Raw genomic sequence first — 72,089 nt, forward strand, 5'->3', positions numbered from 1 at the left:
CTAGACTCCTACAAGGCTTAGGAAGCTTGGTCTTCCTGCCGAGGTAAGGTCGAACGTCCTGTTGAGCCCTACATTCGAATTCCAACAAGTCCCTTCAACTGACTCCTACTAAGCTTAGGAAGCTTGGTCTCCATGCCGAGGTAAGGTCGAACGTCCTGCCGAGGCTTTCACATGAATTCCGGCCAAGTTCGTTCGCCTGCCTCACCTACTAGGCTTAGAACGTTTGGTCTCCTTGCTGAGGTAAGGTCGAAACTTCTGCCGAGCCTTACACTCGAATTCCGGCCAAGTCGTATCACTTGACTCTTCTACTAGGCTTAGGAAGCTTGGTCTCCATGCTGACGTAAGGTCGAATGTCTTGCCGAGCCTTACACCTTAAATCTAACATGTCCCTTCAAATGACATTTACTAGGCTTCGGAAGATTGGTCTCCCTGCCGAGATAAGTTTGAACATCCTGCCGAGCCTTACACTCGAAATCCAACAAGTCCCTTCAACTGACTTCTACTAAGCTTTGGCATTTTGGTACCCCTGCCGAAGTAAAGTCGAACTTTCTGCCGAGCCTTACACTCAAACTCTGGCCAGCTCCCTTCACGTGACTGTCCTACTAGGCTTCGGAAGCTTGGTCTCCCTGCCGAGGTAAGGTGGAACGTCCTGCCGAGCCTTACACTCAAAGTCCAGCCAAGTCTTATCACTTGACTCTCCTACTAGGCTTAGGAAGCTTGGTCTCCCTGCCGAGGTATGGTCGAACGCCCCGCCGAGCCTTACACTCAATTACCATCCAAGTCCATTCGCCTGACACCTATTAGGCTTGGGAAGCATGGTCTCCCGACCCACGTAAGATCGAACGTTTTTCTGAGCATTACTCTTGAACTCCGTCCAAGTCCCTTCACCTGATTCAACTACTTGGCATAGGAAGCTTGGTCTCCCTGCCGAGATAATGTCGAACGTCTTTCCGAGCCTTAAACACGAACTCCAACACCCTTCGCCTGACTCTCCTAGTAGGCTTGGGAAGCTTTGTCTCCCTGCCGAGGTAAGGTCAAACGTCCTGTCTAGCCTTACACTCGAAATCTGCCCAAGTCCCTTCGCCTCATTATACTACTAGGCTTAGGAAGCTTGGTCTCACTGCCAAGGTAAGGTCGAACACCCTACCGAGCGTTACACTTGAACTCCAACCAAGTCCCCTCGCCTGACTCTTTTACTAGGCTTAGGAAGCTTGGTCTCCCTGCTGAGGAAAGGTCGAATGTCTTGCCGAGCATTAGACATTAAATATAACAAGTCCCTTCAACTGACTCCTAAAAGGCTTAGGAAGCTTGGTCTCCCTCCCGAGGTACGGTAGATCGTCCTGCCGAGCCTGACACTTGAACTCCAGCCAAGTCCACTCGCCTGACTGTCCTATTTAGCTTGGGAAGATTGGTCTCCCTGCCGAAGTAAGGTCGAACGTCCTGCTGAGCCGTACACTCGAACTTCCTCCCAGTCCTTTCGCCTGAATTTTACTGGGTTTATAAAGGATGGTCTTCCTGCCGTGGTGGCTTCGAAATTTCTCCCGAGACTTCAACTCGAAATCTGGCTAACTACCTTCGCCTAACTCTCCTACTAGGCTTAGGAAGCTTGGTTCCCCTGCCCAAGAAAGGGCGAAGGTCCTTCTGAGCCTTACACTCGAACTCCGGCCAAGTCCCCTCACCGGCCTCTCCTACTAGGCGTAGGAAGCTTGGTCTCCCTGCCGTGGTACAGTCGCACGTCCTGCCGACCTTTAAACTCGAACTCCCGCCAAGACTCTTCGCCTGGTTCCTTCTAGGCTTAGGAAGTTCAGTCGCTCTGCCGAGTTAAGGTCGAACGTCCTGGCGAGCCTTTCACTGAAACATCGGCAAAGACCCTTCGCCAGACTCTCCTACTGGGCTTAGTAAGCTTGGTCTCCGAGCAGAGCTATGGAGAAATCTCTTGCCAAGCCTTACACTCAACATCCGGCCAGGTCTCTTTGCCTGACTCTCCTACTTGTCTTAAGATGTATGGTCTGCCTGCCAAGATAAGTTTGAACGTCATGCGTAGCCTTACACTCGAACTTAGGCCAAGTCCCTTATGCTGACACCTACTAGGCTTCGGAAGCTTGGTCTCCCTGCCGACATAAGGTCAAACGTTCTGCCAAGCCTTACCATCAATCTTTGGAAAAGTCCATTTGCCTGACTCCAACTAGGCATGGGAAGCTTAGTCTTCCTTTCGAGGTATGGTCGAATGTGAGAACCCCAGCCTTGCTTTGCGGCCTCATGTGGTGGTGAAATTCCTCCTCCAACCCGTGCTTCCAAAGAAAAACTCCGCAGGCTTAGCTGTTCGGTCTCAAGGCAGTTTATTGCTAGTTATCTAACAGATTATGTTCTTGGACTGCGGCTATTTGATCAGCGGCCTGGGTAGAGGCACACACACACCCTGACATCCTCTCTATCTGCTGTCTTCTTCGTCTCTCTCTCCGCCTAGGGCTGCTGCTATCTTTTATAAGATATATTACGTATAACATGTTTACAGTTATTCCCCAATACCTACTACCTACGTTGCCAAGTGTTTTTCTACTCTAAACCAATCTGTGAGTGCCAACATCACCAAGAACATGGAGGTAAGGAAGAAGAAGGAGGAAGAACAGGATCAGCCCACTTTCCTCCATCTTAGAACTTCTGACCCCCATGTACAAAGTGAAAACCCCCCTGTACATGTGTTAAACCCCCCCTGTACAATACTAAAAAAATTTCCCCTCTACTTTGTAACTACTTTTACTATACTATCTAACCTTTTGTGACTGCTCGTTCCACCTCCAAAGTTGGTAATTCATTCCATGGCTCAAACTCAAAATCACAGCTGTTTTTCAGTTGTCTGCCAGGGTCTAGAATGCTTCTGACCAAGGCCTGGAACCTCTAAAAATGTCTGAGAGACATTTTGAGTTCCCACATCTCCCCTCCCTGTTTGAACCAGAAACACCTGCTTTGCCATGTTGTTCAAGGCTCTTCGAATGCACATGATAATGCATGGCAGAACAAGTAGAACTACAAACCTTATAAGAATATATAACACTATTTTAAAAAGTTTTTCCACAATGGTGAAAGATTAAAAAAGCCAATGAAATCATTTCACCAGAATCTTGTAAGTTTCTTTTCTCTCAATTTGCTGATACTGCTTTGCATCTGTTTCATATTCTTATGAATAGATTTTGAATGATCAAGCAAGTTCATGCAGCATATCCCCTCAAATTTTTCACATCTGTGCCCATGTGACAGCAGCAAATAACCAACTGCTGCCTTGTTCTGAAGCACCGTTTGTCTTGCACTGCTGATATCTGTTAACATGTCACTCAGTGCAGATGAAATGGCACGACTGTGTTTGCTCAATCCAGCATGCTATGTGGTCCAATTGTGTCAAGGCCACCCCTGATGCTGTTTTTTGGGGTGAGAAAATTGCTACTGCAATTCTCCGAGCCTTGTCCCAAGTACAGACATCATTATCAAAATTTGGCTATATTGTTCAAAGGATCTTTTCTCTTTTCTGTGTGTCTGCTCCTTTAAAGATCTCAAATCAGGTGTTATCAATGAGAGCTCCTCAATGCTGCATGGACTGCTTTTGACTTTTGCAGGGATAGCAGTCCAAATTCTGTCCCCGCAAACTAAAAAACACTCCCTTCGGTAAAGTGTCTGGGTGTTGAAGGGATAGTTTGCTTGTCTTTTTGGTGTGATTGCACCAGACATTTCTATAAAAGAACTGATTTGGAATGATATCTACTATCTGATTATCTATCTTTGCCACTCTCAATGGATTGAATTCGGTACCAAATCCCATTTTTGTCGATCCAAAAATTTCCAACTTTGGAGGTTCAAAGTGAGCCACAGGAAGGAACTGTGTCCAGACATGCCATCCCTCCACAGGATCCGAAAAGGACTTTGGAACCTTTTGGAGGGGTGTCCCCTGGAATTGGTCATTCCTTCACTGGCACACCTACCAAGCATGTCAAAAATTGTTTCCCCAGTTCTGAATGGGTCAGGCAAATGCTGTCCAGACCCGCTGCCTTTGCCAAAGTCTCCCACACCTTTTCCCTTGGTTGTCTCATGGGAAAGCCTGTCCCATTGCCCAAGGCAACAGGCAAAGGAATGAAGCACATGAACACTATCTGTCTGAACCCCATGTCCATGTCCCCAACCTCTGTGAGAAACCCCGCAATGCAGCAACATCCAAACAACACTTGATTCCCCAGAAAAACCCCAAGTCTCTGAGTTCCCAATCGTTGTCTGACGAGACGTCTGCAGCGTTGCTGTCCATCTTTGTCTGCGTGCTTGCTTCTCTGCTTCTCTGGTCCATGTTCACTGGCATCTGTACCCGATGAGGTTTCACGTGCCTTGCCGACACCCACTTCGATTCTCGTTCTATAGAAACACAAACAAAACCCTTGCCCCAAGTTATTAATGTAAATGAACTTTCAATTTGTCCTAACTCTGGGTTTTTGACCAAAACTAAAGAATTTTCCCTTAGCTCTTCTCGTGCACTGTTTGTAAAATGTCTGACAAGTCACATACAAAATTTTGTTCAACTGCATGTGAGATGTTGCTCCTGCCTCCTCCTTTTCTGTTTATCCAAAAGGATTTCAAGGTATGATATATTCTGTGGTTTCTCCTGTATGTCATGATCTAAAAATTGCTCCTGAAAATGTGTGAACTGAAACATAAATGTGAAAACATATCAACTGAAACACAAATGTTTTCAAGCCTCTCAAAAGATGCATATTTTGTGACATCAGTTTGCCACAGCTGAAGACTTTTTCAAACCTCTCAAATTGGTCACTCCTGTAAATACAGGACGCTGTACAAACTGACACTCTGACAAGCATTGATGATTTCCTTTGCCTGACCTTTAGAAAGCGAAAGGATTCCATCAATGTTTGTATACTTTTGGGAAAAAATGCATGGCTCAATTTTTCTTGCTCAAAAATGTCTGGCAGTGTTTGTGAGGTGGACACTGTGAATCTGTCTACATGAACATTTACTTTTACTAAAAACCTCAGAAATGAAGAATGCATTCTGATGTACATAACAAAATATTTATGTTCTCTGTCTTTTAGGATTATTTTCATGCATAATAGATACGAATATAAAACTTCATTGTCCGTATGTTTTAGAAGTGATTCCTCTAATTGTTTGGTCACATTTGCAATATACACTGAATCTGTGATCAGATTGATGGCTTCTGAAATAACTGAAAAACTCTGACTATTACTACTAATTTTACAATTTGTGGTGAGTCTTTTACCATTTTTTGCATCTGATTCCCATTTCTCTATTTTTGGAATTTTCCATGTGATTTGTGAGCTTTCCTTGAACTATCAGTAAACACTGTCATCTTTTCTATTAATTCTTATTTTTGATTTTTCTCTAAAACTTATTTTTGCATTTAACGTATTGTGAGCTAAAAAATGAATTGTGCAAACTTCTGGGTATTCTAACAACGTGATTGAAAAATCTTGTGACTTTGGATTGTCCACTCAAAATATTTTTTCTTTCTTTAAATGTAAATGAATGATTAAGAAATCTCTGCCTGACATTGTCAGCAATCTGGTGTTTGCCTTAACAATGATCTGAGCCATTATCTCTATAAGAACACTTTTTGAGGGCCTGTAAGCTAAAAACAAATACCTACTTTAAACTTCTATGAAAACATTACCACGATCCTTGCTCAAAGTTGTTAACTTGACTGATTTTTTCAATTTGATCCGTCCAATGTCTGGCACTCTCCTCATATTTTCCTTGACAATCAGCGAAATCAAATCTACAAAAGAACAATCTCAAAAGATTAAAATATACAAAATTTTCATTGATTATTCCAGCCTTATTTCAGGTACTTCTTCACTTCTTTTCTTTTTTCACTTTACACCTTTTTTCTTTTTTCTCTCTTTCTCTTCTTCTCTTTTGAAACAAGAAGGTTAAAATATAAAACATAATATAGAACAAGACAAAATATCTTAATAATAAAATGCAGAAAACTTATCAAAATCAGTAACAATTCAAAAGAGTTCAAAAGAAAGATTATAAATAACATATACAAAGTTGAACAAAGCATAATTATCAGAAACATTGTGCCAGAGGTTCAGAGTCTGCAAACAGCTGAAACACTTGTTTCCAGTGAAAATTGGCATCCCTTCCCGGGCAGGGCTGACAAGTCTCACCCCAAAGCTGTGTCAGCTGTCACATGTGTAGGATCGAATTGATGGATCAAAATGATTTATATAACATTCATTTTTGTGCAAAAACCTCTGAATTTTGCTGGCAGACTCATCCGTCCAAGTTAAAATCAGGGCCTGGCCAAAACCCAAACTTTAAATTGGAGTAATGCTCTTTAACATACTATCTTAAACAAAGCTTATACTAACATTACATATATGATACCTAAAACATAACAACTTATTATAACATTTTCATATAAAATAAACACTCAAAGTTCAAACTGATAAATTGATCAAATGACATGAGGATTCATTCTTCTTGAAACTCCTTTGAAGGAAACAGATGTTTTTTCAATTGAAAAAAACCATAAGATAAACATTAACAAAACATTGTCAGAATGCTTCAGGCATTTGTCTCTGAGATTTTCTGAAAAACATTCAAGAATGTTAAAAAATAGAAATGCAATGATTCCACTCACAAGAGATATAAAAACAAACCAGAGAGTTCACCTAGAAAAATGCACAACATAGTTAAAATCCAAAATGAAACTTCAGAATGACATGTAACCTGGATGAGATTACAAAAACAATAAAACATACGAAAATTCGCTATGAAAGAACAAAGCACAGAGCTTCACCTGATAACATGATAAAAATTTCTTAACAATAACATTTATAAAACACTTAAATAGTTAGACTCAAAAGAATTTTGAAACAAACACTCTTTGTATCATTACACAAAGAAATAACAAAATAAACAGGTGATCATTAAACAATGAAATCGATCTCAGAAAAACTCAGAATAAATTTCTTCAAGACTCTTATACACTGATAAACTTACAATAAAACAGAAAAGACTAAAATAAAACCAAGAATCCGATAGACTGTGTCTTCCCTTTAACTTAATGTTCATTATCATCTCATAAACTCTCTCAGTCAAAACCTTAATATCCTTAAAGAAAAACAACTACACTTTGTTAATTAAACAAACTTAACCTTTGAAAAACTTAAAATAATTTTTTGAATTAAACACTACTTAAACTTAACATATAAAATATTGGTAAAAAAAATCCCTAAATTATATTAACTTTATGAAACCTATATATATATATCAAATTAACAATATATAAATTCATTATAAATTAAACGCTTATAAACTTAACTTTTTCAGGGCCCAAACTAAGATAAACTTAAAGTGATATACTCTAATTAAACAATACTTAACTTAAACTTTAATTAAACTATATATAAAATTCAATTCTAATATTAATAGAATGCTAAAATACAACTTAACTTAAACCTTAACATAATAAATTACTGAAGTTTCATGCTATTCAATTTTCTATCTCAATTCTCATTATGATATCTCTTTTTCACATTATGTTCTATAAACAATATTCTTCACCACACCGGATGGGTGCATCTGCTGATAAATTCTGTCACCTAACTAAGAAATCTGGGGTTAGCGTTTAGAAACATTGGAGAAGTTTGAAGGAGACCCTTGATTTCAAGTGGCGACTCAGCTGCATCTTATTTTTTGGGTGAATGTTGGAATTCCATCTCATCATTGCTGTGGGACATTTGGTGTAATAGATGTGATTGCAAAAAGTTGTTTACTTTGACTGCTGTGGTTTCTGGGCTGTGCCGTGTATTTGTTGTTAATGTTTGGATGTGCACTGCAGTGGAAAAAGCCTCGGCATCTGTCACACCGCAGCTCTGCTGTGGAGAGGCAGTGACCAAGGAAATCCCTGCCTTGGCTCTGCCCAGTCCCCGTTCACACCCAGTGTCGGCTGTGCTGGACCCGTGCCTGAAACCTGTCCCTCAGACACTTCTGCGTTCGCTTTAACTTCTGTAAACGCAGTGTGCATCCTGGATTCACCCATCTCTGTCTGTGTCGCCATGGGAATGAGAGAAGGAACACCAGCCCTGACTGCACCCCACCGCGCTGACCCCGGCCACGGCCGTGAGCTCGGGAATGTCCCCTCTCACGCCCGACTGAACCTGGCACCGTTCCAGTCCCGCTCGGGTCGTCCCGGTGTCTGTCCCTGCTCAGCGTGGTTAGGCGCTCTGCTGACGTCATCAGCGCGCGACTGCCGCTCCCCGCCGCCGCCGCGCCCCGCACCGCGTCCCGCGCTCGGGATTCCCCCCCCGCGCGGTCGCCGTGCAGTCTGTGGGCACTTGGCTGGCTGGCGGCCGCCGCTGCCGCTGACACTGTCAGTGCCTGTGCCACGCTCGAGATGCGAGAGACCCCGCTCTACCGTTCGGCGCACTCTGCTCTCCAATATGTACTTCCGACAATTGATTTACATTCGCAAACCCCGTACTAATTCCTGATAAACTTTCAGTCTAACATTTCTTCTAACAACTGATCCATGTGTAACTAATTTTTGATGCAATAACTATTCTGTTCTGGCCGTCTGAAACTGACAGGGGTGGCTGTGGGTTTGTGCTGGCTGTTGCCATGGGAACTGCGACGGACCCGTGCCCTGAGTCATCCTGGCCACGCTCCGTCCCTGCCTGTGTCACCCCGGGGGTGAGGACGCTCCTGCTCTGGTCCCGGCCGTGCTTTCGCCTAACTCCGGCTCGCAGCGCCTGGTTCAGAGCCACTGTCGGCCCCCCCCGGGCCGACGCAATCACCCTCTCTGTTCCCATTCCGGCCCCGATGTCTCCCATCTCGCTTTGCCCCTCTCCTGACTGTTCCAGCACCCACAGCCCGCGCGCGCCGGCCCCGCCCCGCCTGCGCCTGTCCCACACGTTCCAGATGCGAAAATTCCCCTGCACCCGTGGCTCTCGGGCTCCGCTCAACCTTCACGCGCGTGCCCGCCGCCTGAGTTGCAGCGAGGGACGCTTCCCGCTGTCCCTCTGCTATTTCCTCAGCGGGTCTGGCTGCCGCAGTCCGGGAGCTGCCCCCCCGCGTCTTGGGTGGCCGCTCTTGCGGCTTCACGGATTCTCGACACCAAACGCATCACGGGACGCTCGGGACGCCTGGCCACTGCACCCGCGCCCCCGCTGCCCCGTGTCTGCGCTGTTCCCGCTGTACCCCCTCTCGCCTGCACCGCGGGCTGTTTTGAACTCCCAGCCCGAGCAGCCACGAAAGATTTCTCCTCTCCCCTCCTCTTCCTTCTCTGCTCTGCACTCCCTCTGCACCCTCCCCCGCGGAGACGCCGATGCCGCCGCTGCCCCTCCCGCCGCGGGTTCGGACTCGAGCAGCGCGTGGTCCCTTCCCCCACCGGGGGCTGCGGCTGTGCTTAGCTTATCTCTGTCTGGGGGATTTGCATTGGAGGAGCTCAGGGATTGAGGTTCGAGGGAAACTGAGGAACAGTGGCAACCCGGAGGACATGATGATGACAGACCATCCCCTGATTGTCCATGGAAGGCAGTCCTGCTTCCCCTGGATCTGTGGTGAGGAAAACTGCCCCAAGCTGCTGCCTGGGCGATCTTCCCCCTTTGTGCTCCCATAGAAACCCCAGCTGTCCGGCTGGACGTGCCGTGCCGTAGAGCTGGCTATAATATTGTCCTTGTTAAAAGCAAAAGTTTTGCAGCAGTCTTATCTTTTTGTCCTTTTGTGGCTCAGTAATAAAGTCACTTATTGATCCTTTGCCAAAAATTCAATCCCAAGAAAAAATATACATCTGTGTGCGAGTGACTACACCGCACCTATGATAACAAAGTTTTCATTTCATTTGGGCTGTCTCTCCCTGATGGGTAGAAGTTTTGCCCTATAGGGCTAAAAAAAAGTCTTTGGTGTGTCCTTGGGAAAGATCTTTCCCTCCCCATGTTCTTAATTTCGACCATTCTCACCAAAAGCTGAGTCAGCATGAAGTCAGCCTGGAGATGGCACTGTCCATTGTCCAGCAGGCCACAGGCAAGGAATCCCAGGCGCGCTTCTGGTTTCTCTCCTCCTGGCTGTCCTCCCGACGAAATGCCTTGGTGAAGGTCAGGTTCTTATCTTGAGCTTTCCGCTCCCTCTCTTCTTGAAATAGCGGAGAGTGTGTACTGCTCTTCTTTTTTTTTTTTTTCTTTTCTTACTTTTTCTGCCGATGAAGGTTGGAGGTTGTTTGATGTTTCTTTTTCTTCTTTTTGCTGATGGCCGACCAGGGACGCCAAATGTGAGAACCCCAGCCTTGCTTTGGGGCCTCATGTGGTGGTGAAATTCCTCCTCCAACCCGTGCTTCCAAAGAAAAACTCCGCAGGCTTAGCTGTTCGGTCTCAAGGCAGTTTATTGCTAGTTATCTAACAGATTATGTTCTTGGACTGCGGCTATTTGATCAGCGGCCTGGGTAGAGGCACACACACACCCTGACATCCTCTCTATCTGCTGTCTTCTTCGTCTCTCTCTCCGCCCAGGGCTGCTGCTATCTTTTATAAGATATATTACGTATAACATGTTTACAATTATTCCCCAATACCTACTACCTACGTTGCCAAGTGTTTTTCTACTCTAAACCAATCTGTGAGTGCCAACATCACCATGAACATGAAGGCAAGGAAGAAGAAGGAGGAAGAACAGGATCAGCCCACTTTCCTCCATCTTAGAACTTCTGACCCCCATGTACAAAGTGAAAGCCCCCCTGTACATATGTTAAAACCCCCCTGTACAGTACTAAAAAAATTTCCCCTCTACTTTGTAACTACTTTTACTATACTATCTAACCTTTTGTGACTGCTCGTTCCACCTCCAAAGTTGGTAATTCATTCCATGGCTCAAACTCAAAATCACAGCTGTTTTTCAGTTGTCTGCCAGAATCTAGAATGCTTCTGACCAAGGCCTGGAACCTCTAAAAATGTCTGAGAGACATTTTGAGTTCCCACAGTCGAACGTCCTGCCGAACCTCACACTCTATATCCGGCCAAGTCCCTTTGCCTGACTTTTACTAGGCTTATGAAACTTGGTCTCCTTGCCGAGGTAAGGTCAAATGCCCTGCTGAGCCTTTCACTTGAACTCTCTGAGTCTTTTCGCCTGACTCCCATACTAGTCTTAGGAAGCTTGGTCTCCCTGCCGAGGCAACTTCGAACATAATGCTGGGCCTTACGCTCAATCTCCGGCCAAGTCCCTTCTCCTGACACCTATTAGGCTTAGGAAGCTGTCCTGGTTTGTAAGATAAGCTTGTATTCTATTTGCCATCTGTTGGAGGTTGGGCAGGTCTGTTATCTCTTCCAAGAACAATGGTTTGCTCCGAAGAGGTAATGGTTTGTTAATGGGCCATTGACTGACTCACTGCAGGCCCGGTAACGTAACACCATCCCATTGTGAGATGCTCCACACAGAGGGGGAAGCCAAGCACTCTTTTATTGTATAAAGTGGTACCTGTTGGGAGACAGAGCAGCTCTCGCTTTGCGGGATTTCCCAGAGAAGCAGCTCCTTTGGCAGGACTCCCGAGAGAAGCGGCTCCTTCGGCGGGATTCCCAGAGAAGCACCTCCTTCGGCGGGATTCCCAGAGAAGCGGCTGGAGCGCGGTGAGGCGGCGGCGGCGAACTCGGAGGCGGCCCCGGCGCAGAGGAAGACCGGCCCAACTGCCACCAGATCTTCAGAGAAAACTATACCCTTCTAAAGATCACCACTTCAGCTGCAATTCATCAGCCACTGCAAGAGGAGCAGCTATCATTTCCAGCAGGACTGCTACCAACACCCCGAATCCTCAGGTTGTGGACTTTATCAGAAGTTTTGTTTGTACCGATTGCATTTGCCTTTTTAAATTGTTATCTAGTTTTCTCCTAGTAAAGAATTGTTGCTCCCATTCCCATATCTTTGCCTGAGAGCCTTTTAATTTAAAAATCCTGGTAATTCGGAGGGAGGGGGTTTACCTTCTCCATTGCACAAAAGGCTTTTGCCCTCCTTCACAGACTCCTGTCTTGTCAAACCAAGACAGAAGCATGGTCTCCCGGCCCAGGTAAGTTCGAACGTTATGCTGAGCCTTACACTCGAAATGCGGCCATATCCCGTCGCCTGACTCCTACTAGGCTTAGGAAGCTTGGTCTCCCAGCCAAGGTAATGTCGAACGTTCTGTGGAGCCTTACACTCGAAGTCTGGCCAATTTTCATTGCCTGACTCTCCTACTAGGCTTAGGAAGCTTGGTCTCTCTGCCGAATTAAGGGCAAACGTCTTGCCGAGCGTTACACTCAAAGTCTTTCAAATTTTCTTCGCCTGAATCCTTCTAGGCTTAGGAAGCTTGGTCTCCCTGTCAAGGTTAGGTCAAACGTCCTGTTGATCCTTACACTCAAGATCTGGCCAAGTCCCTTTGCCTGACTTTTACTATGATTAGGAAGCTTGGTGTCCCTGCCGAGGTAAGGTCTTACGTCCTGTCGAGCGTTACACTCAAAGTCTCGCACATTTTCTTCGCCTGAATTTGACTAGGCTTAGAAAGCTTGGTCTCCATGTCAAGGTTAGGTCAAACGGCCTGTTGAGCCTTACACTCAAAGTCTGGCCAAGTCCCTTCGCCTGACTTTTACTAGGCTTAGGAAGCCTGGACTCCCTGCCGAGGTAATGTCAAACGTCCTGCCGAGCATTACGCTCGAACTCTGGCCAAGTCCCTTTGCCTGACACTCCTACTAGGTTTAGGAAGCCTGGTCTCTCTGCCGAGGTAAAGTCAAACCTTCTGCCGAGACTTAGACTCGAACGCCAGCCAAGTCCCTTCACCTGGCTCTCCAAATAGGCTGAGGAACATTGGTCTCCTTGCCGAGGAAAGGTCGAACGTCCTGGTGAGCCTTACACTCCAACTCTGTCCAAGTCTCTTCCCCTGACTCTCCTAATAGGCTTAGGAACCGTGGTCTCCCTGCCGAGGTAATGTTGAATGTCCTGCCGAGTCTTACATTTCGAACTCTGTCCTAGTCCCTTTGCCTGACTCTCTTATTATGCTTAGGAAGCTTGGTGTCCCTGCTGAGGTAAGATCGTACGTCCTGCCAAGCCTTACACTCAAAGTCAGGCCAGTTTCCTTCGCCTGAATTCTACTAGGCTTAGGAAGCGTGGTCCGCCTGCTGACGTAAGGTCAAACGTCCTTCCGAACCTTACACTCAAAATCCGGACATGTCTCTTCGCCTGACTCTCCTACAATGCTTAGGAAGTTTCCTCTCCCTGCCGAGGTAAGATCGAACATCTTGCCGAGCCTTACACTTTAACTCCGGCCTAGTCCCATCACCTGACTATCCTAATAGGCTTAGGAAGCTTGGTCTCTCTGCCGAGGTAAGGCCGAAAGTCCGGCTGAGCATTACATTCGAACTCTCTCCCATTCTCTTTGCCTGACTTCTACTAGGTTTAGGAAGCTTGGTCTCCCTGCCGAGGTAATGTTGAATGTCCTGCCGAGTCTTACATTTCAAACTCTGTCCTAGTCCCTTTGCCTGACTCTCCTATTATGCTTAGGAAGCTTGGTGTCCCTGCTGAGGTAAGATCGTACGTCCTGCCAAGCCTTACACTCAAAGTCAGGCCAGTTTCCTTCACCTGAATTCTACTAGGCTTAGGAAGCGTGGTCCGCCTGCCGACGTAAGGTCGAACGTCCTTCTGAACCTTACACTCAAAATCCGGACATGTCTCTTCGCCTGACTCTCCTACAATGCTTAGGAAGTTTGCTCTCCCTGCCGAGGTAAGATCGAACATCTTGCCGAGCCTTACACTTTAACTCCAGCCTAGTCCCATCACGTGACTCTCCTACTAGGCTTCAGAATCGTGGGTGCCCTGCTGAGGTAAGGTTGAACGTCCTGCTGAGCCTTTCTCTCCACCTCCAGCCCAGTCCCCTTGCCTGACTTTTTTCTAGGCTTAGGAAGCTTGGTCTCCCTGCCAAGGTTAGGTCAAACGTCCTGCCGAGCCTTACACTCGAAGTCTGGCCAAGTCCCTTCGCCTGAATGCCACTAGGCTTAGGAAGCTTCGTCTACCTGCTGAGGTAATGTCGAAACTTCTGCCAAGCTTTACACTCAAATTCCGGCCAAGTCCTATCGCTTGACTCTTCTACTAGGCTTAAGAAGCTTGGTCTCCCTGCCGAGGTACTGTCGAACGCCCTGCCGTGCCTTACACTCAATCTCTGGCCAAGTCCCTTCGCCTGACTGCTACTAGGCTTAGGAAGCCTGGTCTCCCAGCCGAGGTCAGTTCGAACGCCCTGCCGAGCCTTACACTTTAACTCCGGCCTAGTCCCATCACCTGACTCTCTTATTAGGCTTCAGAATCGTGGGCGCCCTGCCGAGGTATGGTTGAACGTCTTTCTGAGCCTTTCACTCCACCTTCCAGCCCAGTCCCCTCGCCTGACTTTTTTACTAGGCTTAGGAAGCTTGGTCTCCCTGCCAAGGTTAGGTCAAATGTCCTGCTGAGCCTTACACTTTAACTTCGGCCAAGTCCTTTCACCTGACTCTCCTACTAGGCTTAGGAAGCCTGGACTCCCTGATTAGGTAACATCGAACGTCCGGCCGAGCATTACACTCGAACTCTGGCCAAGTCCCTTTGCCTGACTCTCCGAATAGACTTAGGAATGTTCTTATCTCTGCTGAGGTAAGGTCGAACGCCCTTCCGAGCCTTACACTCAATCTCCGGCCAAGTCCGTTCGCCTGAATCCTATTAGGCTTAGGAAGCCTGGTCTTCCTGCCCAGGTAAGGTTGAACGTCCTTCCAAGCATTACACTCAAACTCTGTCTCAGTCCGTTTGCCTGACTCCTACTAGGCTTAGGAAGCTTGGTCTCTCTGCCAAGGTAAGGTCGTACGTCCTGCCGAGACTTACACTCGAAGTCTGGCCAGTTTTCTTCGCCTGAATTGTATTAGGCTTAGGAAGCATGGTCCCCCTGCTGAGGTAATGTCGAACTTGCTGCCGAACCTTACACTCGAACTCAGGCCAAGTCCCTTTGCCTGACTCTCTTACGAGGCTTAGGAAGCTGGGCCTCCCTGCTGAGGTAAGGTTGAACATCCTGCTGAGCCTTATACTCGAACTCCGGCCAAGTCCCCTCGCTTAAGTCTCGTACTAGGCTTAGCCTACTTGCATTTCTTCTTGCTTCTTTACTCTGCCTGCCTGGATATGCCTCCTGCCTGCCAGAACATGGACCCTGCTTTCGAGGACCTCTCCTCTGCGTTCCAGGACATGCCCCCTTCTTCCCAGGACCTATGCCTTATCTGCCAGAACATGCCCCCTTCTGCCTGGACGTGCCCCCATTCTAGCAGGACCTCCCCCTTGCCTGTTAGTTCATGCCCTACATGCCAGGACTTGCCCTCTGCCTCCCAGGTCTTGTTCAATGCCTGCCAGGACATGACCCCTTCCTGTGACGATTTGCTCCTTGCCTGCCATGACCTGACCCCTTATTGCCAGGACATGCACCCTTCTTGCCAAGACCTTACCATGACTTGTCCCCTGAATGTTAAGACATGCCCCTTGCCTACCGGAAAATGTCCCCTTCCTGCCAGGACCTGCCTCCTGCCTGTTAGGACATTCCCCCTGCCTGCCAGGACATGCCCTCTGCCTCCCAGGACATGCCTTATGCCTGCCAGGACATGCCCCTGCCTCCTAGGACATGCCCTCTATCTGCTTTGCAAGGACATCCTGCCCTGCCTTCCAGGGACATCTCACATGCCCTGTTATCCTGTCCTGCCTGCCATGAACATGCCCTCTGCTTGCCGCGACATGCGTCCCCACCTGCCACGGACATCCCACCTACCCTGCTGTGGACAACTGCCTTGCCCTGATTGCCAGGGACTTTATCCCTAGAGAATCTCCACACGCCCAGAGGATGGCCTTTACCTCTAAGGAGACGCCTCCGTCACTCCTTTGTTCCACTCGCTACCCCCCGTTCTCGGCGGCCCCTTTGAAGGAGTCTGGAAACGCGGTACTAGCGTGTCTCTTTCACTTCGGGTGTCCGAGCTGCCAGCCCCCGTCTCACTCACTCACTCACTTGCTCATCTCCCGGTTTTTCTCACCAATCCATCGTCCCTTCGCGTTGCTCCTCCACGTGGCTCATCTCACGCTGATCCTAGGGTCCAGTAGACAGCAAATCCTGAGGGTCCCTCGAAACAGGTGGTCGAGCTGTCCAGCTGTCCAGGGTTCCTCTTCGGGTGTGGCTATCCCGGACGAGCACCCAAATTGAAATGAACTGGGTTTATGCCTTTATTAATGTTCAGCTCTTTATTAAATGGTCAGCTCGGCAGGGGGCTGTTGTAGCTTCTTCCGGTAGCCGAAGAGGGAGAAGGCGTGTAGAGTCTGTCCCTGGAGTCTCCGTGGCACACTGGTAGCTGAAGGTGAAGAGGTGTGCAGTCTGTATCTGAAGTCGCTATCAGCAGACCGTCCTTTCTCCTTTCCACCTGGCACACTGGTAGCCAAAGGGTGCGGGGGATGTGCAGAGCCTGCTGCCGAAGTCCAGCAGCAGCTATCCCTCTCCTTCCCTCCTGGTAACACCAGGAAGAGTGTCTGTTCCTTTGTGCCTGCTTCCCACAGCCCAGTCCAGTCTGGTCCTCTGCAGGTTATGGTGACAGGTCAAACACAGACTAGGGATGGGGTTCCCTTTTCCCCAACCAGCACACCCATCCAGCCCCCTCCACTGTGCCCATCTTTTCCATTTAGGGGTGTTTTTCATCCCCCAAAACCCCCTCCCATTATTCCACTGGATTATTTTGCATCCCGGTCCTAGTTTGGGTGGGGTTGTAGATGATTCCCAGGAGCAATTAGCTAATTAACATTTCAATGTCAGTACTTAGTTTGAGCCAAGTGTCCCAGCCAGGCTGTTTTGTTCATAACAATGAGGACTTCCCCAAAAGGGAAGAAGACTCAGTCTCCAAAGGTATATCCACTAGAGCCCATCCCCCTCCTGGCAGTCCAATCTCATCCAGAACTAGGAAGTAACAGACCCCTCTGCAAAAGGCAGTAGGACCAGGAGAAAAGGGTAGAATTTTAGTTGATACAGAGGCCATATATTCAGTTTTAAATAGAAGTTTAGTACCTGTAGAGGATGATTATGTTGTAGTGTGGAGAACTACTGGCCAGTCTGAGAAGGCATACTTTTGCAAATCTTTAAAGTAACAATGGGGTATTTACAAGTTTTTGTATATGCCCAACTTGCTAAACATTCTAGAATGAGGAGGTTACTCTGGAGGTAAATGATCAAAGGTACATAGTGGTGTTAAGTTTAACATTAACAGCCATTGAAAATAAGGAGGAAATTAATGAAGAGATACTAGGACAAGTATTTTTAGGGGTATGGGCCTCTGACGTACCACGGATGGCAAAGAACGCCCCCCCCCCCCCCCCCATAGTAATCAAGCTTAAGGAAAGGACACAACCAGTGAAAATTAAGCAGTACCCCCTGAAAAAGATAGGGAAGAAATGAGCCCAATAACTGATAGTACAAGATTGAGAGCTGTCAATAAGATAACAAAGGATTTATATCCTGTGGTAACAAATCCATATACCTTACTAACTTGTTTAACACCTGAACTAACCTGGTTTACTGTTTTAGATCTGAAAGATGCTTTCTTTTGCCTCCCTATCCATGAAGACGGCCAGAAAATTTTTTCATTTGAATGGGAAAGCCCTAAAAGCAGGCTCAAAACCTAGCTCACATGGTCCATGTGCCTCAAGGCTTCAAAATCCCCCACACTGTTTAGAGAACAACTTACAAAAATCCAGAACCTTAAGAAACTTCGCAAGAAGAAAGAAGAAGCCTTTCAAATTTCCTAGAACTCCAAAGATACATAGTATTAAAGAAAAGGCACAGTCATGGCAGGGTAGTGCCAGCTGTGTGTTTATAATTAGAAAATGTTTGTCAGACAGAGATCTCCAGTAGACAAAAGAAGCCACATGGGCCTTTCACCAACTAAAGAGTGCCCTCATGTCAGCTCCAGCTTTGATACTTCCAGATGTAAGTAAACTATTCTTTCTATTCTCCCATGTAGCTCAGGAACTGAATCCATACTGGAGGGCAGTTGCTTCCAAGCAACCAGATGCAATACCAAAGGACAGTCAGGCCGCCTCAGAGCTGTAGCAGCAGTCGTGCTGAATATACAAGAAGCATGCAAGTTTACCCCGAGACAGAAATCAACTGTACTAGTGTCCCACACAGTGTCCGCAGTACTAGAAGTAAAGGGCGCCACCAGCTTTCACCACAGAGGTTCCTGAAGTACCAGGCCATCATGGTAGAACAAGATGATATAGAGAGAGTGGTAACTAACATTGTCAATCCAGCTTCTTTTCTCAGTAGAAATCAAGGAGAAGCAGTACACCATGATTGCCTGGAGACTACAGAAGCTACTTTCTCCAGCTGCCCAGACTTAAAGGACACTCCTTTAGATGATGCAGAGGCCTGGTTCACTGACAGGAGCAGCTACGTTGCCAGTGGAAAGCGACATGCTGGATATGCAGTCACTACCTGCAGAGAGGTAATAGAATCTGGACCCTTACCAACAGGCACCTCTGCGCAGAAGGCCGAGATTATTGCACTACCCCGTGCCTTGGAAATGGCAAACAGACTCTAGATATGCATTCAGAATTGTGCACACACATAGAACTGTCTAGAGATAGAGGGGACTCCTGACCTCCCAAAGAAAAAACATCAAACATGCACAAGAGATAATCCAGCTGCTAGAAGTATGCTTATTAAAACACACCAGAGAGTGAGATCAGAATTGAGAAAAAGAAATGAGCTGGTGGATAGAAAAACAAAGAAAGCAGTAAAGGGTGAGGCAATTATAGACAAATTTCCTTAAAAGGTAAGCCAGAAAATAATAATACTAATCAAAAGGGACATATAACCAAGAACGGTGAGCTGCCATTAAAAGGGAGCTAGAAATCCCTTCCCATACGTGTGGTCACTAGAAAGAGAGGACCACCAGAAAACACACTGGGGCCTAAGTACTTAAAAGCTTTTATAAAGTGTGGCTCCTTTCCCAGAATGACCAATGCTGCCAGTGTTACAGAGTGCATTGAAACTAAGTGGTAGTTTTCACAGGCTTTTTATAACACATATCTGATTTAAAGAATCATTACCAGGAGCTTATATGCCAGGAGAACTAACAGTGTGATCCTTACCTCCAAACTAACCCCAAGAGTACCCCAGACAAAACTTTGTCAGATTGGGAGGGGCCATGGACCCAGACAGCAGTGGTAAATTGGCTTTTCAAAACCCCCATGGAAAGGGGAGTGTCAGTATTTATGAATATTAGCAAATACATTTTCAGGGTGGCCAGAAACATTCCCCACCAGAAATGTCAAAGTGACCAGAATAAATAATATTGCTTTTGGAGTTCCAGTCACAATATTACATGTAGTTGGAACTCAGAGCAAAGAGCTAAGTGAACCAGTACATAACATACAGCCTAGGAATTGTCTACCTTAAGTCTCTTACAGAAAAGACTTTAGAACCACAGTGAGAAAACACCATTCCAGATGCTTCTCACCACCCTCGCCGCAATCAAGATTAAGAAGCAGAATGCCTGGATCCACCACGCTCGAATGAAGCAGGCCCCAGAAGCCCCTTGAAAACTGACACCAAGAGACAATGAACTGAAACTAAAACTTATTCAAGCAAAATGGGTGTATTGTGGGGGGGAGTAGTTTGTAATTTTATTTATAGAATTGCTTTGTGTATAATTGTAATTGAAATCCTAAAATACCTCTATCCGAAAACAGTGCTAAATGGCCTTAATCGCAAATTCTAATCAGTATACTAGATCTATGAGAGAGCTGGCCACTGCAACAGGTGGACTAGCAAACTTAAAACAACCCCTACAGTTATCCCTAAAAAGCCGGTGTGGGTCTCAGATTCAGTCAAAGAAAGTAACTGAGAGTTTCTAGCCAGGCAAAAAGCCTGGGAAAGTGCTGGGAAATAATGTAAATAATTCTTTATCTCTCTTGTTTTTCACATTGTTTATAGTTAAGCTCTATCACTGTGCGTCAAGCACTCTGAACCAATGGTGTAGGTTGTTTTCACTTCAGAACCAATGAATTTGGCCCTTGCAAAGCACTGTATAAAAGAGCGGTGTATTTTGAATAAAGAGGAGTTTTACTCTCAACAGCCTTCTGAGTCAGTCTCTTCATTCCCGTCCTGCCTCGACAGCGACATCTGGCGACCGCTCGTGAATCTATGGTCTAGGCTGGCGACCTGAACCTCTGCGTCTTGCGGGGGGGTCTCGGCGGCGCGGCACCGTGCCACCAGCCTGTGGCTGTGAACGGACACCTCTGCCTTCTTAAGAAAGGTAATGCTGGAAGTCCACACCTTCTGTAGAAGGCTTGGTCCTATTTGGACAGCGGTTCGGCTTCTAAGAGCGCCTTATTTTCCTAACACTGGGACTGTGCGGGACGGGATGTCCCTGGAGGAGTGGACTGTCTTGTCTCTAAAAGTGGACGTTCGCTGATGGGAGATTTCATAGCAATGGGGAATCAGGCGTCTGCAGCTGATCGGATGGTCTTGTCCACCTGGCAAGACTCTATCTCGCAGATGAGGGCTTGGGTCTCTGAGGAGGAAATGATACGGCTCTTACTCTGGGCTCGGGATCATGGATTCTCCGCGGACATTGGGCGGGTCTTTGATCGAAAGCTTTGGCGCGATTTGGGGCGGTGCCTCATGAAGCAGATGCACAACGGGGACGCGGAGGTGTCCGCACTGTTTTCGGTATGGGGGCGTGTGTATGTGCCCCTGCAGGAGGGAACCTCGGGGAGCACGGCCTCTGAGAGTGTTCTCTCCGGGAGTGACACCGCCGCGACAACCCGGACCCCATCCTTCGGTTGACCAGACGGCTCAGCTGGTTCAGCCCTTGTTGGGGCCCCTCTCCATTCTGGAGCTGGGGGGAGGAGCGGCGCAGCCCGCGGCGCCGGGCGCTGCGGGGGCAGTGGCCCCCCTGGCTCCTTCGTTATCATCTATGGAGCCTGCGCAGATGTATGGGCCTCGCCCCCAGCTGCCGCTGGGGGCAGGGATGCAGCCTTTCGTCCACTCAGAGACACAAACCCCACTTCCCGCGGGGGCTCCGGTTCTACCGGTGGGGCCAGCGCAGCTGCTTCCTGGGACGTCCCGCTGCGCGACGTGTGCTGGGACTGACTTGATTTCTTTCACGGTGCCCGCGTCGATGGTTCAGCAGCATGTTGTGGGGGGCACTTCGGTGTCATTTTCGGCCCCCCCTGATCCGGGACTGACGCCGGCGCTGGGGGCGGTGCTTGCTTTCCATGCCACGCCTGCCGCGGCGCCGGCACTCCCAGCGATGGGGCCCGGCGCCCCACCCACCGCACCCGCGGCTGGAGCGGTTCTGCCTTTCGCCATGCCCGCCGCTTCAGCGGCTCCAGTGGAGCCTCTGGCTCCCGCCCCACCCCCACCCCCCCCCCCCCCCCCCCGCTGTCTCAGCAGCAGCACCTCTGCCTCTCGCCCCGCCTGCAGCTTCGGCAGCGGCGGTTCTGCCTCCTGCCCCGCCCGCTGTTGCTTCAATGCCCGTGATGCCTGCTGTGCCCCAGCAGCCAGTGTCGTTCCTGCCTCCGATGACTGCAGCTTCAACGCACGTCACATCCACGGTGTTGCAAGCTCCTGATGATCCTTTCGTATTGCTGTCTGCGATGGAAGGATCCACCGAGCGGCCGGTGATGGTCCCAGTCCCCGCCCCGTCACCGGCGGCTGGACCTTCTGCTTCGGGAGCTGTTGGCTCGGGGGCCGCGCCCACTGCTTCAGCTTCGCGGTCGATAGCCGCTTCCCCAGCCTCCGTGTCTCCCATCAGCCCACCCTCCCCTGTGGATCATGGACTGTCCTGCACGCCCCTGTCACAGGAGGCAGATAGTGACAGTGATGATTTGATCTCGATGCCGTCATGGGGGCCTGACCGTCTGTCGGAACGCCGACACCAACGAGGGCGGTGAGCGTCTCAGAGAGATCTGTGGACGCTGCCTCCCTGTCAGGTGTCAGTGCGACCGATAAATCCCCGTCGTTTTTGGGATGCAGTCAGGCAAAGCACTTTGGAAGCGTGTGACTGGGATTTGTTAGAGCGGGTGGGAAAGCCTGGTGGTGTGGTTTTGAACCCGCCTCTCAAGGAGGCAGAGACCGTACCTAGCAGCCAGATGATTCCTCTGTCCTCCCCAGGGGGAGCAAAAGGGGGTGGGGGTGGCGATGCTTCAGTGCAACATAAGCTTCAAGCCTTTCCTGTGCACAAGGCTGTCCCAAATTCGGGACAACAGGACAAGCATGAGGTAATAGCTTGGAAGGTTGTACAGTATTTTGCAGGACAAGGTGGCAAAATATGGACTGGGTTCTGCTCCATTGATGCAGGTCCTCAGAGTGATAAACAGTGACCTGCTGGCTCCCTATGATATCAAACATCTGGCCTCTGTGTTGTTCCAACCTGTGCAAATGGATCTTTTTATGAGCAATTGGAGGAGGATGGCAGACAGGGTTGCAGCTGAGAATCAACACTATCCTCAGACAGACCCTAGGTGTTGTGTGGGGGAGGATGCACTCATGGGACTCAATAACTTTGCCAATCCTGATTTTCAGGCTACTTGGCACCACATTGTACTTGAGCAGGCCCAGAAGGTGGGTTTTGCGGCATTGCTCAAGACCATGGAGACAGCTGCTCCCAGGCAACGTTATGTAAAGATAGCACAGGGGGCAAAGGAATTGTTCCTGCCATTTGTTGAGAATCTTGCAGCTACTTTGGAGAAGCAGATTGATGATGAGACTTTGAGGCATGTTTTGTGCAAAACTTTGGCAAGGGACAGCGCAAATGAGGATTGTAGGAAAATTATAGACGCATTGCTAGGTGATCCGTCATTGACAGATATGGTCGAGGCTTGTTCCAAGGTTGGTACAGTGGACCATAAAATATCTGTTCTGGCAGCATCTTTGCGGGCAGGCCTGTCATCCTCAGGGACTGGTCGGCACAAGAAGGAAAAGAAGAAGAGCAAGCAGCGGCAGGGGACAAAAGTCAAGAAGGGGTCAGGCTCTAATTTTCTGTGCTCCAGGTGTGGTAAACCAGGTCATTTTGCGAAGAAATGCAAGCCTACTTACCATGCTAATGGTAAGTGTTTGACAGGCTCGGGAAATGGCGGCAGGAGCGCACAGGGGAACTGCACGCTGACACAAGTGATCCCCCAGAGACCAGCGGCAGTGCATGGTGCCCCAGTCAACTTGACACAGGCACCCACGACTCTGCCGGGGTGGATGTACACACTGCAGCAGCAGTCATCTTAGATTCTACTAGGGTGCACAGGGTCCCTCTGAATGCATTCGGGCCTTTAGGTCATGGATTGGGTGCATTGTTGATGGGGCGGTCTAACACTACCCTTTTGAAAGTCTTTGTGCACCCGGGTGTTGTTGATTCTGATTTTACAGGCCAGATTTGTGCTATGGTTTCCACACCCTCCCCTCCTGTTGTTATTCCGTCAGGAACCCGCATTGCTCAACTTGTGCCTTTCCAGTTGTGTGTTCCCAGGGCAGATCAACAGATGCGAGGAGATGGTGGTGACTCCCGATCCACGGGACCGCCGCAAGTCATCTGGTCTGTGCTCATTTCTGCCAACCATCCACAGATGATGTGCTCCGTGATTTTGCCAGGTGCCAGCCCATCTCAGATCCAGCTGCAAGGTTTGATCGACACCGGAGCCGATGTGACGGTCGTCTCCGCCTCTGTGTGGCTTCCTAAGTGGCCTTTGGACTCTGTGGGAGCGGCCATTGATGGCTTGGGGGGTGCAGCACAGACATTTGTGAGCCGGCAGGCTGTGTTGATCAAAAATGTGGAAGGGCAGACAGCTAAGGTTCGGACCTATGTTACTGTAGCTCTGGTCACTCTTTGGGGGCGGGATGTGCTGGCAGCCTGGGGTGTGCGCATCGGGACGGATTTTTGACGGGGGTCACTGTGTTGAAGTGCGAAGATTACCCTACACTGCCTTTATGGTGGTTGGTGACCAGACCTGTTTGGGAGAACCAGTGGCCCCTGCCATTTGAAAAATTAGTCGCCCTTCATGAGTTAGTTCAGGATCAGCTTCGCCAGGGACACATTGAGTCTTCTACCAGTCCCTGGAACACTCCTTTTTTGTAATCAAGAAAAAGTTGTGGAAATGGAGGTTGCTACAGGACCTCCGAAAAGTCAATGCAGTCATGGAAAGCATGGGGGCATTGCAGCCTGGTATGCCCTCGCCTACCATGCTCCCCGCAGGTTGGGAAATCTCGATCATTGATTTGAAGGATTGTTTTTTTACAATCCCTCTGCATCCTGATGACAGACCAAAATTTGCTTTTACTGTGCCTTCTGTCAACAATCATCGGTCTGTACGGAGATATCAATGGAAAGTTTTGCCACAGGGCTGCAAAAACAGTCCGACCATTTGTCAATGGTATTTGGCCCGGGCCTTGTCCGGAGTCCATGAGCAGTTCCCTGACGTGTATTGTTATCATTACATGGATGTCATTCTGGTAGCGGCTCCCACTCTGGAGGAACTGCAGAGGGTTCGGCCTCAGTTGTCCTCCGCCTTGCATTCTTATGGACTGCAAGTGGCTCCGGAAAAGGTTCAGAGCCGACCTCCTTGGAACTATTTGGGGGTCAAAATTCTGGAGCGAATCATTCAGCATCAGGAGGTGCAATTTTCAGAGACTATTGCGACCCTGAATGATGCCCAGAGATTGCTTGGGGTCCTCAATTGGTTACGTCCCTATCTGGGGCTGACCACAACGCAGCTGTCCCCGCTGTTCAAACTTTTAAAGGGGGACCCAGACCTGAGTTTGCCTCAGAAATTGACTCCTGAAGCAAAGCAAGCGCTGGAGGAGGTTCAAAAGGCTCTGTCTACTCGTCAGGTTTACCAAGTAGACCCTTCCGTTGATATCACTGTTTTTATTACCTATCCAGACAGTCATCCCACGGGTATCATTGGCTAGTGGGATGAAAAATGGCCTGATCCTTTGCACATCTTAGGGTGGGTCTTTTTACCCCATCAACTCAAAAAGACAGTGTCTTTGCTGATTGATTTGGTTGCCCAGCTGATAATCAAATGCCGTTATCGGTGTTTGCAATTTATGGCAGCCGATCCAGCAAGGATCGTCTTTCCAATGGAACAGGACACCTTTGAGTGGTGTCTCATCAACAATGTTCCGTTGCAATGAGTGCTGCAAAATTTTTTAGGGCAAATTGTTTACCATCTGCCCAGTCACAAATTGTTGCAACTGGCAGAGACAATCAATCTATCCTTGCAACTGAAAAATAGTCAAGTGCCAGTGCAGGGACCCACTGTCTTCACTGACGGTTCAGGGAAAACGGAAAAGGCCATTTTGACCTGGAAGGATGAGTCTGGATGGCAAGTGCTGGAAGGCCACGTGTCCGGCTCAGCCCAGTTGGTTGAGCTGATAGCCATTGCTGTGGTGTTTCAGAGGTTCTCTCAGGTGCCTTTGAATTTGGTCACTGACTCTGCTTATGTTGCAGACATAACCAAGTGGTTGGATTGCTCACTGCTGAAGGAGGTCAACAATGCCATCTTGTTTCAATTGCTGAGAGCATTGTGGTGTGCAATTCAGGACCGGGTTAATCCGTACTACATCCTGCACATTCGGAGTCACACCACTTTACCAGGTTTCATAACTGAAGGTAATGCCAGGGCTGATAGGTTGGCTAACCCTGCGTGGGTGGCACCTCAGCTTGATAGAACTGCACAAGCCAAGGCGCTGCATGACTTTTTTCATCAAAGTGCACATACTTTGCAAAAACAATTTGATTTGACAGCAACCGAGGCTTGTGACATTGTCAGCTCTTGTGCTGACTGTCATGGGTTTGCTGCACCTTTACTGGCGGGGATGAACCCCAGAGGCCTGAAGGCCTTGCAGCTCTGGCAAGCAGATGTTACACACATTGCCGAGTTCGGTCGACTTAAGTATGTGCATGTGTCTGTCAACACCTTCTCCTCCGCCATGTGGGCAACTGTTCACACGGGGGAGAAGAGTCGCAACGCGATTGCTCATTGGAGGATGGCTTTTGCAGTTACGTGTCTTTAGCTTTCAGTTTTATACAAGCACAGTTTTGGATGCAGGCAACAGCAGCTTTGATCATACAGGAGGGGGTGAAAAGCATCTGTAACCTATGATCCTGCTTCTAATGTGGCCACTTCCATGGTACTTATTGTATGCAATGCCACTGTTTATCTGCCACTTTGAGATTCATCCAATCACTGATCAGAAAACTGTGCTTGTATATACTGCTAAAGATTGTGTATGCTTGAGAACTCCTTGTACTACTGTAATTGTGCCTAGTAGATCAAATGTACATAGTAAAGCATTAAGCAGCACTTACTAATGTAAGGATTTGCATTAAGTAAAAGAATTTACTTATCATCTTAAGGAAAGGGAAGAATGAGACAGAATAAAAATATAACAGGGTAGAAATCCATTTGGATTTAGGTGAAATGTGCCACATTGAGTTTGCTAACATAAGTGAAATATGCTGTTTAGTCTGGTAACTGCAGAATTAGCAAAACAGCTGAGGAGAAAAAAAAGGCAAATTTCCTAAATAAAAAGATAAGAGATAGTATAGATCTTCAGTGTGAAACTTTAGCCACCTTAAGACAAAGAAAAACAATGTTTGCTTGCCAATGAGAGTGTGCTTACAATTTGTAAACTATATTGAAGTGTATATAAACTGCCATCTTATAAACAATAAAGGAGAAGGTATGATTAACCATATTGGCTTAATCTGCGTTTGTCCTGTCCAGAAGTCCCTTGCTTCTGCCCACCATACCACAGGGGCTTCACTCACTTGACCTGTGTCCTGGTTTGTAAGATAAGCTTGTATTCTATTTGCCATCTGTTGGAGGTTGGGCAGGTTTGTTGTCTCTTCCAAGAACAATGGTTTGCTCCGAAGAGGTAATCGTTTGTTAATGGGCCATTGACTGACCCACTGCAGGGCTGGTAACGTAACACCATCCCATTGTGAGATGCTCCACCCAGAGGGGGAAGCCAAGCACTCTTTTATTGTATAAAGGGGTACCTTTTGGGATACAGAGCAGCTCTCTCTCTTTGCGGGATTCCCAGAGAAGCAGCTCCTTCGGCCGGATTCCCAGAGAAACGGCTGGAGCGCGGTGAGGCGGCGGCGGCGGAGCTCGGAGGCGGCCCTGGCGCAGAGGAAGACCGGCCCAACTGCCACCAGATCTTCAGAGAAAACTATACCCTTCTAAAGATCACCACTTCAGCTGCAATTCATCAGCCACTGCAAGAGGAGCAGCTATGATTTCAACTGGACTGCTACCAGCACCCCGAATCCTCAGAGTGTCAGGTTGTGGACTTTATCACTAGTTTTGTTTGTACCAATTGCATTTGCCTTTTTAAATTGTTATTTAGTTTCTCCTAGTAAAGAATTATTACTCCCATTCCCATACCTTTGCCTGAGAGCCTTTTAATTTAAAAATCCTAGTAATTCAGAGGGAGGGGGTTTACCTTCTCCATTGCACAGGAGGCTTTTGCCCTCCTTCAGACTCCTGTCTTGTCAAACCAAGACAACCTGCTTGATGGCAGCACACGTCTCACAGTCATGGATAACCTGCGAAATACTGTCCATGGTTAAATCCACCCCTTGGTCTCGTGCCCACTTGTAGGTGGCATCTCTGCCCTGATGACCTGAGGTATCATGGTCCCATTGAGCTAGGAAAAACTCCCCCTTATGTTGTCAATCTAAGTCTATCTTCAACACCTCTATTTTTGCTGCCTGATCTACCTGCTCGGTGTTTCAGTGTTCTTCATTAGCCCGACTCCTGGGGACATGGGCATCTACATGACGGACTTTCACAGGTAGCTTCTCCACTTGAGTGGCAATGTCTTTCCATTCATCAGCAGCACAGATTGGCTTTCCTTTACACTGCCAGCTGGCCTTTTTACACCTTTCCAGCCAGGCCCACAGAGCATTGGCTAACATCCAAGAATCAGGATAAAGGTAGAGCTTTGGCCACTTCTCTCTCTCAGCAATGTCCAGGGCCAGTTGAACAGCTTTGAGTTCAGCAAGTTGACTTGATCCACCTTCTCGTTCGGTAGCTTGTGCAACCTGTCGTGTGGGGCTCCATATGGCAGCTTTCCACTTCCAGTTCATCCCTACGATGCGACAGGAACCGTCAGTGAAAAAAGTGTAATGTGTTTCTTCTGGTAGATGGTTGTATGGTGGAGCTTCTTCAGAACACATCACTTGCTCTTGTTCCTCTTCACCAGTGAGGCCAAAGTTTTCACCTTCTGGCCCATTTGTAATCCCAGGGCAGTTCAGGTTTCCAATATGAGAGTGCTGGGTGATGAGTCTGATCCACTTGATCCATGCAGCGTCAGTGGCGTGGTGGGTAGTGGGAACCTTTCCTTTAAACATACAGTTGCTTTCAACTTCCGATTCATCCCTACAATGCGACAGGAACCGTCAGTGAAAAGACCGTAATGTGTTTCCTCTGCTGGAAGTTGGTTATATGGTGGAGCTTCTTCAGCCCATGTTCTTGTTCTTCATCTGTGATACCAGATTTTTCACCTTCGCACCAATTTGTGATTACCTCCAAAATCCAAGGGTGATTCAGTTTACCAATATGGGTGCACTGTGTGATAAGAGCAACCAACTTGCTCCATGTAGAACTGGTGGCATGGTGGGTAGAAGGAACCTTGCCTTTGAACATCCACCCCAGCACCAGTAGTCAGGGGGACCAGGAGGAGTTGTGCTTCTGTACCAATCACCTCTGAGGCAGCTTGGACTCCATCATAGGCAGCCAAGATTTCCTTATCGGTTGGGGTGTAGTTGGTTTCAGACCCTCTGTAGCTTCGACTCCAAAATCCTAGTGGTCACCCTCAAGTCTCCCCAGGCATCTTCTGGCAAGGGCTTCAGGAAAAACCATAGTTCCCAGATGCAGAGTAGAGCAAGTTCTTCACATCTGGTGCTGTCCTGACTGGGCCAAGGGCTACCGCATGAGTGATTTTCTGCTTAATCTGGGTGAAAGCTTGTTGCTGCTCAGGGCCCCAGTGGAAATCCTTCTTCTTGCAGGTAACCAGGTAGAGAGGGCTCATGATCTGACTGTACTCAGGAATATGTATTCTCCAGAAACCTATGGCACCTAAGAGAGCTTGTGTCTCCTTCTTATTGGTTGGTAGAGATATAGCTGTGATCCTGTTGATGATATCCGTAGGAATTTGATGCTGTCCATCTTGCCACTTCACTCCCAGGAACTGGATCTCTCGAGCAGGTCCCTTAACTTTACTTTTCTTGATGGTGAAACCAGCTTCCAGGAGGATTTGGATGATTTTCACTCCTTTCTCAAACACTTCTGTGGCTGTGTTCCCCCACACATTGATGTCATCAATGTGCTGTAGATGTTCTGGAGCCTCACCCTTTTCTAGTGCAGTCTGGATCAGTCCATGGCAGATGGTAGGACTGTGCTTCTACCCCTGGGGCAGTCGGTTCCAGGTATACTGCACTGTCCTCCACATAAAGGCAAATTGAGGACTGCATTCTGCTGCCAGAGGAATGGAGAAAAATGCATTGGCAATATCAGTAGTGATGTACCACTTCACTGCCTTGGACTCAAGCTTGTACTGGAGCTCTAACATGTCTGGCACAGCAGCACTCAATGGTGGAGTCACTTCATTCAATGCATGGTAGTCCACTGTCAATCTCCATTCTTCAGATTTACACACAGGCCAAATTGGGCTGTTGAAAGGTGAGTGGGTTTTGCTGACCGCCCCTTGGCTCTCCAGCTCTCGGATCATCTTATGGATGGGAACCACAGCATCTTGAGTTGTTCTGTACTGTCAGTGATGCACTGTTGAAGTGGCAATTGGTACCTGTTGCTCTTCTCCCTTCAGAAGTCTTACTATAGTTGGATTCTCGGACAGTCTAGGCAAGGTGTTCAATTGCTGGATGCCCTCTTTCACTACAGCTGCTATCCCAAATGCCCACCTGAGTCCTTTTGAGTCTTTGAAATGCCCACTTTGGAGGTAATCTATTCCCAAAATGCATGGGTGATGCTGTTGAGCCAGGGACGGGAGAAATGACTTGTATGATTTCAGAAGGCAAATGAGTGTTTATTCAAAAGCACTTCTCTTTTACAGAGAACTTTGTGAGCATTAATTCCATTGGTCTAAAAGTAAAAACATTTCACCTGATTAGTACACAGGACATAGGTCAGTGTGGTAGAACATATCTATAAACAATATGAACTGAAAGGAATATAATAGGTTCTTTACATTCCTCTTAGACTTTTTCCCAGGCGTAGCCTGGCAGAAATCTTTCTGTTTTTCTCTCTGACTGAACTGAGAATATCCACACATGGGGCCGCTGGGCCAGTCACAATAGGGTGTTTTTAGACTCATTTCCAGTTAGACTTACATCAGCTTCCACTAAGGTAAAATCCTGTGATCCCCCTCTTGTGCCAGCAATAGAAACAGATTCTGTCCCCACATGTCTTGATGGAATTAATGTGCACTGCACACCAGTGTTGACCAAAGTTTTATATACTGGAGGTTCTGATGTGTCAGGCCAACGAATCCACACAGTCTAAAAAATACGGTTTTCCCTAGCCTCTACCTGGCTAGAGGCAGGGCCCCTCTAAGCCTGGTTATCCTTCTTTCCTTGGGCATATGTCTTGGAGGTTCCTTCAAGGGGATCAGACATGTCATCATCATCATCATACCTGGCAGTTTGGCTATGGGCAACTGGAGCTGCTCTCCTTTTGGTGGAACTTCCTCTCTGACTCTTGCCTTCCTTCAATTCACACACCCATTGTGCCAGAGCAGCAGTAGATTTTCCATCCCATCTCCTCATGTTTTCTCCGCAATCACGCAGGAAGAACCACAGTGTTGCATTGCTCTGGGGAATGGTTTTTCCCTCCCCAGAGACCCCTGTAGATGTGACCATGTTAGTTTGACCCTTCCTTCCTTTCCTGACTTAATTGGCTAGGAGCCAAGTAGCCCTTCCTGTACTGAGCTTAGATAAGGCTCTGTCCCTTTTTGGTTTGCTCTCTTTCCCCCTTCCTCCTATGGAATAAACATCTTGGACCACATTGGGGGTTGGAGCCTCTTTTGGAATCTTTGCCTAGCTCCTGATACACTTCCCCCAAAGGCCTCGCGGATCTGGGCTAGCCTGGTAACTTCGCGTGGCTGCGGGGGGTAAGTGTATCACCGCAGCTCAGCTCGTGGGTATACCTTCTCTCCCTGCCGCTGCCTCGCTCCGGAAGACTCCGACCGATCTTCCCTAGGCAGCCCTAGCTAGCCGCAGCCGATCGCGAGGCGGGCAGGCTAAGGCTCTGGCCGCTGGACTGCAAGGCAGCTTTGGCCAGGGCCTTCGTGGGTTCCACGAGTGCGGACAGTTGCAGGAGTCCAGGAAAAAGACACAGAAGGTCCAGCTCAGGGAGCAAGCTCTGGTATTTATTAGCCCAACGGGGCAGAACAGCAAACCAAAGCAAATCCACAACGTGACAACACGGAAGGTGGTGCTAGCCGGAGCTGGCACAGAACTGAACTTGGCATGGGATTTTATAGGGCAGGGGAGGGGAAAACAATCTCCAATCAGGGGCTAGCAGGGAGTGGCTAGGGGTGTGCCAGGAGAGGGGGACCACCAATAGGGGAAAGGTAGGGGAGGGGTCCCAGGTCCTCGTTCAATCACTCGGTGCCCTGAGTAGAAGCTTCTAGATGGGGGGCAAGGAACACCGAGTGATAGACAAGGCACCTGGGAGGGGTAAAGGGAAAAGACTTTGCCCCTTCCAGGGTGATGGACAGATACTGGAAAGGCGGGAAGGGAGGACAAGGCGGGAAAACTAGGGAAAGAACCATTACAATGTGGGGGGGAACCGGGATGAACCAAATAACATTACAAAACATACCAATAACAAATATAACTGAGCAAATATAACAAATATAACCAAATAGGAACCGAAAACACACCACCACATCTCCCCATCTGGGGAATGTCTGCATTGGATACCAGAACCTCTGATCTGTACTGCTGAGATTTGGAGAAGGTCCTCTTTAATCTCCTTCCTGAGTTTCTTATGATTCTCCTCTATCTTGCCCTATACTTTCTGCAGACGTGTTTCCACCGCTGTGATTCTGGCATGTGTTGGGCCATGTACAGCATCTGCATATGCTCAGAGCTTCTTCACCATATCAAGCACAGTCTCATCCCTCTCATCCTGCTTCATTATTGCTAAAGCAGAAGAGAATTCTTGTGGCCTAAGTCGTAGAAGTTTTCCCCACATCACAGATGTACATGGTATCAAGTCTGGATTACTAGTTGTTATGTCAACTGAGAAGATAATGTCTGCTGCTGCCATTTTTCTCAGGTGTTGAATACCTTGTTCTATGGTCTTCCACTGGGTCTGCTGCATATAAAGATCATCTGCACACAGGTATCTTTGTGCTACACTTTCCAGGACCCGTGCCCACAGGCTGTGAGGGTTAGCCCCCCTCATCATTCCTTGGTCAATGAGAGGATCATGTGACAGGGATCCCAAATGTCTTGCTTCAGTGCCGTCCAAAATTGTAGCCTCACCTGCAGCATCCCAAAGACGGACTAACCAACTAATTATAGATTCATCAGATTGTTGAGTGTAATCTTTCCTTAGGCCATGAAGGTCCTTCCCGGAAAAGGACTCAGTAGTGGCTTCTGATCTTGTGACCATTTCTTTGATTTCTGATTTTATGTCAGGAAGCATTGACAGTCCTTCTCCTGCATCATCATCATCATCCACTGGTCGATCGGTCTTGTCTGTGCACTTTCCTGTGGGAGGGGACTTGGGAAACTGTCCCCCCGAATTACCCTGGGAGGTGACAGGTGTGTAGTTCCCTGCCTCCCCTGTTATCAATCAGTATGTCTGTCATCCCTTGGTGCTAGAAAATTCTTTGTTCTTTATACCTCCATTGGTTCCTTCCCTGAAGCCGCTCTTTCCCCTTACCCTCATTGGTTATAACCCTGCCACTCGACCCTGACTCTGCCCCCGAAGCCTTCCCTCACTGAACGCTTCATGCCTGGACCCTCCCTCTCTTGTCCCCGTTATAATCCCGATTCCGCCCCCTGTTCGACGCTCTCAGAGCGAGCTCCCTCCCGGAGTGGTTGTTTTCCCTTCGCTCCCTGAATTGCTGTTCCTCAATAAACCGTCCTGGAAAAAAGCCGCCTGTGAGCCGTCCCGCCTTCATAGAGGAAGATTTCATTACGCTATCCGGCTTCCGAGGACTCGGCTCTCTGACAAGCAGAGTGGTCAGAGACCCAGAAGCCGCAACTGGCGCCCGAACAGACTGGCCCCTCTCAGGACTCAGCCGCAGAGCGTCTCCTCGGCTGCATCGGCTCTGTGATCCGGCTGCCCGAGGACGAAAAGCGCCGTTCGCCGCCAGTTCCACGAGCGGCTGCTCTTCGTTGAAGAAGATCGCCTACCTCGCGGGCTGCAGACACCTCGTCCTGGTTCGACTTCGAGTTTGGGAGCAGACTCCGAACGGGACGAGACCTGCAGCGCTTCCTCTCCCCCTCAGAGGCTTTTTCGTTTTGACAGCGGTCTTTTTGTGGTGAGTTCCTGGTGCCCTGTCTAGCACCCGACCCTGTCTCTTTTCCTTTTCGTTTCTCGCTTTGTCTCTTTGGGGATTTCCTTTTTTCTGCAGTGAGAATGGGCAACCGCTTGTCTCCTGCCCGGCGGGATTTTTACCTCCACGTTAAATCCTCCCTTGTTTCGGGGAACATTTCTTTTAAAAAGAGGGACCTTAAGGCTTTTGTTAATCTTATTTTCGATAACTTCCCTGACACCTCCAGGGATGATTTTTCTTCTCTTATTTTCTGGGGAAATATTGGGAAACTGTTATACGCATTACAAGTAAAGGGGAATTTTTCTGTGGGGCATTTTTTTCCACTTTTTCATTCTATTTACACTTTATTTAAACAAAAGGGTGAGAGTTGGGTTCCCGGTTCTCCTAACCCTCATTCCGCCCCCCCCACTCCTAACCCGGTTTCCCCTAAGGGTGGGTCGGGCAGCAGATCCTGCCATAACCAGGCACAGGGCTGCTACCGTCTCCCTGCTGCTCCCCGCCCCACTCTGTCCTCTCCTCGTCCTGGGACTGGCCATCCCAGTGCGACTCTTTCCTCTCCCCAAAGCCCTCAAACCCCTGTACCCAGTTTAAAACCATGTTATTCGATTCCTGATCTCTGTCACCACACCTCACACTTTCCACTTCTCGTGCTAGTAGCAACAGCCATTGATTGAGGCTTACTGTCTGGTTTTGAGCCTGGGTTGTTTGCTGCAGCCTGAGTGACTGGGATAGCTGTTGATTAATCTCCCTGCCCCCCTTCCTCTGTCTGGTTCCCTACAGTATGTAGCAGTGTGCGATAAGCATATGCCAGGGCCCAGCTCACTGCAATGATCTTTTTCTCCTTAGAATCATCATGGCAGTTCTCTTTCAGGTATTTCCCCACCTCATCTGGATTCTGAATTTGTTCATGTGGAAAATCCCAAACTGGAATCTGTTCCAGGATTATATGGTTCATGGGTATGGTTACACACCCAGGTTGTTAGAGGAGAAGCAGGGGATGAGGTTTTTCAGCCTTTCCTTTCCTTCTTCTCCTCTGAATCTGTTACATCCCTATTGGAGAATGATCAATTTCCCCTGAATGTTAAGGAGACCATCTTTCTGGTATTTAATGTGGTAAACTTCTTCTATACAGTCTGCAGTTTCTCTAGAATGAGGGCTGAGATTTCTAGAGGGTCTGATGAGACCCCTGACCCAGGACTAGACCCAGGTGTGGAGACCTCACCTTATTGACCTATTGTGCAAACTGGATAACAGCTACATTAGCCATAGTCATAGGACACATGTATTGAAAAGGAGCAGCAAATAGGAAAAATGTAACCACAAATATGTGCCACCCAAAACAGGGTAAGATAGATCACATGGTGCCACCTAATGAGGTTTCTATATTCAGCACACAAAAAAAATTAGGTTATCCAGGAAGTGTTATTCCTTTTTCACCCTTTCCTCTTAATGCCCTCAGGCCCCACCATTGGACACCAAAATCTGTCTTGGTTTGAAAGACAGGTGTTTTCCAAGGAAGGTGGGAACCACCCTTGGTATGAAAAAATTTGACCCCTACCCTCCAAATTATTATAACATATAGAAATTAAGGGGCTTTTAGGCAAAGATATGGGAAAAGGAATAACAGTTCTTTACTAGTATGTGTATGTATAACAAGGCAAACAAACAACAATAATGACAATAACAACAAACAAAACCAGAACAACCCAAAATAGACTCTCTTAGTGCTATTTAAGCAATTTCCCCTTTGGTGTAGTTATGGTCACAGCCGGCAGGGGCTCTGGTGGGCTCCTGGCTGGACAGGGCAGGTGCAATGATTCCCCATGGCTGCAGGGGGCGTGTGTCACAACCTCAGAGACCACAGGGTTAATTTCTGGGCTACGGTGCAGAGGTGACACATATGGGGACACCCCACATGTTGGCTCTGGAACTCCCCAAATGGCCAGAAAACAAAAAAAAAAAAAAAAAAAAAAACCAACCAACCAAACAAAAAAAAACCCAAAAAACCAAAAAACAACAACAACAACAACAAAATTAAGCAGACTTGCAGTGCAGGAAAACTGCAGCAGAGCGGGATCTCAGAGCGCAACACACGTAAGTGGCTGCGGCAATGCTTTGCGGGCCGAGGGTCTGGTGAGAGCCGGTCCAGATGTTTTGGTCCTGATGTTTCGGCACTACATGTGCTGGTTGTGAAAAATGCCAATCACTTGGTTTTTAAAATTTTAAAAGTTTAATAATAATAAAATGGTTATAAAAATAATAATACAATTAGAGTAATAAAGTTTAGAGTTAGGACAATTACAAGACAATAAAAAGCAAAGAATTACGGACGTCTGGATGCTCTTGGACACTAAGTCACGAAAAAGCATGACTTGTGAACAAAGGAAACACCCTTAAACCAATACACTTGTTGCATATTCATACATCCTTCATGGTTATGCATACATTCTATTCTAAACAAGAAACTCTGTCTGTTGTATGTCAACTGTTTCCTTTAATCCCCTGGTGTCTTCGAGTCTGAGCAAGGCTTGAAGAAATTAGCTTCTTCTGATAAGAAGCCAGAAATTCCTCTCCTTTGGAAGATTTAGGTGTTCCTCGAAGCAAGTATCTCATTCCTAAAAAGAAAACTACCCCCACATACATAGTCTCTATTTTAACATTATGTTGTAACCTAAAACTACACTTAACACAATACGTAAGAGAATTAATACAGCATAACTTTCTAACATTACACATATAGTATTCATTGTAACATTTGCAAAAAGCCAATCATAAATATGCATTTTTCACACTGGTCCTGAGCTCTGAGAAGTCAGGCAGCAGGGAAAATGGCAAACAACACTTTCCTCCCCTGAACCCGGAAACTGGACTGCCCAAAAACCCAGTCAAACCTTCAGGGTAGCCCCCTCACCTTTTTTTCTCCTGTTATCACCTGCAACCTGCCCCCAGCCAGGGCCATTTCAATGGAATGTTGTAACACCCAGCTACATATTTTGTTTCCTAATTGCTGCAATTTGACTCTCAAGAAATGCATTGTCCTTCTTCCAGATAAGCAGGTGGGGGGAAATTCAGTGAAAAAACCTAATGCCTGAAAGATGGGCTGGACATATATCCTCATAGATGGCATCTATAAAGAAGGTATTTTTTTATTGCAGCATTAGTGGTGAAGGGTGCTATAAATGACAATATAGTATTGGTGTTTGCATTTATGTATTAGCTTTTGCATATTATTATTATTAATCACAAAAATGTTGATTAGGTACAATTTATATTTCCTTGTAACCGCTTAACTGCTTTTTATCCTAGACTGTAGCATAATATTAAAAGAGAAACTATGTAATGATAAAATGCTTTTATGTAACTGAAATAGAGATTTTTGGAGTTCCCTTGAGTTAACAAAATGAATTAAGCATTTAAATTTTAGCTTGTAGAATTATGTGTTGATTTTTAACCTTTTATTTAAGAAACCTCTGCCATGGTACAAACGGCATAGGAAAATGCAAATTTCTGAAGCTTCTTGCGTAGGGCACAATACCGAGGAGACCAAAAGATGCAAAGAACCCAGATAAAGGGGCTCCTCTGTTTCCAAGCTTATCAAGACTGACCAATGTACTCAGATAAACACCAAAGGAGCAAAAGCGCACATGCAAAGGGGAAAAGTTCAAAAGTTCAATTATGAGTGAAATGAACAGGGCTTATGCCTTTATTAATGTTCAGCTTTTTATTAAAAAGATTAGCTGGGCAGGGGGCTTGACACCGGGCTCGGCCCCGCTGTTGTAACTTTCCCGGTAGCCGAAGGGGGAGAAGGCATGCAGAGTCTGTCCCTGGAGTCTCCGTGGCACACTGGTAGCCGAAGGTGAATGTCGGAACTCAAAATGTCTCTCAGACATTTTTAGAGGTTCCAGGCCTTGGTCAGAGGCGTTCTAGACCCTGGCAGACATCTGGAAACAGCTGTGATTTTGAGTTTGAGCCATGGAATGAGTTACCAACTTTGGAGGTGGAACAAACAGTCACAAAAGGTTAGATAGTATAGTAAAAGTAATTACAAAGTAGAGGGGAATTTTTTTTAGTTTTGTACAGGGGGGTTTTAACACTTGTACAGGGGGGTTTTACTTTGTACATGGGGGTCAGAAGTTCTAAGATGGAGGAAAGTGGGCTGATCCTGTTCTTCCTCCTTCTTTTTCCTTACCTCCATGTTCATGGTGATGTTGGCACTCACAAATTGTGTGCGTGTGCCTCTGCCTAGGCTGCTGACCAAACAGCTGCAGCCCGAGAACATAATCTGTTAGATAACTAGCAATAAATCATCTTGAGACAGAACAACAAGAGACTGCAGAGTTTTTCTTTGGAAGCACGGGTTGGAGGAGGAATTTCACCACCATATGAGACCCCAGAGCAAGGCTGGGGTTCCCACAGGTGAAGAGGTGTGCAGTCTGTATCTAAAGTCGCGATCAGCAGACCGTCCTCTCTCCGAAGGGTGGGGGATGTGCAGAGCCTGTTGTCGAAGTCCAGCAGCAGCTATCCCCTCTCCTTCCCTCCTGGTAACACCAGGAAGAGTGTCTGTTCCTTTGTGCCTGCTTCCCACAGCCCAGTCCAGTCTGGTCCTCTGCAGGTTATGGTGACAGGTCAGACACAGACTAAGGATGTGGTTCCCTTTTCCCCAACCAGCACACCCATCCAGCCCCCTCCACTGTGCCCAGCCTTCCATTTAGGGGTGTTTTCATCCCCAAAACCCCCTCCCATGATTCCACTGTTCTCCCTGTTTTGCATCCCAGTCCTAGAATGGTAGTGAGGGTGGGGGATGTAGGTGATTCCCGGGTGCAATTAGCTAATTAACATTTCAATGTCAGTACTTAGTTCGAGCCAAGTGTCCCAGCAAGGCTGTTTTGTTAAAAACAATGAGGAAGACCACAATCTTCAGCCTCAGAGACCACTGAGACCCCTGTAAGACCACCACAGCAAACCATGCATGCCCAGAAGGGCATGGACCTATTTAGCATGAGAAGCGAGGACAGGGGTGGGGGGCAGGGGTTGAATATGCATGGAAAGGTTGCATAATGTATTGGATATGGAACACCTTTGTGAATAAAGATGTGGGTCAGACCGAGGCTCGGGGTTTTTGGGGTGCTATCTCTCTTGTGCTGGGTACTGACATATATACCCACTTCATAACTACATCAGGTTGTGGAGTCTATTTATTTCACCTATCACTTCATTACTAACTCAGAGACTGGTGTAAGATAATTAAGTAGTTCCTCGCATTTGTAGACTATCTGAGTGATAATATCATGGTGACAAAAGCCAGAACACAATTTAATGACTCCTTGTTATCAGGGAGTGTAAAAACAACTGGATGAAACCATGAGAAGAAATAAAATATATTGATTTACTCTGAAAGATGGTATGCAGACAAGTCAAAGGTTAAAACCAAGCAAAAATTCATGGAACACCTAAGCTCACAAGAATGTTTGAATATGTATAAACTCTTATGAATATGCATGTACACTCTGTAATGTAACAGTATATAGAAGACATTGTTTTAAGCTAACAGTGTGCTTTTGGCAGATAGCCAAGCACCCCATCGCTGAATTTTGTCCCTTTTATCCCTTATTAAACTTTTATAAAAAATTTCTAAAGAGTGAAACTTGTTTTTCACAGGGAGATAGTTCCACCTAACTCACCCACCTTTGTCAAGTGCTGTGGTATATTTATACAGTAAGTATTGCTTAGTGTTACTATGTCACTATAACATCATCATATACACACCAAAACTAATTTACGTAGTATGATCTCATGGTTATTAGATAGTTCTTTTGCATTGCATTTGCACCTCCCCAATTTGGGGGTCATTGGGGGTCTTTGATGAAAGCTTCCAAGATCTTCTTTGTGTTTGAACTTTTCAACTCTGTCTTAAGAGGATGTGCAGTTACAGTGTTCCTTGGTCTGTCTGGTCCTAACCAATCTAAATTCTTTATTTTGTGGCTAATTGGCTTTGTACTTGACAATTTTTCATTAGTACTATACTTATTGATTTCTAAAGCTATCCACTTGGCGAGTTGTTTTTCTTGGTTTTTTGTCTATTCAGCATTAAGCAACTAGTTAACCATATAGTAGACATAAGATTGTATAAAAAAGTTATTTATATGAGGTATATATAGGTATAAAAAGGTATAACTCAGGTTATGTAGGTATCAAATTATATAGATATCTTATAACTCAAGCTATATAAGCACCTTGTAACTTTGACCTAAGTTATATAGGTATCAAACCAAGCCAAGAAGAGTGGAGAGGACCATTCCCAGTCTTGATTACCTTTACCAAAACTGAAGTTGCTGGCAGAGAACCCTGAATTCACTGCTCCATAGTTAAGAAGACCTCTGCTCCTGAAACAACTGGAAAAGAGAAACTGAGACAATTTGGGATAATGTGATTTAAATTGTTCTTTTTGTGCCTGTTATCTGCACAGTTGGCAACCATGATTCAGGTTTGGCCCCAAAATTTGCATGTGGCTTTAGTCCAAAATGTATCCAAAAGCTCTTCATAAGGATGACATGTCAAGATGGTATTGGATATGTGAACGTGAGGCCTGGCAAGTTTTGTCCCTAGATAAAGATTGGACCTGTGCCCTTGGGGCTGTAGTTTCAGACATAATCATATTTTATCATATTGAGGATTATTAAACATATTGAAAAGCAAATTTCAGATGGAATTTCATCCTTACAAGAAGAAATACATTATTTATATGGTATAATTTTACAAAATAGAATGTCTCTCAATTTCCTACTCTCTGCACAATCATTAACACTAGTTGTTCTTATGCACAGATAAGAGTCAAAGAATTAATAAAGATTTGGTTGAAGTTTGGAAGCAAACTCAAATTCTACATCAGGTACCTTTCAAAAGGCTCGTTGAACTTTGAATATACTCACTTCGTGGTTACTGAACTGGGCCTGGATAAAAGGAACTGTTCATACTACTTATATCTGTAGTTAATCTTTGCATAATAGCTGGCTGTATGATACGTTGCTGTGGTTGAATGTTAAGAGTAGAGACTAGACAAGACTAAAGGGGAAAATGCTGCCAGAATGATTTTTGCTTATATATTCTCTATATTATTTACACATATATTCTAGCTCTATTGTTGTGTAGTTATATAGGTCCTAGATAGCCCCAATACTTTCTCCAACCCTTATAGGCAGAAAGACAAATCACATAGGCCCCAGTCCTATCTTGGTTCTTCCTGGGAACCAAGGTTGAGACCAGGTCTTTGAGACACATTTTCATAAACAAAGTTTATTTCTCATCTGAGTGGGGAGGATTTAGGAGGGACTTGAACCAGGGGAAAATTGCCTAACCACTTATGTCTCTAATTGGTGATTTTTGTCAGTTATGCTAATTTGCTAAAGTTATAAAACTGTATTCACCCTGTGTGGGGGTGGGCATTTTGAGGACATTTTCCATATCTGCCCCTGGAGGCCTCCAATAAATACCAACTTTTATATTATCTCCTATACTAATATTATTTTGAAAGTGTGTTGTTTCATTTCTAGGTTCTTTAAGGCATTGATATGCATAAGTAAAGCCAGAAATGTATTGTTAGTGTAATTGAAAACTTGAGTCTAATCATTATTAATCTGGATCTAATTGTTACATGAAAAAAAAGAATCATGTATTTCAAATTGCAACACACACACTCTCCACACCCCCACTCCCACCCTTCTTAGTTTTTGTTCCTTTCCCTGGTGTTATGCTTGTTCTTTCACTGCTCTCCATGGCCAGGAGCAATATGATGCTCATGTTGATGGCTTCTTTGGTTGTTTCCTTCCTCACTCCAGGATTCAATTTGAGTAATGTTTATGTTTGCTAATACCCTTTTACACCTTTCTCTTTGTTGGTGTTGTGGTTTGACACAGATTTTTTTTTTTTTTTTTTCCGGCAGGAAGAGGTTAGTTTAGTCAGGGGTTAGTTAGGTTTGGATATTGACACTTGGAGTGACTAATTGAGGGTGGACACACCTCTGAGAACACAGAGGGGTTAAAAGCAGAATTCCCAGGAAAACTCACTTTCTTTGGTTCCGGTCATCGGAGAGTGCAGACCTCCCCTGCCCGGCAACAAGCTGGGTGGGGGAGGGGAAGCCATGCGGCCTGGGGAGGTAGGCTAGGGGGTGAATGATTTGGAACTGAGTTGGGTTAGCTCTTGTGGACAGAAGGGTGGAGGAAGCCTGAGATGTCTTTGTTCCGCCCCCCACCCCCACCCCAACTTAGAGGGAAAGAGATAGAGAGCCTGAAGGCACTTGGAAGTTTGTTGGTAGAGAAGAAGGAGAAGGGGGGGGGAAGATGTTTAGTGTGGGAGACAGGGGACGGAGTATTGGGCTGAGTTTTTAGCTGTCTGGGGTGTTATAAATTGAGGCGAATAATTTGATTCAGCCTTTTAAGATCAATTAATAATTTTATTAATTACAGCAAGCGATAGCAAGCAAACAGCGCTGGGTGCAGCCGGGGAGTCCGTGCTCTGCCAAGGGCTGACACACCTCCCTCTCTTCAGTCACTTTTTATCCAGCACAAGTGGAGGTGATGGGTCTCCTTCTACTGGGGTTATCAGTTCTAGCAACAATTGGTTTCACCAGTGGGGGTGATGGGTCTCCTTCCGCTGCGGTTATCAGTTCCAGCCAGTCCTGCAAGATCTTTCACAATCTTTGTTTGCGGTTACCAGCCTTGCCCAAGCCTGCAAATTCCATGCCCTGACCCCCCCCCCCCCCCCACTCTTTTATCCTAATTTCATACTTTTTATGAACAATCAAGTCAATGCAGTTTTTCACATTCGCCCATTTTCTCTTTTATCATTCTGTTCATCAAATCGTTTTACTTCTTGGTGGGCTAGAATCAAAGTCTCTCCTACTTTAGGATTTCTAGGGAGAGTTTTATATTTGGCTTTGATCAGCATTAGGTGTGCTGCCTTCAATTTTCTTTTTATTATTCTAATTTTATCTCCTGCTGTTTGACAGTTTGAGGCTATTGTTTTACACTCTCAGTACCTACAGAAATGTTCCCTAGGGTAATTGCAATACCCTTTTCCTGGGTTTGATGCTGGACACATATAAAATCCTACGTTATTAAAACAGGGCTCTACAGGGGCTAGTTTGCATAACCGTGGGTAAAACTAGGGGGTCTGCATGTTATCTGACTCTGAATTACTCTACTATTTACTCTAGTTATTGCCTACTTAAAGGGTTGGTGCAAAGCTGGGGAACCCTCTCTTTGGTATACAGTACAAAGCATTAACATATTAATAATTTGCCAATAAGGGTGGGGTCCTGACCTTGTTTTTATTGCATAATATCTTGTTTTCCCCTCTTGGGTTTGTTGCCTTTCTGGTGTTTCAGAGGCAATCAGACCAGTCGTCTGGGGGAGCTTAGTACTCAGTTGGCAATAGTTGGAGCATTTCAGCATTATTCTATCTGGGGGGGGACCTGGCTTTTTCCCCTCTGCCTCGCTTGCCGACTCCGGTGCTTTGAGCCGCGAGGTAAATTATCTTCTTGGCAGCAGCAGTACTTGCCTAGGCGTCCTTTCCCCTGCTCCCATCTAACTTCGTACTGTTCCCTATTTTTATCTTTGACCGGGGGTGGGTCACACAAGACCCCCTTTAGTTCCCTCTGACAACACTTTTTTAGAATTTGGGCAACAAATGGAGTGGGTTCGTTAATATGGAAACAAAAGTTTCCTGATGCACTCCTTTGGTGTAAATTTTTTACCAGTCCTCAGACTCCAAACAAATCTACTGATTTTTCAATTTTCTTGATTTTAACACAATTCCTGTTCAAACCCCAGTTGGCGGCTTCCCCCCTTGGCAATGAACCTGCCACTGTTCTTGGCAAATTTTACATGTAAAGCACTTAAAAGGACAACAATCACAATCTACCTTATTACAAATTATCAAATCATCATTAAAATAATTACTAACACATACGAAAGGATAATAATTATAATCTACCTTATTATAAACTGTTATAAATTGTGACACGGCAATTTGAAGTGTCTTAATTCAATAAAGCAATTTTATTTAAAATTGGCAAGCGAGTAAGGCAGGCAAAAATTCAGCGCTGGGCGGCCGGGGAATCTCCTGCTCCACCAACGGCGCGCAAAAATGTTCTGTCCCAACCTTCCTTTTATCCCCCCTTTTCTCCTTGCAGACGTGACTCTCCAAATGTAGTCTGAGTCTGGTCGTTGTGATAGCTTCTAAGTCTCTTCTTTTGAGATACAGCAAGCAGACCAGATACACACACACCCAGGACTGTAATCTCAACCTCCTTATCACCTTGTAAGCAAATAAGCATTTCAAAGACACACCAGTACATTCTTAGCCACTATCTTATGCAAAACAAATTAGGTTAACATACCACAGTATATTCTTATGCAAACTAAAGTAAGCAAGCATACTACAGTGAACAAATTATCTTTTACTTATCTCAATTTCCCCCTTTTCTTGTTTATCTTTATTTTGTTCACTGAATTTTTGTAATTCCTGGTGACTTAGTATTAGGGTCTCATCTACATTGTGTATGGGTTCATATTTTGCCCTAATGAGCATTAAATGTGCTGCATCTAATCGTTCTTTTACTATTTTTATTGCTTTATTGAAGATGCATGGCCCAAAGGTCAGTCCCAATATTATCAGTATCAGAGGTCCTGCAAGGGTGGATAGCAAGGTAGTTAACCAAGGAGATTGATTGAATCATGATTCATATTAATTTTGCTGTGCCTCTCTTTCTTTCTTTTTTTGCTCTAATTTTCTCCTTAATTTTGCCATGGTGTCTGTAACAATTCTAGTATGATCAGCGTATGCACAGCATTCCTCCTTCAGGGCTACACACAATCTCTCTTGTTGTAATAATAGCAAGTCTAAACCCTTTCTGTTCTGCAACACTACCTCAGATAGGGACCTTAATGATTTTACCAATCCATTGATGGCCTGCTCAATTTTACTCAGATCTTCATTTACTGAAATTCTTAATGCTTTAAATTCCTTTTGTTGATTTATTAGGGATGCCACCTTAGTTCCAGCTCCTATTCTCCTGATGGTAAGGAGAGTTGTAATAGTTAAGGTAGTGAGGGGTTCCCTTTTCATTAGATGGTGTTCTGGTACAGTTTGTTGTTCATATATGTTTTGGGGGTTTATGACTTGTCCAGTAGCCGGGAGGAATATAACCATCTGGCTTCCAGACCACCTTAATGTATGGATCAGGAGTGGGGGGGTCCCATGTACCAGCTATTGTTTTACAACCCCAATATGCACAGTAATATTGTCCAGGACTATTGCAATACCCTTTACTAGGATTTGAAGCAGGACACATATAAAACGATGAAACTTAATGGGAACCCTAACCAGTACCTAAGGATGCCACAGGTAACTGGAAAGTGGGAGCTCCAGCTGTAGTATTGCTCCTTATAACTCGTGAATCCTCTTATCTTCTTAAAGTCTACTTGAAAGGTTCATGAGTTGTTACTTCTGCAGTATTACAATATATATAAAGGAAAATTACAAGCAGTAAGCAAATGGCATGTGGGGTCTGGTTTCTTACACTGCAACAATTATACTCTTGAGCCCAAAAACTATTTCTGCCTTTGTTACTCCCAGTTCCGGGGTAGTTCCGCAAATATTGCTTGCGTATTCCATCCTGAGGGCTCCTTCCTCCACAGCTGTTTACTCCTCTGCCTCGCCTGTCGACTCGGGTGCTTCGAGCCACAGGGTGTACTATCTTCTTGGCAGCAAGAGTATTCTTCAGGAGGGGATTTATGCCCTTTGGTGCCTTGCCGCATGCAATAAGAACGCCAATTCTGATCTTTTACCTCTGATGTGGTACAACTGACCCCTTTTAGGTTTTTCTTACAAAGGCCTTTTATGATTTCTGCTACAAATGGGCTCGGCTCGTTTGTATGGTAGCAGTAATTTGAGAAAATTTCTCACCACTCTTTAGATTCTAATCGGATTTCCCCTCTAGTCACTTTACAGGTTAGTACCCAAGCTGTAATCTCTCTTTGTACGTTTTAACAGGAATTGCAAGTTCCTCGTGGAGGATACCCTCTGTTGCAATGTGACTACTACCGTTCCCCACACACCTTACAGATATAGCATACAAAAGGATAGCAATTACAATTTTGATTTTTACACTTTAACACTTGAATTACTAATTAGTCCACTATTTAAGTAACATAAGTCTGATGTGTATTCAATCTGATAAGAGTCCATTAGTTTCTCTGTAACTTCAATTTCAGGTTCCCGGGAGGACTGGTTACTTGCTACACAGTGTTGTTAACTGGTCCTTTTACTCGACTGGCATGTGTCCATCTTCTTTCTGCAGTCCGAATTGCAGTTTCTGTAGTGTGTAACACAAGATAAGGACTTTCCCATTGTGGGGTTAGTGTAGATTTTTTCTAGGATTTTATTAACACATAGTCTCTTGGGTATATTTTATGTATTTTTAAATCTAAAGGGGTTCTTTGCGTAATGATTCTTTTTTCCCAAAGTTCATTGCGGCGTTTCATTAAGGCAATAATATATTAGGTTATTTTATAGTCCTTCAACTGGGGGTGGTCTCGGGGTTCCTCTAAATCATATGGCATGTGGGGTCCCCTATTAGAATCTATTGTTTTTACTATCCCATATCTAGGGATCATTTTTTCTAATAATATTCTGACCACTGTCTGAGCAGTAGTCCGAGTAGTGGGGTAAGCCTCTACAAAATGGGTGAGATGATCTATTATTATTTAGAAATATTTATATCTACCCACTTTAGGCAATTCAGTGAAGTCTATTTTTATTTTGGCAAAAGGCCTGTGAGCTAATTCCCTTCTTCCTATGGGCCTTTCCCTAAGATGTTTTCTGTTTACTTTTTGACAGATCAGACAATCTCCCACTACTCTTTTAGCCAAATCATAGATTTCAATACTCATATATTTAGTGGCAAATTGATTTACTAATGCCTGAGTTCTTCAATGAGTCTGGTCATGCAATCTTTGCAAAATTTCTGAGGCCTTGCTTTTAGGTAAAACAGTTCTCCCATCTGGGAGCTTCTATTGCCCTTCAGACCCCTCCTCAATTCCCATCTTTTGTAATTTTTCCTTTTCTTGAGTGGTAAAACTATATATTTGCCCTTTTTCTTTGGGGGAGTCCACAGATACAGTGTCGCTCTGCCCCATGTCCCCCCGAGTTCATAGGGCTGCTTTCTTGGCTTCTTGGTCAGCTAAATTATTTTCTCTGTTTCTAAAGTCCAATCTTCTCTGGTGTCCCTTTAAGTGGACTACAGCAATTTGAGCCGGGCCCCTTAAGGCATTTAAAACTTGGACAATTAGCTCTTGATAAATTAGATCTTTTCCCTGTGAGTTTATAAGTCCTCTTTCTTCTTAAATTTTCTAAATGTGTGTACTATCCCATATGCATATTTAGAGTCTGTGTATATTGTTCTAATTTTTCTTTTTAATAACTTTAAAGCTCTGAGTACTGCATATAATTCACAAGCTTGTGCAGACTAGGAGTTACTTAGTGGTCCGGATTCAATTACTTTTAAATCTTTTTATGGATTTGCAACTACTGGAAACTGGGCTAAAGTCTTCTTATTTATTTTTCTTAAATCGTGCACTAATCTGTAGGACCCATCTGACTTCTTTACAGGCAGGATGGGAGTATTGAAGGGAGACATACAGGGCTCTAAAAGCCCTTTTTCCAATAACCTATCTATTTCAGGTTTTAGTCTTAATTTTTCCTCCCTAGGGATAGGGTATTGTTTTATTCTTACGGGTTTGCTAGAATCACTTATTTCCACTGAGAAAGGCTTAATCTGCAATTTCTCCACCGTTTCTGGGGTATACCACACCTCAGAATTAATTTTCTTTTCATCTTCCACCCTTAAAGGGCAGAGCTTTATCTGTAATTCTTTATTTACAACTTCTAAATTAATACCCAATTTTATTATCAGATCTCTCCCTAATAAATTGTAATTTGCTTCAGGTACCAGTAGTAAAGAACCTATACTAAATTTGGAATCAGTTTCTACTATCACATCTTTGATAACAGATACCTCAAAGGGCTCTCCTTTTCTCCAATTATATGTACAGTGTCAGATGACTTTTTACATCCAAGCGGCAAGGCTTGCACTGTGGATCTTTCAGCCCTGGTATCCACTAAAAATTTCATTTCTTCTTGTTGGGGTCCCACTTTTAAGCTTTACCAAGGGCTTCTTATGATGTTTCTTTACATACGTAAATAACTTACTTATTTTAAAATATCATAGCTTAAATAATAGTGTGTACACAATGATTTCAAATTACTTCTACAGAAATGCAAGGGGGAAGAATAGTTTTTGTAGTAGACATTTCATAAAATGACTGCACACTAAGCTGAATTTGTATAAGCTGAGGCAGGAATTCACTCTTCTGAGTTTAGATTGTCCTGGCATTATTCCAGTTTAGGGGGAGAGGATGGAGTCCACAACATCATTGATGTGGCTGCTGTCATTTTTAAATGCACGAGGTTTCACAGCATACAGCAGGAAAGCAGAGACTGTATTTGAAGATCATACAAAGGATCAACTAGTTTCTGATTAAGAACACTTTTTTTTTTTTTTTTTTTTTTTTTAGTGTCTTCCCTTAAATGCAGAAAATAAGTATCAAACGAATGAACAGCCTCACTAAGAAATTGTTACAAGCTCATTAACTGTGTTTACATCCAAAATGCATTGAAAGGAAAGGGCTTTTTGCCTTTCAGAAGCAAATGAGCTGAATTACTCAGGTCATGTTTTGCACTCCGGCTGATTTTATCAGTGCAGGCACTAAGGCTTCAACACATGCAGTTCTGACAATGTCTGCAATTACTTGTGAAAACTATTCTTGCACACATTGTTTCTTTGAATCTTAGACTTACTTAAAATAGACATAATGTTCTGGCTGATAGCAATTTCAGTATTTTGAAAGTAATAAGGAAGAACTGCTTAGAAGAAGTTATTTGTGCTGTAACTAACAGTTGTTTACAATGTCTCTAGGCACAAAACCCCATCATCTGTCATTAGCAGACAGTGATTTCCAGTGATGATATCAAAGTACTGGTTATTGAAAGGGAGCTCTTTCTATAGTACACTTCCCTGGACCATGCTCCCTGCTAGGGAGACTTACCTTAATACTTACTTCACTGTGTACCTAAGAAAACAAGTTAAGTAGAGCTCAGAATGAATTGACTAATCTAAAAACTTCAAAAAGCGGCTTCCCAACCTCAATTTCTGTTCCCCCAGACAGTAGCAGCAGCAGTGTGGGAAGTGTCTTGAAAGGGTGGAGGTAGGACCATGTTTGAACAGTAAGTTATGTGACAACTGTACAATTAAATGACAATAACAATACATTAATACTTTTGCATTTAAGAATTGAAGCTGCAGAAGCAAAAGGCTTCTTAAGGAGGGCAAGATAATGTGGTCCATTATAAAAAGCAAGTAAAAGCACTGCCAGCATCTCACCCCATACAGGCTTCACAGCATGTCCCAAAAATCTTGAAAAGGCTGAGCAGCTACACTGCAGTGTGGGTGGAAGCAGAAATTTTGGCACTGGAGAATAATGCAAGAGTGCAGCTGTCTAAACAAGGGTGGTTTACACCATAAGCTCTATCAGGTTGACATTTCCAACCCCACTGCCACCTCTGGGGCTGGCAGTGAAGGGACCTTGCTGCTTCTCTGCTGGCCTGGGGCCTCACACCCCTAATCTTCCTTAAAGGCATTCTCATCTACTATCTGTTGTTTGCATCCCCTCTTCATATGTCCCTTCTTTCTACAGTAGAAGCAGACAATTTCACGACCTCTTTCTTTTCTTTCTCTAGAAATATAACTCTGCTTCCGATTCTCCCTTTGTTCTACATTCCTTGTATGGGAATTAGGGTTAGGCCCTTCCCGCACACTTCCATACAATAATGTATCATTTTAACTTTGTCTTTCCCTTTTCTAGATGGGAAAGCATCCCAATTAATTATCATCAAACCCAAGGGGCTTGGGAATCTGGGGAAGCTTAGCATGGGTCCCTTCTCCCATGGGACCAGAGGGCTTGCTTTTCCTCTGTCCCATCTTCCGGAGTGCACTCAGTTTCTCACACACGTGCTCCCCTGGTTCGTGGCCCAGCCCCTCGCGGGGAATGGAAAACGCACTAATACAGAGTCCGCACTCACTTGGTCTCTACGAGACCTCTCACACACAGCACTCCGGGAAAACCACCCCAAACCGAGCGGAAAACCGGCCTATACTCACGCGTCCTACGCCTTCGCTGGTTCTTCGTGCACAAAGATTACAGGGGTAACCGGTTCTCTTTTGCCCGTTACTCAATTTAGGTTTGTCGGTGGAGAGTGATCAGAAAGCCTGGGGCAGCCGGGCCGCCATAAGGGCGGGGCGCCTCCCGATCGTCCCGTAGCGACTGATCTACTTCTCCATCCGAGTCACGGCACCAAATTGTTATAAATTGTGACACGGCAATTTGAAGTGTCTTAATTCAATAAAGCAATTTTATTTAAAATTGGCAAGCGAGTAAGGCAGGCAAAAATTCAGCGCTGGGCGGCCGGGGAATCTCCTGCTCCACCAACGGCGCGCAAAAATGTTCTGTCCCAACCTTCCTTTTATCCCCCCTTTTCTCCTTGCAGACGTGACTCTCCAAATGTAGTCTGAGTCTGGTCGTTGTGATAGCTTCTAAGTCTCTTCTTTTGAGATACAGTAAGCAGACTAGATACACACACACCCAGGACTGTAATCTCAACCTCCTTATCACCTTGTAAGCAAATAAGCATTTCAAAGACACACCAGTACATTCTTAGCCACTATCTTATGCAAAACAAATTAGGTTAACATACCACAGTATATTCTTATGCAAACTAAAGTAAGCAAGCATACTACAGTGAACAAATTATCTTTTACTTATCTCATAAACTACTAAATAATTACTAATAAGTAGGTAATTATATCCCTTTTTGTTCTCTTTTGCAATCGACTTAAATGATGTGCACAGAGTTCATTGATTTTTCTTAATGGTAACCTTCAAATTCCTAGGCTGGCTGTCTACTTTCCACTGGTCATCCGTGGTGGCTGGACTTTTAACTCGACTGACATATGTCCACTCTTTTTCGGCTGTCTGTATCGCAGTTCTTGTGGTCTTCTTTCTTCTCAGATTTTATTAAAAGTATGAACTATTTCATAGGCATATTTAGAATTAGTAAAAATAGTCCCACTTTTTCCTTTCAATAAATTTAGAGCTTTAAGCACAGCATATAATTTTCATGCTTGGGCTGACCAGCTGGGGCTAAGGGGACTAGATTCTACTGTCTTAAATGTTTTCTCACCTATTATAGCATACCCGCATTTTTTTCTCTTTTTTTTTTTTTTTTTTTCAGAACTTGAGAGAACTTGTCCACATATAATTGAGCCTCTTCTTTTAGTTTTTCTTCCTCAAGATATGGCCTTATTTTTGTTTGTTCTTTTATTTGTTGGAGGTAATCATGTGTTAGTTCTGTAATTGGTTCTTTATATAAAAAAAACTGGGCTGGATTTTTCAGGCTCATTGTTTTTTAACTTATGAGAGGAGACTAGGATGCCTTCATACTTTAGGAAGCTGGCATCCGTTATCTATTTGTCAGCCTTCTGTTCCAAAACTCCATGAATGTTATAGGGAGATAAGATTTTTAGCTCACTTCTAAACGTTATCTTCCCAGCTTCCTCTACCAGGAGAGCAGCGGCCACTGTCGCCTGTAAGCATGTGGGCCACCCCCACCTAACGGAGAAATATGCCACTGGGTTTTTTTGTTTGTTTGTTTTGTTTTTTGTTTGTTTTTTTTTTCAGCCCAATCCTGAGCTAATATACTATATGCTACTCCTTCATTTACATTAATAAATAAGTTAAATGATCTCTTCAAATCTGGAATGCTAAGGACTGGAGCATTGACTAGTTCAGTTTTTAATGCCTCTAATTGATCTTCATCATTGGTGCTCCATTTCAATAACCCATCATTAGTTAATTTTTCATATAAAAATTTAACTTTTCTACTAAAATTTTCTATCAATTGTAAAATGGGGGTATTAAAACGGGACATACATGGTTCTAAAAGTCTTTTTTTTTTTTTTTTTAAAGCCTTTTTATTTCTTGTTTCAGTCTTTGCCTCCCCTCTTTAGATATAGGATATTGCCTAATTCTGACAGGTATCTCCGGGTTCCTAATAGTTACTTCAAAGGGTTCAATATTTAATTTTCCTACACTATCAGGGGTGTACTAAACCTCTGGATTAATCTTTTTCTCATCCCCAGCCCGGAGAGGACACAATTTTACTGTCAGTTCTCCCTTATTAATCTCTATCCCTATTCCCAATTCAATCATCAAATCCCTTCCCAGTAAATTATAATCTGCTTCTGGAACTAATAAAAATGATCCAATTCCTAATTTGGAGTTACTTTTTAAGAGTACATCCTTGATTATAGGTACTCCGAAGGGTTCCCCTTTGGCTCTAATAACCTGTATTATTTCAGATGAAATCTTACACCCTTGGGGAAGGGTCTGGACGGTCGATCTTTCTGCCCCTGAGTCCACAAGGAACTCATATTCTTGCTGCTGGGGACTTATTTTTAATTTTACCAGGGGCTCTGTTCTTTCTCTTGTCCCCAGCAGATAGAGCCCCTGACACCCCTAATCTTCCTTAAACTGCTCTTCATCAGCCATCCTTTGTCGGCATTCCCGCTTCATATGTCCCTTTTTCCCACAGTAAAAGCAAGCAATCCTACCTCCTCCACCTTGTCTTCCTTCATGCACCTGTCGACCAGCTCCCCTCAGTCCTCTTGGGTGACCACCACCCCTTCTTTGGGGAGATTGCCTCTGTCCTTCCCTTACAGCTGCTAACATAATCTTAGACTGCTTCTTGTAGTTCTCATTCTCCCTCCTAACATAAACCTTCTGAGCCTCCCGCAGTAACTCATCCAACCCCCTTGCTTGCCACCTTTCTAACTTTTCCAACTTCTTTTGAATATCTACCCACGAGTTTATCACAAAATGAACTTTTAACAGTGTCTTTCCTTCAGGAGTGTTAGGGTCCACTCCTGAATATAACTGAAAGGCTTTTCTTAGCCTCTCCAACCACTCAGTTGGATCTTCATCTTTCTTTTGTTGTTCCTTGAATGCCTTTTTAACATTCTGTCTATGAGGGACAGCCTTCCTTATTCCCTGTATTATTATATTTCGCAAATCGCCCATATGGGTACGGTGTAACGGGTCTTGATTATTCTACTGGGGATTCTATAGGGGCCATTTAGTATCTGCTAATGGTCCCTGTTGATGTTCATCATCCCAGATTCTCATGCCCATTTTCCTAATCATTCTCCTTTCTTCTGCAGAAAACAAAATCCCTAACATGGATTGCATCTCCTCTTATTTGTTCCCCCCCCCCCCCCGCCCCAAACTTCCATGCAGCAATGAGCCATTTTTACTTTATCTTTTCCCTTCCTAGAAGGAAAGGCATTCCAATATTTAATCATTAAGCCTAATGGACTATCCTCTGAAATATGGGGAAGTTTCACAGGGATTCCCCCACCCATGGGTTCAGCAGGCTTTCTTTTCCTCTGACCCATCTTCTGGAGTGCCTTCTAACACACACACACTTGCTTCCCTCAATTCGTGGCCCAGTCCGTCGCCGGATATGGGAACCGCACTACTATGAGGTCCGCACTTGCTTGGGGAGTCCGAGCTGCTGGCTCCCTCTCATACACCACACTCGTCACACTCCAGGATCCCCACCCCCGACCAGGCGGTCCCGTTCTCCCAGAACAGGCCTCCTCAGGACACCAGGTCCTTTGGAAAATACTTACACCATCCGGTGTCTTCGCCCGGGGCTTCGTGCACAAAGATTAAGGGGGTCTCCAGCAGTTCTTTGCTTGCTATCGGATTTTAGGTTCGTCGGTCGGAGTCCGGGGAGGAGTGTCCCCGTAAGGCCACTGTTAAAGCAAAGGCAGTGGGGCGCCTCCTTAGGAGACCTCTCCGGGTGTTCCGATCCGAGTCATGGCACCAAATTTGTTATAAATTGAGGTGAATAATTTGATTCAGCTTTTTAAGATCAATTAATAATTTTATTAATTACAGCAAGCGATAGCAAGCAAACAGCGATGGGTGCAGCTGGGGAATCTGTGTTCCGCCAAAAGCTGACAATCTTTCCTTCTCTTCAGTTCCTTTTTATCCAGCACAAGTGGGGGTGATGGGTCTCCTTCCGCTGCGGTTATCAGTTCCAGCCAGTCCTGCAAGATCCTTCACAATCTTTGTTTGCCGTTACCAGCCTTGCCCAAGCCTGAAAATTCCATGCCCCGACCCCTCCCCCCCACTCTTTTATCCTAATTTCATACTTCTGATGAACAAACAAGTCAATGCAGTTTTTCACATGGGGAGTCTGAGACTTTTAACCCTTTCTTGGGAAATTAAGGCTTTGTGAAATATTACTCTTTTTTAATTTGAAGGAAAGAGAGACAGCCTGGGACTTGAGATGTTAGGGGAAAAAGGTTGGGAGGAGATGATAGAATAGCTTTTTGCTAGACTTTTTTTATTAACTATAGACTGAATTAATTTTTCTTGTAACAGAGATTGCATTTTAGGGAGATGCATAGTGAGTCAAAAGACTTGCTTCAGCAACTACTAATATAATAAAGTGAACAAAGAAAAGCTGAGGAGGGTGTGATGATGCCTGCTGTCTTCAGAGAAGAAGATCTCTGTTTTTAGACCCTTGGCCTCAGGGGAAAATGGGGGGGACTGTGGTCCCAAATTGAGACGCTAGACTGTTGTTCCTGTTGGTCCTTGGCAAAGCATTTTTAAAGGAGCTCTATAAGCAGTCTTGGTCCATGCACAGTGGTGAGAGCACTGTGACATGGAGAGGAGAGTGTCACACTGGCAGATTCTCTCCGGGCGGTGGCATGTGTGACATAGAAACACAAAAGATAGCAGCTGTATTTCCTAAGGAGTCTATGGTGCAAGGGAGACTCTTCTCTCCCCTAATAGACTTAATATTAATTATATTGAAGGGTGAATACTTAATTAAAAATCCAAATGTATCTCACTGTAGTTTGTTAGAGCTAGATGGTGGGAGGAGGAATGTTTTGAAAGGTTTTAATTTTAGATTTTGTGTGTGTTTTTCTTTCTTTTTTTTGTTCTTTTATAGTATAGTAGTAATAGCTTAATAAAGTTCTTTTCCCTTTTGTTATTAAGATTAAGCTGCTTTACTCTGTTCCCAATCACATTTCACAGCATTCTATTGAGAAGTTGTATTTTCATGGGGGCGCTAACATTATGCCAGTGTCAAACCATAACAGTTGGTGAATGAAACATGCAAGTAACCTTTATGCATGGCAGCTGACCACACCCCCGTCTTTACTACAAATTGTTATCTGTTAACCAAATTAAAAATGCTTGAAGTATAAGTTATTAGCCACACAACTACTTTTATTGTTTTACTGTATTAGCACTGATAGTTATACAGGGCCTAAAACATAGGAAAAGAACAATTAAAAATAGTTTCTAAAAGTTTTCCTGCCCCCAAATCCAAAACAAAGAATACTTTAAAAACTTTTAATGAATAACACACCCTCAAATAAAGAAAAATAACTAAGAATTAAGACAGTCACCTGTTTAGTAGTTATGCTTGCTTTCCCTTTAAGGCCTTAAATGCTTATACCCAGAAATCTCACTTTGTCAGTGCTGATATAAAATTCTGTCACAGCACAAATTAAACAAAAATAGTTTGTAAAAGAAAAAATGCTGTAATTCAAATGATTTGCTAATCAAAGGAAGATGTATTACTGTTTGAACATTAGAGTGAGATCAGTTTTTTGTTTGCAACAGAAACAAAGCAATACAAAAGCAGAAAAATTGAGTATACCAAATTTGCAAATAGGTTTTTCAACAAGGAACACTTTTGAAGCTTGAGATAAAATTGCTGTCTTGCTCCTTCCACCTTTCCATTTCAAGGCACACTCATACATAGGCACAATCCCACTTTGCACTTGGTCAGTTTACACTGAAGTTTAATATTCAGTAGCTATTGATGAATGAGATGATGCTCATCTTTAAGCTGAGTGGTAAAATGGTTGACAAAATAGTTTGTGTAGGGTCAGTTCAAAACTTAAGGTTCAGAAAGAAAGTCATCCTAATCAAAAATTGGCAGCTTCTGTTTAAACTCCAAAGAAAATTTAGAGCCCCAAGACATTTGGAAGCTCAGTTTTTACCCCTCTGTAGTGTTTCAAACAAAAGAATTAGCTTTAGTTGGCTCCTTCTTTATTTTCAAATTATACAATGTGCAGCATAAAATTTGATTATTGTGAGTATTGGGAAATATTGGAAATTATAGAATAAGCTACTAGACCAATATACATTTTTTTTTTTTTTTACTTTGTATTTGTCTAGTTATTCCACTATGGTTAAATTTATCCACCAGCATATAAATATTTTAACTTGTTAGAGGTATATCGAGCTGCATCAAGATTTAGACATATTGCCATTTACCCCATAAATACTCAAGGTTGTTCATAAGACTAATTACCTTCCACACTAAGCAGCCACTAACGATATAATCCATCTCCCTACTGAAATGTAATGGCTGCTTTGAATTCTCTCCAAGGTTCATGGTGCTCCATGTTATTCACAAAAATTTCCATAAATTAACCTATTTCCAGAGACAAAGTGACCTAAAATGTACAGATATCCAAGTGAATAGAGGTACTGCAAAGGAAGGTAACATTTCGCATAATAACTTTAGCAAGAATTCATATGTTGCATTGATTATACCCCAGGACAGGACAGAACGATGGTAATTCAGATGGACTCCTCTGAAAAGATGCATCAATTTTTTATCACGTTCTAGCCATATTGTCACAAAAACTTTTGAAAAAGACTAAAATTTGCCACCAATTTGAGATTGCATGCGAGTTTTTACAACATTAATTGGGAAAAATAAGGATCCCAGCATGGCACCCAACAGCCTGCCACAGATAAAGTCATTGACCAAGTGAGTGCTATAAGAAGTTGCTTCAGGCAGATATTGTTTGATAGGTCCTCGTAGGCCAAAGAAGAAGATATTACTGCTTCCATTCTGGAGCAGAATAGGCACCAAACCCCAATAATATTCTCTAATCCCATAGACTTTTAGTACCTTGAAAGCCTGGTAAGTGTTTGTAAATTTGTCATGATGTTTGTAGTCTTGAAGCAAAGTCTGGACTCGTTCAAAAGGTATAAGAAGGTGTGGGATGACTATGCTCCTGCACGGTGGGGGTGTAGGGAGGCAGAGATCTCTGAAGCTTGCTCTTGGGGAGAGAGGTTTATTGGAGGATTCAGGAATGCCCGAGCCTCGTGCTCTCAGGCGTAGCACATGGCCGGGCTTAGGAGGACGGGGGAGGGGAGAGAGAAATGGAGCGTTTAGGAGAGGGGAAGCCCCAGGGGGGGAGGAAGTCCAAGAGAGGAGGAGAGGGCCAAGAGACCGCATGGCCCCTCGGAGCCCCCTTTTCAGGGGCTCCTAGGTGGGCTGGGACAAGGCATGGGCCAATGGGGTTACAGACTCCAATGCTTCAGGGGCAGGTACAGAGGTGTGGGATGAGCCACAATCTTTTGGGGGGTAGGATGGAACAGTCCATTTCACTCCAGGATTCATCCAAGGGCAAAAGTGACATTCGGCTAGCTAAGATAAAAATCATATCTATCTATCCTCTGCAACAAGAAGGGCTTCTGTATTCCCTGCAAACACTGATGCCATGCTGCAAGTTAGAAGTTCAGGTGCATTTGTGTGACTATGGAGCAAGGAGGAGAAATCATCATACAAGCCAAACATTAGAGCCAGGGTAGTTGTTTTTTGCATTAATGGAGGAAGGATTCCACGATAGAGATTTTGAATTCCATCTCTCTGCAGCTGATGTACTGCATCTTTTGTTTTCAAGCCATACAACTGTTGTTGAAAGAGGACCTTCTGGATGGGAAAGGTGACTACTATATTGGTGAAGGCTTCACAATAGCCACAAAGATAATGCTTACCAGTTACCCTTTATGCGATGGCTCATATCTTGCTTTGAATTTGTTGGGACACAATCTTGTGAATCCATCTTTTTTTCCCCTCAATATATATCTTAGATTTCTTTTCCTATATAAAAAAAAAAAAAAAAAAAGAAAAAGAATGTGAACAAAATGGCATGTGACACAGTTATTTTAGTTTACACACACACACGTCATGTGCACACTGTTCAACATCACACTGTGCAGCATCTTACATCCTGAAGAAAATTAATCAAATTCAGTGGAACAGTGTGACAAACTGTCATCAACTGATAGATGATGCAAAATGCACAATTTTCTACAATACATCCAAGGGCCTGCAAAACTAGATATTTTTCATCCCTTTATGTTTTATTGATTAGAACCAAACTAAATTAAAAGAAATAGAATATGAACCCCTCCAGTGCCACCTTACAACTGAAAATGTGAGGGAGAAATAGGAAGTTTACACATTAAGTTGCCAGTAAAGTATGTCAAGGAATTCAAACAGTGAATAATCTATTCTAACACTAGTAAGATACAAGTTACCAAGCTTTTGGAAAACACACACACTACACACAGCTCAGCATTGCAAATTCTGATCATTCCTGCCTGTATTTCCCTGTGGCAGACAGCAATGAATAATTTAAACAGTAATTTAACAATCAGCATTCATTTACAATAGAATAGTAAAATAATATAGAAATGTTAGAAAATATGTTGAGCTCTGCTAGAGCTAAGGTCCTGAAGGACACAGTGAAAAGGTTTCATTAAATAAAACTGAGAATTAGTGCTTAATAGGTGATACATGATCTGCCACTTGCATAATATTACACTCTTCAATGTTTTCCAAGGAACAGCACCATAGAAGTAATTTACAAAGGTTAGTATTTTATCCTGATATGAAATCATACCACTGGTGAGGAATTCACATTAGGGGGGTTGTACCACTTCGTCTATACTAATATATATTGTTCCTAGGATCAACTTAGTTCTATCTGCATATAGTAAAATAGCCACACCCACAACTAAGCCACAGTCTTATCTGGCACCCCACTTTTATATTAAGATTTATATCAACTCTGGATAAATGTGTCATTCAGTAATGCAACATCTAAACCACAGGATTCATAAGACTTTTGACTAGTCACCAGTTGTGTTGTCAATAGCAACCTCTGGCCAATATCACTTCTGATTTCTTTTGTGGAAAAATAAAGAGCTCTAACTCAGTTTTATAAGGTACATATTTTCTCATGTAGTTTAAGTAAGTTGTCATGATTATGATTTGAGAACTTGTAATGATCAGGCAATGCAATTTTTTCTCATATGTGTTTATGACAGAACCTTTTCTTTCAGCCTTAATCTCGCAAGGCCCATCTGTGTCACTGCACTGGTTCTGTCTGGGATACAGTTAAACTGGGAGGGAACACAAGAGGGACACCTGACCCCAAGTGATCAAAGGGATATTCCATACCATATAACATCATGCTTAGGATATAAAGCTGATGGGTGTTGGAACTCAAAATGTCCCTCAGACATTTTTGGAGGTTCCAGGCCCTGGTCAGAGGCATTTGAGATCCTGGCAGGCAGCTGGAAACAGCTGTGATTTTGAGTTTGAGCCAGGGAATGATTTACCAACTTTGAAGGTGGAAAAAGGAGTCACAAAAGTTTAGACATTATAGTAGAAGTAGTTGCAAAGTAGAGGGAAGAATTTTTTAGTATTGTACAAGGGGGTTTTAACACCTGTACAGGGGGGTTTTTACTTTGTACATGGGGATCAGAAGTTTTAAGATGGAGGAATGTAGGCCGGTCCTGTTCCTCCTCTTTCTTCTTCTTTACCTCCATGTTCTTGATGATGTTGGCACTTATGGATTGGTTTACAGTAGAAAAATATAATTTAATATAGGTAGTAGTTATTGGGGAAAAACTGTAAACATGTATCACGTCATGTATCATATAAAAGATAGCAGCAGCCCTGGGTGGGGGGAAAGAAGAAGAAGACAGCAGACTGAGAGGGTGTCAGGGGTGTGTGTGCCTCTGCCTGAGCTGCTGACCAAACCGCAGTAGCCAGAGAAGACAATCTTTTAGATAGCTTGCAATAAACTGCCTTGAGACCTAACAAGAAGAGGCTGCTGAGTTTTCTTTGGAAGCACGGGTTGGAGGAGAGAATTTACCACCACATGGAACCCCTGAACCAGGCCAGGGTTCCAACAGATGGGAAGTAGTGAATGAATTCCTTGATTTGCTTTGCTTGCATGTCTTTTGGTTTACCATAGAGCACAAGAGCCAGCAATGACCAGGAGCAAGAAATCAGACAATGAAGGCAAGAGACTGGCATGGCTGAGTAAAACCAAAGGGAAGAAGCAAATGCACAGGCTGTGGAAACAAGGACAGGTAACCTGGAAAGTTTGGTTGTGTAGAGATGGGGTGAGAAAGGCCAAGGCAAAGTTGGAACCAAACCTGGCAAGGGACACAAAGAATAGCAGGAAGGGCTTCTACTGTTACATTAAACAGACTATGTAAATGAGCAGCTGGAGTGAATGGAGTTTCCCCTGGGGAGGGATGAGGAGCTGACTAGGAGCTTATCAATCAGGATTAAAAGGAGAGCAGGGACAGGTGACAATATTGTGGGGGACTGCTACAGGCATTAATCAGAAAAGGAAGGTTAAAGAAGGTGTGATGATAAACAGTACTAGAAAACTCACAAAAACAGATGAGGAGAAGGCAGAGGTACTTAACTTCATTGCCTCAGTCTTTGATGGCAACCTCTCTCCCCACAACTCTCGAGTGGATGGACAGCAGAATGGGAACTGGGGGAGCAAAGTCCCTCTCACTCTAAGAGAAGATCAGGTTCATGGCTACCTGAGGAACCTAAATGTACATAAGTCTATGGGACTAGATAAGATGCATCCCATAGTCATTGGCTGATGGAGTTTCCAGGACACTCTCCATGATTTTCAAAAAGTCATGGCAGTCAGGTGAAGTCCCAGGTGACTGGAAAAAGGGAAACATTGTCCACATCTTTAAAAAGAGCAGAAAGGAGGACCCTGGGAACTAGCAACCTGTCAGACTCATCTCTGTGCCTGGGAAGATCATGGAGCAGATCCTCCAGGAAGCTCTGCTGAGGCACATGGAGGACAGGAGGTGATCTGAGACAGTCAGCACAGCTTCACCAAGGGCAAGTCCTGCCTGACCAACCTAGTGGCCTTCTATGATGGAGTCACTCCATCAGTGGACAAGGGAAGGGCTACAGCTGCCATTTATCTGGATTTCTGTAAAGCCTTTTACATGGTCCCCCACAACATCCTTCTCTCTAAATTGGATTGGATAGGTGGACTGTTAAAAGGATAAGAATGTGGTTTGACAGTCATATCCAGAAGGTAGTGGTCAATGGCTCAGAGTCCAGATGGAAAACAGTGACAAGCAGTGTCCCTCAGGGGTCTGTATTGGGACCAGTGCTATTTAATATCTTCATCAATGCCATAGACAAAGGGGATTGAGTGTACCCTCAGGAAATTTGCAGATGACACCAAGCTGAGTGGTGCAGCTGACACACCTGAAGATTAGGATGCCATCCAGAGGGACCTGGACAAGGTTGAGGCATGGGCCCATGGGAATCTCATGAGGTTTAATAAGACCAAGTGCAAAGTACTGCACCTGGGTCGGGAAAACTCTTGGGGGATGAACAGATCGAGAGCAGCCCTGCTGAGAAGGACTTGGGGGTGCTGGTGGATGAGAGGCTGGACATCAGCCAGCAATGTGTGCTCACAGCCCAGAAAGCTAATCATGTCATGGGCTGCATCCAAAGCACTGTGGCCAGCAGGGTGAGGGAGAGAATTCTACCCCTCTACTCTGGTGAGACCCCATCTGAAGTGTTGCATCCAGCCCTGGGGTTCTCAGCACAGGAAGAACATTGAGCTCTTAGAGCAAGTCCAGAGGAGGCCACCAAGATTATTAGAGGGATGGAACACCTCTACTATGAGGAAATGCTGAGAGAATTAGGATTGCCCAGCCTGGAAAAGGGAAGGCTTCAGGGTGACCTAATTGCAGCCTTCCAGTACCTGAAGGGAGCCTACAAGAAAAATGGAGAGAAACTTTTTTCAAGGGCATGTGGTGATAGGACAAGGGGGAATAGCTTCAAACTGACAGAGAGTAGGTTTAGATTAGATGCTAAGAAGAAAATCTTTACTGTGAGAGTGGTGAGGCACTGGTACAGGTTGTCCAGAGAAATTGTGGATGCGCCATCCCTAGAGGTGTTCAAGGCTGGGTTGGATAGGGTCTGAGCGACCTGATCTAGTGGAAGGTTCCCTGCCCATGGCAGAGGGGTTGAAACTAGATGATTTTTAAGGTCTTTTCCAACCCAAGCCATTGTATGATTCTATGATTAAACTGTCTTTATCTCAACCTACAAATTTTCCCACTTTCACTCTTCTGATTCTCCCCCCATCCCACTCAGTAGGTCAGTGAGCAAATGGCTGCATGGTGCTTGGATTCTGGCTGGGGTTAAACCATGACAGCCCTTTATGGTGCCCAACGAGGGGATCAAAGGGTTCAAGATAATGATGGATTTGATTGGGATGTGATAGATGGAATTTATATCTATTAGTGCTGACGCCTTAAGTTTTAACTTTCTTATTTTTCAGATTCTGTGTTGCTTTAATGGTTAGCTCTGAGCTTCATATTAAGTGTTAGCAAGTTCTCTTCACAGGGTAGGTAGACAAAACAATCCTTTTCCAGCTTGACCAAGGACAACTATTAAAAGCTCCAGGGCCAAAAAGTATAAACAATGGTGAATTGAAGAGAGAAAAACAAGGATGATGGAACTTCATAACTTAAAGCTATAACCGGACAATTAATTCCAATATGCAAATGGGCCAAAACTTATAAAAGTGTGAGACCTTGTGACTGGTTGTCCATTTTGTGACCATTTTGGGTCCATCTTGGGTGTAGCCCTGGCTGGGCTCTTGTACTGCCCAAGGTGTATCCATTGAAGCCTTTTAATAAATATCTACTTTATTCTTTAGATCTGTCTAGCCTCTGTTCTAGGTCAGCCTTCTCAAGGCATCAGTGCTCTTTAGCTTTCAATGGGCAGGCTTCTGTACTTGCCATGGGGCTGCTTGTCTAACTGTATATTAGAGTCTATTGTTCATGGCTGCTTTTTAGAATCTATTGCTCATGGCTGCTTTTTACTGCTTGGTGTGCTGCTCTTCTGCTCATCTTTTTACTCTGCTGTGCCTGGGAACATTTTCATAACAGTAATGCCCATGTTCATACCCTGGCAGATGGCCTGGGCATCATTGCTGTTTCTGTGCTGCTGTACTGGACAGGCTAGAACTCCAGTGTGAATTCAAGTTGAAGGGACTGTGGATGAGTCCACACAGGAACAGGACACGCTGAAGTGTCTGTGGCCATGGATAAATCCATGCCGGAGAGGGTAAAACTCAAAGCATATGTGCCTGTGGTTATGTCTGTGCCATAGCAGGTACATCTTGAAGCATCAGTGGCTGTGCATGAAGTCATACTGGAGCACCTCAAAATGTGTGGCCATGAATAAGCCCATGACAGAGCAGGTACACCCCTGGAGGGACTGTAGCCTGGGCCTTTTAAATGGTTATTTGATTTTTGGTTGAGTTGGGTACTTTAGATGGTAGTTGGCGGAGGTGGCTTGGATTTAAATAGTTAGGCTAGAACTTAGTAGTAGTACGTCGGGATTGGGGGGGGAGGGGGTGGTCTTTTTTTTTCTTATTTGATAGTTGTGGGTAATTTCTACGGGGTAAAATCCTGGTACCAACCTGGGGCTGCTCCTGGGGTGTAGCAAGTGTGGCTGGGTTTCAGGTTGGGGAGTTGTAGAAAGTAGTTAGATGTTGGAAGGTTGGTTCTATCTGGCCCACAGCACCCCTTCTCCCTGCCTGGGAGTAGATGGGGGAAGGAAGTGGTAACCGGCAGACGGCCCGGGAAAAGGGAGCCCAGCCCCGCAGCAGGGTCAGTGGGCCCAGCCCTGGATGGGGCCCGCCCAGCCATGTTTACTTCACTCCTGACCAGAAGGGAAAGAGAAAGTTCCTGGGCTTTTTTTTGTTTTTAACATGTGTCTTTCACAGAGGCGTGTCTAGTTCCTTAGTGGTTTAATAGATGAGAAGGAGCCAAAACCACAGCCAAGAAACAGGCATGCTCTAAAAAAGCAGATCCCAAGCAGTGGTCATGTAAAATAGTTCCTGGAATATGTAAACTAGTTTATAGATATGGATAAGGGTCTATAAATATGCAACAGACTGATTTAAGGGGTATCCTGAAAGCTAACAGTATAGTCTTGGCTAAGTGCCAAGATGCACCCAGCTGTAAAAACCTTTGCTTTATGGTCCTTGTCTCCTATTGTCCTTTATTAAACTTTCTAAATTTTCACAAGACAGTTAAAGTGTTTTTCACAAATGGCCACTTGTCCTGGGATGTAACACTTTGCTCCCAAGACCACCAGGAGATCATGAGTGGGGGAGGTGCGCCCTGCCCGGTTTAGGCAGCTTCGCTCTGTCTCTCCTGGCGTGGTTGGTGGTTGCAGGTAGAACACCTGGTGGACAAAAGCAGACACATAAAGCAAAGGGAAAGGGGAAAAAAAAAAGGCTCTCAAAAACCATGGTATCCCCATAAATTCTTGTGCAGGAAGACTCGAAGAAGAAAAGGGGATTGTAAGTACTGTTCAGGGGGGAAGGTACAGAGGGATGAATTTGTGTGTGACTAAGACGCAGGCTGGTTATCCCAGACCTGCAAAGTGAGTGAGGCAGTCTCACAGGATGTGGTTCAATTTTTTCATGAGAAAAACGGCCAGTAAATAGACAAAGCGATAGATAAAAGGAATGAGAGAATACCCTGGGGTAACTGGGACTGGGTCTCAGAGAAGGGGTTGGACCTCTTGGAGAGAGGGAGTTGAGGATTTTCCTGGCACAATCCACTGGGAAGGTGGAGAGGGCCCCTAAAAATTCTGCTGGGTTGAGGGATAAATATGCCCAAGAGCATCCAGGGTTGAACAAAATTCTGCCGGATTGAAGATATGCCCAAAAGCATCCGGAGTTGAACAGCACAGCTGAATTGAGGGATACCCAAGAACATCCAGGGTTGGCCAATAACATTTTGAGATTTTATAATACCTGTGGGTGGACATTAACATGGTACTCGGGAACAAAGATGTTGCTACTGAGTAAGAAAGCGGCACAGACTCCAAGAAGGCATGTTTGCACAACCGCCACTTTAATGAGAAAAACTCTCTCTTTATAGACTGTTCTGACACATTCTACCTGATTGGCTAATTAACAAAAATACTTTTCTCACAAACAATCCTTGAGAAGAACAGAAAAAAAAAAAAAAGACTAGAAAAACACCACCTGCGGGTTGTTTAAAATAATAAGCTATCATCGTTTCTCTGCAACTCCCTAAAAGTCTCACAAGTCAGCCATGAGAAATCTTATCTCATTTTCTCACTCTTTGACCAGGCTGTCACATCCATAGGGCTCCCCTTTTGTTTAAAGAAGGAAGCAGTGTTTGTAATCCTCTGCAGGGCCCCTTTCAGGAAGGAGAACAAACACAGCTCCAGAGGTTCCTCAATTGGATACCAATTTGAAATGGTCAGAGAGATCAGATCTTGTGATTCCCTCTTGCAAGAAATGCACTATCAATCCTAAAATAATTTACTTATTCTAATAACAATCTCAACAGTACATCTAATATCATAACAACTCACCATTAATTTGTTCAAAGAACCAACAATTGCAGCCTGTCAACAGTCCTTTTTCAAAAGCAAAGAAAGGATGGAATTTTCACTCCCCACTCTGGATGGGCCATCTGATTGATTGTCATAATCTTGATCATCATTCAGAGGTTGCCTGTTGGCCACATTCTGGTTTGGTGTCGCAAGTCTGGGAGGACACACCTTGCAGGTACCCATCATACTCCAGTATCTGTGGAAACGCATGTATACCCACGGCCCCAAGTGATAAGGTCACACAGGCCCTTCCACTTATTAGTGTCTAGGTCCTGTATTCAGACTTTCGCTTGAGGCAGGTGCATCTCACCTTAAGAATGCAATGAGAGAAACTGATTTAAAATTACAAGATTCTCTGAATTCTGTGGCACTGTGAGGTGGTTGATTTGGTTTCTCCAGGCATCCCCCCTTTTTTCTTTTTGGTTTGCACATTGAAGGCACTGTGCAGGCAAACTTTGGTTCATCATCAGGGTACAAAGGAATTGTGAAAAAACAATCCTTCAAGTCAATGATAAAAATCTCCCATTCCACAGGGATCATGGTGGATGAGGGCATATGGGCATACCAGTCTGCAACGCTCCCATGCTTTCCATCACCACATTGATATTCCAGAGGCCCTGTAAGAGCCTTTATCACAAAGACGGGAGTATTTCAGGAACTAGCAAAGGGCTCAATGTGTCCCTGTTGATGAAGGGTGACCAACTTCTTCTGTCAGGGGCCACTTGCTTTCTCTTGCCCTTATTTTTGCTCTTCTTCTATTGTCTGTCCCCTAAGGGTACCTGGCCTGGATGTGAAGCAACCGCTAGAGCGGACACCTTATGGTCTACAGAACCCATCTTGGCACATGCATTGACCATATCCACCAGCATCAAGTTGCCTGGAAGAACATCTATGATCTTCCAGCACTCACTGTTCAAGTTGACCTGAGCCAGCTGCTGGCGTAAAATCCACCTTAAGGCATCATCCTCAACCTGTTTCTCCAGGGCAGCTGAAAGCATCTCAGCAAATAGCAAAAAAGGTTCAGCTGCACCTTGAACTATCATTGTAAACTGTGGCTTGGGGGAGACCGTCTCAACAGTTTTCAACAATGTGTTAAATCCTACCCTCTGACACTGCTCAAGAACAGTAGAGTCCCAGGTAGCCTGAAAATCAGGATTGGAAAAGGCCTGCTCTCTGAGGAGAACGTCCACCCCCATGCCATACCTAGGGTCTTCCTGAAGGTAAAAGCCTGTTGCTTGCTGCCACCTTTGCAGCAGCCTGAAGCCAGTTGTCAAAAAAAACCCTCATACTGCACAGGCTGAAACAGTACCTGAGCAATATGTTTAATATCAAATGGAGCAAGCAGGTCCGAGTTTATCACCCTGAGAGACTGCATAACATGCACAGAGCCAAGGCCATATTTTGCAACCTTGTCCTGCAAATCCTGGATCACCCACCAGGCAATCACCTCATGCTTGTTGGTGTGTCCTGAATTTGGGACAGGTTTATACATAGGAAGAGCTTGCACCTGGCCTTGTGGCAGAACATGGTCCTCCTGAAACGCCTTCATCTCCCGCAGAGATGCTGGATAAGTTGTCTGACCGACATCCATGGCCCCTCCCCCCGGAGCAAGCGTGGTTTCAGCTATACACCGTGGCCTCCCCTCCACGTCTGACAGATCCTCATCCTCAGCATCTGAAGCTCGCATCTTAACGGCATTCCAGTGTCACTGTGAGGGTTCTTGGGGTGCACGGTCACCCAACAGGGAGGCAAAGTCCAGAGATTATGCAGGGACGATGACTCCTCCCATCGGTGCCGGCATTCCGCCACCAGGGCACGCCCTGCCTGGCTGCTGGCATTCATCGCTGTTGCTGTCCCCATCCAGGGATGGGGAGGACAGCCTGCAGGCAGCAGGGGGTGGTGGGTCAGCCGAAAGCTCCGAAGTCGAATGACGGACTGCAGACCTGTCCTGGGTTGACTGTATGATGCCTTTATCCCCAATCGTCTGCCCTGTTCATGTTGAATAATAAGTTCTACACCTTTAAGACTTGTTCCAGGAGGGAAGGAGTGGGGGAAAGAAGCGCAGAGTTTGTTTTCAAGAACTGCACTCACTCCTCCACATTCCTGCTCCTGGACTGAGTTGTCTGCGTACAGACGGACAACGAGACGGAGCTCTCCTTTGGGTTTTTTTTTTCTTAGTCTAGTTAGTTTAGCTAGCTGAGGCAAAGTTCCCTGGACTGTGGTTTTTTTCCCTTTCTCTGGACCTGCTCTGGACTGCACACCAGGAGAGCAGCAGCAGCAGCACTGGTGGCCCAGCGGGCCGGGCCTGGGCCGTGGCATTTCCAGGGCCGGAGGGACTGAGCAGAGACTGAGTGAGCCCAGCTGCGACCTGAGGGATTTTTTCTGAGATTGTCTCTCTTGGAGTGGCAAGAAGTTTTGTTGTTTATTTTTGTCTAAGTTTGCTAGCTTAATAAACAGGTTTTTTCCACTTTTCTCCAAAGAGGTATCTTTCCCGAACTGGTTGGGAGGAGGGGCCGATTGAATCTGCTTTCCTGAAAGAACCCTTTTGGGGGGTCTTTCCCCAAATTTGCCCTGAACCAGGACAGGACCACAAAGCTGTAGGGCAGGTCACAGGCCCAGATGCACGGGGGCCAGCTGCCGGCTGTGCCGTGGCCAGGGGCCCAGCTGGGGACAGCGCAGCTGGAAGCATGGTGGAGGGCGGTGCTTTCGCGGCTGGTGGCACTACTGCTGCCGCCACGGGCTGCACTGGCGAATGCGTAGAAGACATTAAGTCAACCAAGTCAGCCGCCACACCTGTCACAGCTAGTTACAGCTGGTTTCAACTAGCTAGTGCAGCAGCTGATGAAAAAAACCCACCACATAGCAAAACTTCAACATGATGCCCCTGCACAAACATATTTAACAAAGACTGATAGCAGCTAGGGACAGGACACACAGGAAAGGGGCACAAGGACCAGTGAAGAAAGAAAGACATAAGGAAAGAGACACTGTTGGGGACACAGCTGGAGACACTCTCAGAAGATGTTCCATCAGAGGAGGTGGTATGTCTCTGAGGGGACTACAGCCCATGGATAATCCACAGCAAAGCAAGTATACCCCCAAAAGGGGCTGTAGCCTGTAGATAAGCCCATGCCAGAACAGAGGAAATTAATAAAAACCCAGGAGCAGTGTAAGAAAAACACTATTCACTGTTCAAACCTCCTGCAGTCTTGCCTCACTGAAGGGACTGAGTGTAATGCATGGCAAAAATAAGGGCAGTGGAGACTAGGGAGGGGGGAACAGAGGTGTCTGGGCTGAAGTTGAGACTGGGGAAGGGAGAAGAAAGGTGTTTTCCCTAAGTGTTTAATTATTTGTCTTCTTTGTTTCTCAATACCTGAATTAATAACTAAATATTTTTAAAGTTAAATTCTGTGAATCAACACCATCTTGGCATAACAATATCCCAACCATTTTCCTACCAAATGACTAGAAGGCATGCATTTCAGATATGTGGTGGTGCATGCCTAGCAATGAGGGACATCCATTTTGGCCACATAACATACACTTCCAATTGTGTGATAAGTTGCTTAGGTAGCCACTCTCTGCAGTCTTTATAAGGTCTCAAACCATTTTCCAATCTTGGAGATCCAGGAAATGCAAGATTAACTTTTCTGCAGAGACAGATATAATCAGTGGGTCACAAATTAGACATCATTGGCATAAACAGCTGTGAGGAAACAGCAAAGCCTGACACTGCAGAAAATTCCTGGGAAGCATGAGAGAAAGCAGATTGTACAAGATCTGAGAACAGGAAAGGCATCTTTCTTCAAAGCCTGCGAACCTTGAGAAAACTAATAAACTGTCAGGCTGATGGATTTATTACACGCCTGCAACCGGCTTGCATGTGAAGGACTGTACAGAGTTTCTCACACTAAGTGTATAAGTACTATCTTAACTGTGCAATAAACGGATTCATTTTGGCCTCAGCTTGTTGAGTCTTGCATTCACACACCAACAAATGGCACCCAATTTACAGGGACTTCATTACTACTGACATGATCCAGTCTGGTGGTGTACCCTGACTGAATCAAGCATGCATGTGTTCAGCTGATCTTGAAGGAACTCCTTTCATCACTGGCTATAGAACAAGTTAGCCTTTTGTGAGCAGTTGGGCAGCATTTTTTTAATGAGGCAAGGTGCAACGAAATCCCAAAAACTGCATAAAGGCTGTCTGTTAAGCATCACCAGGGAACAGGGTTATAAACGCCAACCCCAAAACCTCATCCAATTACTTTTATGGGTCAAACAATTTTGTGCCTGGTATCCATCGGATGGTTCCTATGATCTTACTCACTGGTGAAAGGTTGGTGAATGTTTACAAACCCACCAAATTTCTCATCACAATGTCCACCCTGATGATATTATTTGGCGTATGGCTTTTCAACAATTTAAGGAAGCAGATCGCGTCCTTGCAGGTGCTCTGCTTGTATTGCCATCAGATACAGTTTTTTTTATTAATGAAACATCACCTGAGGATAATGATCTGGAGAAAAAAGATCCATTTGATCCTGGTCCTATTGATTCTGGATAAGAACCAGATTTATATCTTCCTTAGGCCCAGTACGTGCTATGGCCACAGGTGCTCCTAGCATGGAAGAAATAGTACAAACATCACGCAAAAAGGCTGCAGCAAATATTTCACGTATTCCACCACCATCTTATACCTTGTCCTATTCCTTTAGTGACTTTGATGAGGAAAGAATACCACCTATAGGATCTGAGTCAGAAAGGTTAATACAGAAATGACGGAGGCGAACATTGGAGGAGGGTGATATTGAATTTTTTCAAGCTATGCCTGTTGTATATCATAATCAAAACTCACATCAAGACCAATTGTCACATGAGATGGAAAAGGAACTGAGGAAATCAGTGAAAGAAAATTGTTTACTGTTGGAACTCAAAATGTCCCTCAGACATTTTTAGAGGTTCCAGGCCTTGGTCAGAAGTATTTTAGACCCTGGCAGACATCTGGAAACAGCTGTGATTTTGAGTTTGAGCCATGGAATGAGTTACCAACTTTGGAGGTGGAACAAGCAGTCACAAAAGGTTAGATAGTATAGTGAAAGTAGTTACAAAACCGAGGGGAATTTTTTTTAGTATTGTACAGGGGGGTTTTAACACTTGTACAGGGGGGTTTTACTTTGTACATGGGGGTCAGAAGTTCTAAGATGGAGGAAAGTGGGCTGATCCTGTTCTTCCTCCTTCTTCCTTGCCTCCATGTTCATGGTGATGTTGGCACTCACAGATTGGCTTAGAGTAGAAAAGCACTTTGTAATATAGGTAGTAGGTATTGGGGAAAAACTGTAAACATGTAATACGTAATATATCATATAAAAGATAGCAGCAGCCCTGGGCGGAGAGAGAGAAGAAGAAGACAGCAGACAGAGAGTATGTCAGTGTGTCTGTGTGCCTCTGCCCAGGCTGCTGACCAAACTGCCGCAGCCTGAGAAGACAATCTTTTAGATAATCAACAATAAACTGCCTTGAGACCAAACAGCAAAAGCCTGCGGAGTTTTTATTTGGAAGCACGGGTTGGAGGAGGAATTTCACCACCACATGGGACCCCAGAATAAGGCCGGGGTTCTCACAGTTTACATTCCTCCTTTACTATGAATTTATTGGATGCAATTGCAAGATATACTATGTTACCAGTGGATTGGAAATCTCTTTTTAAGACAATTTTGACAGGACAACAATACTCTGTCAGGTGGACGGAATTTGTAGATTTGGCTCAAACTCAGGCATTGAACAATGGTAATCTGTGGAAGGGGCTAACAGCAGGCCTGTTAGCTGAAGAAGCTGAGAAGAAGCTGATAAGCAGCTTTCTCCAAAGCTGTCACCAAGGAGACCGAGAGAAGAGAGCAATTGAAGAAAGATAAGGAGAGAACTTTGCAGCTGGATGAAGTATTTTTAGAAAGTTAGCTGAAGTCACTGTTACTTTTCACCAATGGTGTTATGTTGAATTATTGTAGCCAATAGTTAAGGTAGAAGAAGGATAAACAATTAGAAAGTGTATAAAAGGTCAGCCATCTTCGAGAATAAACAGTTGCCATCTGAAACTGCTTACTGTCTATACTTTGTGTCACGACTGCCTCAACAGCGACAGTAATTAATAACCACTCATTAATATCATTGCATCACAGCTCTCTGGCACAGACGTATACGCTACTGTTAGGGTTCAAGACTCCTCCCCCAAAAGTGGGATCAGTCTACTGTTACTGCCATGCAAGCGCTACAGAAGATACCTGATACAAAAAAGTTGGAGTCTGGTTTTGCTGCTGTGAGCAAGGGGCTCAGGAACCATATGTTACCTTTATTGATCTATGACAATCCATTGTTAGATGGAAAATTGAAATGCAGGAAGCAGCTGGTGCTCTTAAAATCTCTTGCTTATGAAAATGCTAACAATGACTGTAAAAAAGACCTGGACCCAATTCATAATTGTGCTGATGTTGAACATTTTGATTATATCAAGGGATGTGCTAATATTGGCTCAGAACAATTTAAAGCAGAACTAATTGCTACTGCAATAGCCCAACAACTACAAGTGGCCAGAGCAACAATTAAGTGCTTTGAATGCGGGGAACAAGGACATACTAGGTAACAGTGTCCAAAGGGACAAAGCGTCAATAAAAAG

The 72,089-nt window shown here is 45.0% G+C and overlaps 2 protein-coding genes and 1 pseudogene across 2 annotated transcripts; 2 read left to right on the plus strand and 1 right to left on the minus strand.

The window, feature by feature from the left end:
- The first annotated feature begins 21,622 nt into the window (after positions 1–21,622).
- Positions 21,623–27,462, plus strand: LOC146763117 (uncharacterized). The gene has a single exon (XM_085571168.1). The coding sequence runs from the start codon at positions 22,376–22,378 to the stop codon at positions 23,300–23,302; it is 927 nt and encodes a 308-aa protein (XP_085427294.1). The 5' UTR covers positions 21,623–22,375; the 3' UTR covers positions 23,303–27,462.
- LOC146763118 (endogenous retrovirus group K member 19 Pro protein-like) lies at positions 23,557–23,955 on the plus strand. The gene has a single exon (XM_085571148.1). The coding sequence runs from the start codon at positions 23,557–23,559 to the stop codon at positions 23,953–23,955; it is 399 nt and encodes a 132-aa protein (XP_085427274.1).
- A 28,813-nt stretch (positions 27,463–56,275) lies between the features above and the next one.
- LOC146763119 (mitochondrial nicotinamide adenine dinucleotide transporter SLC25A51-like) lies at positions 56,276–57,734 on the minus strand (annotated as a pseudogene).
- Between the last annotated feature and the right edge of the window lie 14,355 nt (positions 57,735–72,089).

This window comes from Lonchura striata, chromosome W (genome assembly GCF_050655825.1).
Source record: "Lonchura striata isolate lonStrDom1 chromosome W, ASM5065582v1, whole genome shotgun sequence".
Classification (NCBI taxonomy): Eukaryota; Metazoa; Chordata; class Aves; order Passeriformes; family Estrildidae; genus Lonchura; species Lonchura striata.

Bases quoted from the DNA above. Each gene is read 5' to 3' on its own strand.
- LOC146763117 (XM_085571168.1), top strand. From the start codon at position 22,376: ATGCAGGTCCTCAGAGTGATAAACAGTGACCTGCTGGCTCCCTATGAT.
- LOC146763118 (XM_085571148.1), top strand. From the start codon at position 23,557: ATGCGAGGAGATGGTGGTGACTCCCGATCCACGGGACCGCCGCAAGTC.